General features: G+C 47.6%; 1 protein-coding gene and 1 pseudogene across 1 annotated transcript; one reads left to right on the forward strand and one right to left on the reverse strand.

Annotated features, from left to right (window-relative positions):
• Positions 1–20,936: 20,936 nt before the first annotated feature.
• Positions 20,937–53,985, reverse strand: LOC144161932 (uncharacterized). Its single transcript, XM_077692489.1, has 2 exons — positions 53,739–53,985; positions 20,937–22,542 (listed from the first exon to the last, which is right to left on the reverse strand). Exon 2 carries the CDS (start codon positions 22,374–22,376, stop codon positions 21,723–21,725), a length of 654 nt encoding a protein of 217 aa, XP_077548615.1. The 5' UTR covers positions 22,377–22,542; positions 53,739–53,985; the 3' UTR covers positions 20,937–21,722.
• Positions 27,142–28,782, forward strand: LOC144161575 (uncharacterized; annotated as a pseudogene).
• Positions 53,986–72,089: the final 18,104 nt, after the last annotated feature.

Consider the following 72,089-nt stretch of genomic DNA (forward strand, 5'->3'; position numbering starts at 1 on the left):
ACGCAACACCAGCGCAGACGACAGCGTCGTAGCAGACATGTTGATATTCGCAAGCCCAAAGTTTCGTAACTCATATTACCGTTGCTATTACAAACGTTACGTAATATAAAAATTAAACAAAGTCATTTTTATTACTAGTAAACTATGCTAAATATTTTAATAAAATAACAAGTGCTTTTGTTTTAACATTATTACGCAAAAAGGTGGCGCTGGCGTCACTTATTAGTTTAGACAGGAAGGTAGCCTGCCTCGTTGCTGACTTCGATGCTGTCTCCTCGAAGCAGTCTTTTTTGTTGACTGCTTCGTTCGAATTGGAAAGGGGCTTAACATGGCGGACTGTCCGCGAAGACGGCAACGAAGCTGTCTAAACGCAAATTGGAACGCACCCTTTGTGGTGGGTACTGACACCATCAATGAGGTGTCAAAAGCTCCAATTTAAAACAATCTGTCAGCACCAGACGGGTACAATTTGGGGTACCAAGTCTTCCATGGACAACCTTACTACAACCGTCAGAGTCTCTCAATACTTTTCTGGTCATTAAACTCCGCGCTAACGCTATGGGAGAGCTTCGTGCGCTGCTCACGGAGGCCGCCCCGCGGCACTGGCGTTGATCGAGGGGCTGCCGGGGAAGTGGTCGGAGGGCGTTCGGCCGGGACCGGACGCTCGCCGCATTCGCTTTACTTGTCGTGGGCCGCAAAAATTGGGTTGGCATTTTGTGACTGCCGAGAGATATCGTTTGGACGGTCATGCTGTTATTGCGTTCTTGCTGTCCGGTTTAGCTAGACAGGAAACGGCGACAAAGCATCGCTATTTCGCTCTCCTCCTAACGCCGAGCTGCGCGCGAGATAGAACCCCCGAAAAAAGTTACCGAACAATAAGCTTTTATTTACTGTACGTCCGCGTATGAAAAAAAGTGTGCTTGATTCCTCTGTCATGGGAATCGGTAAAACACGAAAGTGAAATTTGCAGCGACATCTGCAGCAGCGGCATGATTTGCGGGTCTGCGGCTGTCATGTGGTCGTGCTTGGCGAGCGACGTCCTGCTGGGCGGTCGCTTCGGCAAAGGTGTACTGGTTCCATTTCCGTGACGGATATGACGTCAGTTAAATCTTGGTGTATCCCGGCATAAAACACTTTTATGTTAAAATATAAAACCATAAAACGAACAACCGTAAGTATAACGTACAGCCGGTAAAAGGCTTGTCTATAACACAGCTTTCGTACTCTCAGCCCTGTCCCGCCCCGCCGGAGCGGGATTTGAATAAAACTATTGCGGAAATCTGAAGTTTTAGCCCTTCGCTTTTGCCTCCGACATGTTTGGAACGAGTATGTTTCGGCAGTTTTCGGATGTAGCTGGTTGAAGTTGAAATCGCTGTTATAGACAAGCGTTTTACCGGCTGTACTCTTTAGTACTAAAGGTTGCTTCCCCGCAAGAAGACCCAGTGTGCAGGGGTGCACCCTTTACAGGCCGCCTGCTTCGTCGTACTGACGTCATTTCCGTGACGTAAGTGAAATCTTCATGAGGTAAGTGATATGACGTAAGTGAAATCTTCATTAATCCGGGAAAATACTTCCGCGTTAAAAATAAACATTTTCACATCCGCTTGGCGGAGGCGTCATGAATGAAAATAAGTCACGCTTCAATGTGTGCGCAGACATTGTAGAGAGAGTACTGCTCGGCAACTGAACGACTGGGCTGCAATTGTAGGATGCATGTTGCATTTTGAGGTACGACCCACTTTTTTAAAGCGCTTCTCGCTTTCTTTTTTTTTTTTTTTTTTTGCTCGCAAAAAAATAAAACTTCGAGGACAGTGGTTCGCTCATAACGCCCAGCGAGTGAAGGTGAAGCCGAGACAGTGAGAGCTGCGGCATTAATTGTATTCTCCTTTCTGTTTACTTTTCCGTCGGGCGGGGGGGGGGGGTTGTCGGTGGGACGTGTTGGTTCGTTTGTATATACCGAGGACGAAGTTTGTTTCGGGGGTTAAAAGGCCACAATTAACCTCGCTATATAAAAGGCCTAACCACCTTATGCCTGTAACTATGTCAACTATGTTATATCATATATAAAAAATATGCAAAAATAAAAGTATTAAATGTTCGCAGTGAATGAGGTTGTGTGAGCGCGCACGCTTATAACGAGCAATGTACAAAGAATTAAAAAAATGCTCCGCCTGCCGTTCCCATTCTAAACTTGATTTCTACAACCAACTTATTTCCATCAGAAACCAGAGACACTGTGCGAGAGTAATCTTTGTTTTATATATTGTCCAATAATGCCAAGGCGTTTTGAAAAAGTGCACTATGACACCGCCCTGAACCTCAATAAAGCTTCACAGGAAAGAATTGAAAAAGCTGAGTCCGAACGGAGCTGAAAAAAAAAATAAATAATTCCACCCGCGCAAACTTTTCCTTTCGCACCGCGTCGATATGTCTCCCCTGCTTTTCGCACGGGGTTCAGTCCCAGCACGTGTCACTACATCCACCTCACTGCATGTTGAAAGAAAATGTCTGGAACCTCGGCGCCTACGACATGCAAGCACGAAGCATCATTATCATCATCACCACCACCATCATCATCACTAGCCTATCTACGCTTACTGCAGGGCAGAGGCCTTTCCCATTATTCTCTAACTATTCCGGTCCTGCGCTAATTGCGACCAATTTATCCCCGCAAACTTCTTCATCTCATCTGCCCATCTAACTTTCTGCCGCCCCCTGCCACGCTTGCCTTCTCTAGGGATCCACTCTGTTACCCTTAATGACCAACGGTTATCTTGCCTTCGCATTACATGCCCTGCCCACGTCCATTTCTTCTTCTTAGTTTCTACTAATATGTCCTTAACACGCGTTTGTTCCCTGACCCACTCCGCTCTCTTCTTGTCCCTTAATGTTACACCTATCATCTTCCGCTCCATTGCCCGCTGAGTCGTTCTCAATTTAAGTTGAATTCTCTTAGTGAGCCTCCAAGTTTCTGCCCCGTAGGTGAGTACCCGTAAAATGCAGCTTAGATGCATTTCTTAGACGGAAAAGCGTTCGCAGATGTGTGGTCGTGCTGCTGACCGCTGTGCTTGTTCACACAGCGCAAAAAAATGCTTCCTGCTCCCTAGTTTTGCGCTGTACGGTAAAAGTTTTAGTTGATTTTATTTAGTTAGTACCTTTTTGACTTCGCTAACTCTTCTCCGGCCTTCAAGTGGCCTTAGGTTTCCCTACAAGCGTACCAGTCAGCGAAGCGTCGCATGTGCACTCGTGCAGCGTTTGTGTGGAGCGACCCGGGCTCGGAGCTTGATTCAGTGTACCAACTAACAAAGTAAAGAAAGGCACATTCTTCCGTTCACGAACGTGTTGTGGCGTAGTTTCAAACGAGAGAGCGAATTGCGACGACCCGTCGGCGGCCGGCGGACTAAACGCTGGGCCGACTGCCTGTCGGAAGGTCGGCGAGCCGTGCAGTAGCGCAGCCAATCACCAGCTCATCTCCTCCTGACGTCACACGAAAACGCCACAGAAAATGGGTGAGGGTGAAGAGAGGAGGACCGCATTTCCGAGTGCTCAGAGTGGTGGAAACATGGCCCATAGACTACGGACTACAATTTACGCTAGTAATCCCGCAATGTTTACAAATCACTTCAGTGTCCCTTTAACCAACTGTTGCACATATTCCTGCGGCAGCAAATAGTACCTCGTTTCAGTAGGCATCCTGTTGCGGAAAAGGAAGAAGACCGCTTGCCACTGTGCATATCATCATCATGAGCTAGTAGAGCAGGAGGATTAAAAGGGGTGTTCTCAGCAGAGCCATGGCGCGGGTCTAGTTCCTCAACATGTTTGGTGCCGAAACCCGGGAAAGAACGGCCTGGTGGACACCAGATGACGGCGCACAGCGACTTCAAGGCACGTGATGCCCGGGAAAACGTTTGATGTCCCGATCCCGGGGGCCTCGCCCTCGAACGGCGCTCCCCATGGCCGGCTGCTCGACGCACCGCACCGACCACTGAGAACCTGGAAGTGTCCAGCAGCAGCACCATATCCAGAACACCCTCCCTGTGGACATTCAGCCTACTGAGGACAGGGAGGCCGTGAGTCAACTGAAGTGGCTGAGGGATATTCTCCGGGCAAAGATGTCGGAACGCGTCAGAACAACAGACAAACTTGTGGAATCACCAACACCGAGAATAAGTACGCTTAAAATCCTCCTCGAATTACCGAAGTGCTGGACGACATAAATAATCTTGACAGACAGATACGATCGAGACCTCTTAGATGTTGAAGATAACGAAAAAGATTACGAAGAGTCGGACAAATACTTTTATACACGGTTTTCAGCGCGGAATGGCTGCTTAATGACAAGGTATCCAGGCTGAGCTTGATCCGGAAAGAGATAACCACGCAGCATGTCGCGAAGAACAATCTTTCACGGAGACCAATCAAGTCCCACTCGGCAACCAATCAAGTCCCACTCGTCCTAACATCATGGAGCTCGTAGGTCACCTCTACAGCTGCCCATAATAAGGTATCTGAGGGAGTAGACCCATCACTCATAACGAATGCGACAACGGTGGAAACCATCCCACTGCCAGCAGGCGACTTGAGCGCGTCCACAAATGCTACGCTGTGGTCACGGACAGACTGCGCTAAGAGTGAAGAACTGTTAGCACAACCTACTGAGTACTATCCCTATCACAATTCCTCTGATCACGAACACTAATGCCATAAGCACCGACATGAACTGGTAGAAGGGACAAAGACTTCAGGACAAGCCAAGCAAACAGAAGAAGAAGGCCAAATTAAAGACAAGTCGCACAGTTTGTAGACATTCGCCTAAACTACAACCCAATGCCGTCAGGCAGAGTGGATCTAGTTCCTTTACATTTAGAAGGCGTGGTCAGACACGAGAGGTTCGGTCGAGACAACTGCGATCCCGACCAAGAGAGTGTGAGAGACGACGCGAGACAGCCCGAACTTTCTTCCCTGCAACAAAACAGAGAGCTTTGGTACCTTCATTGCCGATCCTAACGAAGACCGTCATTAGAAAGCAGCATCGGACTCCAAAGCACTGATGGAAAATTAAGCTGCTGACAAACGATGACCGAACGGCTAGACGGATTCGAACCAGGCTACTGAACTGACTAGAATTTTATTTTTCTGGCATGTTTTTTTCTCCTCAGGTCTTTTTTATTCGTAGATGCATCACTGTCGCGGGCGGGGGGATGTTGCGGAAAAGGAAGAAGACCGCTTGCCAATGTGCAGATCATCATCATCATGAGCTAGTAGAGAAGGAGGATTAAAACAGGTGTTCTCAGCCGAGCCATATGGCACGGGTCTAGTTCCTCAACACTTCCAAATTTGCTGTTGCCATGACTGAACATCAGATAGAAAAAAAGCCACCCGCATCTTCCCACGGGGGGAACTCGTGTAAATGCGTCGCATCTACTCGAGTCAAGCAAAGCGTCACGTCAAGCGAAAGCCAAGCAAAGACGCCCTTGACTGAATTCCGAACGCGCGCTCCGCCGCTTATATACGTTGAGGGGACTGCGTAAGCCGTTCCCAGTCGACGACGTTGGCGCCGGCCCCAGCGCCTCTGCCGCGGCTATGACGCAACGTGCCGCGGCTATGACGCAACACAATCCAACACAATCCACTTAAATCCAATCCAATCCAATCCAATCCAATCCAATCCAATCCAAATCCAAGCCAAGCCAAGCCAAGCCAAGCCAATCCAATCCAAGCCAATCCAATCGAATTCAATCCAATGTCCCTCGCGAGAGAATGTTCGAATCCAATCCAATGCCCCTCGCGAGAGAGTGTTCGCTATCGCCTCGACTCGACGCGCATGCGCAGTGAGCGTGCGGACTACGGACGCCAACGCGGGTGACATCGTGAGTTACTGAAATGCTCTGCATTTAAAAGCACAGCTTCATATGAGTAGAGAAACAAAAGCAGCGCGCAACGCTTTAAAGACCAACTGCACTCAAATTTTTCTTTGTCCGAATTTGACCCAAATAAGTAGTTTACGCTCTTAAAATCACCATGGCGAAATCCCAAGCTTCGTAAGCACACAGCGCACTAGGTACCGTCATTCAACGTAGCCCGTGCAGATGACGTCTGCACCTGGCGGCGAGTCGCCGAAACAAGTTCCGAACGGCGTGTGACGGAGGTTGGGGAACCGTCCCATGGAGCTCGCGCTTCTCCGGCGACTTGCACGGCGCTGCGCCGTGTGCAGGGATGAGTTCGCCCGTTGTTTCTCTGCTACACCACCGCGCTGTGCCGACGTCGCCATCACATGCTTCAAACTAACCGCACAAGTAGCAATATCCGCCTTTGTTTTTTTCAGTGCAATAAAATAGATTAGAAGCCTAAAAACTATTCGCGCGATTGCGAACGTTCTGGAGCTTACAAAACTCTTTTTAGTTGAAAATAATATTTTTACTAAAAAAACTAACGCGACACGCACACTTTCCTTACATTTGTCTTTCATATTGCATCTATCATAGAAAAAAAAGGGTCTTTCATAAATTCTTGGCTACTTGCAATTCCGCGTCCAATATTTGCCATATTTGGACTGGCCCAACGCCACCTCAATTCCTTAGACCTATTTAGAAGTTTCACGACCTAACTGGAGTTGTTGTACACGCAGGTATAAACATTTGTGCGACTTTTGCTTCACTTGGTAAGTGAACCAAAATCAGCCTTGCTCGTAGTAACAAATACATACGCACAAATGTCGGCCGTCGTCTTAGCGAAGTGCGAAAGCAAACAAAACTTGTCCTCTCATAAACAATAAACTTGATTTTTTTTAATTATCAAAGGAAGTATTTACTTTTTTAGAGCGCAAGATTTAGTTTACTTGAAAGTAAAATGTTTTCAACAGCACATGTCTCTGGTGAAAGTAGAAAAAAGCGGTAGATAGGTAACGTTTTTTGTGTGTTTAGCTGTGGAAGCTCGATTATAGTTTTAGATCCCTTTTATCATTCCATTCTCGATGTGCAGCAAGGCGTAAAATACAGGGCTAATATTTACGAAGCTGTTTGCATGTAATGTATAATAAAAATTAGCAGTGGCGTAGCTCGGCTATGCCAGGATATACGTAGCGTGACCTAAGGGTCAGCTGGTTTTTCTTAGGTTTCCTGGTTGTCTAGGATTAGCTGATTATCATGCTTACTGCTGCTAAAACCATTTCCAATCCAATCCAATCCAGTCCAGTCCAGTTACTGCTCCTCGGGCATGCGCAGCTCGGCTCTCCAGAAGCCACGCGAAACGGCTATCAGGCGGCTCCGGCGCAGCGTCAGACTTGGCTACTGCGCAACGGAGGCGCACAGCTGTGCAAGCACCGGCGCCAGTGCGTCTACCGCGGCTATGACGTCACTCCTCTGGAATGCGCAGACCGGCGAATGTGCAGACCCATTTCTCTACACACCCGTACTCCAATTGGATTTTATTTCCAATCCAATCCAATAAAACCAATTTAATCCAATCCAATCCAATGCTCCTCGCGCTTGCGCAGCACGGCCCTTCAGGGTCCACGCGAAACTGCTCAACTTCGGCCAGTGTAGCTTACGCTAAAGAATAGTGATTGATCTCCGCTAGCACGGGGCTTATTCCCTTCAAAGAGAGCGATGTGACAGCCGAGGTGCCGGCTAACCAAAGCTGCTTTTCGATATCTTACGAGCAACTAGCTCTGTAAATCAGGGCCCGCTTTTTAACACGCAATGCCAAGGATTGCTACAACGGCAGTTATTCTAATGGAAAAAAGAAAAGTCGTTCGGTCTACTTCATTTCGATTGACAGCAACGCGATGTCGGAATTGCGCCTAAAGCCATTATCCTGGGCAAACATTAGTGGAAGTTCTTCTGTGGAAATAACAGTGCAAAACGCGACGCTACTAGACGCATTTGAAGGCGGCTCTGAGCGGCCACCGTTTCTAGCGCAGCCCTTTCCGTTCCATCACATACGTCCCATCCGGCCCCCGGTAATGGCCGCCTGAATTCAGTTTCGGTTACGAAAACGCCAATGTCGTGAGCCGTTTGCGTCGCTCGCGTTCATGTTTGAAACGTAGTATTTTGCATTTCGCACATCTTTTTATGAGTATTATTATATTAGGTGGCATTATTTTTAAGCTGTCGAAAATTTGAGTGCAGTTGGCCTAAGGAGTACTGACACGAAATTTCTCGCTTTCCGGTTTTATGCTGTAAAGAATACCTATTGGACCAGTAATTACGAAAACCGAACCGAAAGCCGTCAGCCGCCAGCATAGAATTAATTATAGCACGTTTATTGCAACCAGTTTCAAATTCGGTCACCGCGCGGGAAAATGGCCGTTCGAAGGCCAGTCTGCAAGCGGGCCAGCCTTACGTCACGGTCTCACCCGTGACGTCAGGGACATTCGTCGCATCGTCTGCTACGATTGCACATGGTCCGCACTCGCCCGCGCAGTCTACATGTCGTCTGAATCGTCAGACTCGGATGAGTCGCTGCCACCCGACAGACAGAACAACTTTATTTGGCCAGGCGATTAGGCAGGCGATGTCTTCACCGTCGTGACGGTGATAGCAACAGCTTGTCGCCACTCTTATAATCAATCTGATCGCGAAAAAGAAGTTCCACATGCGAGAAAGTAGATGTTAGTGTGGTGAAAAATTGTGCTAGGCGTTGTTATCAGCGCTGAATTTAAAAGAGGCGTTCAGATATATGCCGCGATGGTAAGCCTACGCTGACCGGAAGCGGAGGTTCGGCGCTCTGACCCAGGTACTGCCGGCACCACGGTGCGGCAAGCAGCCGATAGATGCCGCCACCTGCGCGCTAGAATCAAAACAGGCCACGGCAGATGTCTTTATCACCAATCGCTGAATTAAATAAACGGGAATTATCGCCAAAATAAAGCTCTATATGCGAAAAAGGGGACGATAGCGGATTGAAAAGTTGTGTAAGGGATGGCCATTCCCAGTTGTACAGACACCGGCGATCAAATATTCGCCACAATAGTAAGCCTAAAGTTCTCAACACCCAAGCTGAACCGAGCAACGCCGAGCCCGCAGGCTTGGGCGACAGTTCTTGCGGCCGCCGCCGCGCACGAACTCAGTCCACGTCTAGCGCTGCATGTCGTCGCGTGGAAAATAATGCATCTTGGCGTCGTCGTCGATTTGCTCGGAGAGGCTTCCACGAGCAGTACTTCGCATTCCGCGAGTTTGCCATAGCACAACTTGGGCGAGCTCGGCGACGCGCGTCGACATCGCGCACCGCGCGGTACCGGCACCGCGCAGTTTTCGGCACCAGTGCAAGGCAACACCATGCGCCGGCCACGAACTGAAGAGCAAAGACGTCGAACACGCAAAGTACGCAAAGTTTACAAGCATTGCTCACACGTACAGCTACACCCATGTCTCCTGCCCATTTACCACCGACAACAGCAGCGCAGGATATCGTTTCCGGTACCGAAAACGACTATATGACGTCACCCTGAACCGGCCAGACACGCAGGCCGATGTTTCGTCACGCCGAAAGCGATTTCGCTAGTGCTGCCGATTTGTGGAAGCTCGCGGCCGCGACAATCAAACTCGATTTTAGATGTGATTGCGGCATCGGATCGCTGCAAAAATTTCTGTGAGGCATCTGTACAAACTACTGAAGCCAATTGTATCATTTTTTTGGGCGTCAAAATTTGGTGTCGTACCCCTTTAAGGATTCACACTTATGACATAACACGGAACATATTTTTAGATTTTTAAAGCGAAGCCTTCTTTGTTGGAACGATGGCGTTAAGTAAAAGAACTGACGCATTTTCCCATAGACGAGTTGGTCCAGCGAAGAATATCTCTGGACATGGCGCGTCGGTGAAACAGGGATTCCAGCGAGTCAAAACTATTTATGTACTTGAAAATCACGAAAAAGGAACTGTTCCCGATAAGACAATACGACATGCATCGCTCATGAAGAAGGGGTACGATAGTAGTATACTTTTATCTCATAAAGCACGTATTGGTATACATTTAGATCTTTTGTAGATGCGTTTACTTAGTACACAAAAAATCGGTGAATGGGTTTGTTTTTCGTTTGCGATTTCGGTTTTTGATGGCTTGACAATTAATTGGACACACTTCCAGTGAAGGTTGAACGCACTTTGAGCGAAGGTTGAATGCACTTTTGATGTCCGAAAGCTTTCGCGCTTCTTCAACTCCTTTCAGGAAGGGATGGGTAACATTTTCCCAACGTCCAGTGATGGCTAAAAAAATGGGGAAACCAGCTGCTGTGACCTTCGCTAAAAGTAATAGTTCATCTGTAAGGGTTAAAGATATGTCGATCTTTTTATTCACTGTATGCTTGTTGTGCGAGACGCAGAAACAGCGACTTTTTAAAGGCTAGCTAAACAAAGTAAAAATAATGAAAAATAGCTTCAGGTTTCTGATTTGTAGCAGCCAGCCCTCAGATTGAGGCACGCACAAAAGCACCTACAACCCAAGTTTTACCTGGTTACTCATTCAGTTGCGTTGACAGCGAGCAGCTGCTGGAGCTTGTGCTAGCTACTCAGTTTCTCTCTCTTCTTTTTCGGTACGTTCTCAGTTTCACGTCTTCAACTACGTGTAGCAACGGTGGTACTCACCAGCTTTCTTGGGCTGGTCCAGCGTCAAATTCTGGGTAATCGGAACTAAAAGTTCCGCGTCACCGAGTAAACGGAACCAGAAATGGAACTTCTTGTGAAACCCAGTGGCACAAGAATCAGGTTTTTACGCGGTTCCGGCTGTTTCGTTTTTGTTTTTGTTTTTTTCCTCCATGCTTTTTTTAGCCTCGTTGGCCTCGCAAGCTTCGTCCCGTTAGTGGTCAGCCGTGTTAATGCAACGAATGCAACATCACAGTTCTTGTTCCAGTCGTTCGGTCTCGATTCAAGACGTCGAGGTTACAGGGCTCAGCTCCTTCTGCCTCGTTCGTGCCATTGTGGTGCTATTCGTGCTTCATTACCGCGTTGCCGTCTTCGAAATTCGGTGGCTCGTAAGAACCCGCGAAGTTGAGACCTCTAGCTTCCGTGAAGATGCAGTTGCACAGACTCAAACAATAATCGATGCATTTTGTAATGCAAAGCGACTCATTGTTGCCAAATCAACCTCTTGTAGTTTTCTTGCTTTCTGAAAAAATATCAGCTACATTCACCTTCTAGTGCTTAGAGTTCCATGAAGTGGTATTCAGAGTGTGTATGCACATAAACTTGCACTTTCGCACGTCTACCTCAGTAAACTCCTGTTAAACGGAACTAGTTTTTCGGTCCCTTGAAGTTCCGTTTTAGAGAGTCTACTGTAGGAGCAAAGCGAAGCAGTAGATAGCAATGGGTGTGCACGGCCGGGAAATGCCGGGCTTGTGCCCATGAGAAAACGGAATCTCGCGACAGAGAGAGAAGGGGATTGTGACGGCTGACATGGTTGGTTGGAACCAAGATAACAGCGGCGCGGACCCACTATGGGGGATTGGGAAAGTCGGACTGCGGTCTCGTTGTGAAAGAAGGTTACGAATAAAATCTGAGGGAAAATCGAAACCAGAAAATTGTGGAGTAAGTGGTGCTCACAATCTTGAGAAACAAAGGAAAAAAAATAAAAATACTGATGCAACAGTTACTTCAACATTCCTGGAACATAATATAGTTGATGCATTTTATTAACGAAGCAAACAACCTTTTTCGGCAATATAAGAGTGGAGGGTGCGACAAACATCCCTGTGGCAAAAAACTCCCACCTCCCCTCGCGGGAACCCCTGTGTAGATGCGACGCATAGGCGGAGCGGCGAAGGGACCGCGTTTTATAGCGCGCATAACGTTGAGGGGACTGCGTAAGCCGGTCCCAGTCGATGACGACGTTGGCGTACTTGTAAAGCGGCGTGGACTCTAGGTGTTTGAGCCAAGCGTGGATGTTGCTTCGCCGGAGAACGGCACACCGGTTATATGCGCAGCGCGCCCGAAGGAGAGGAAACCGCGGAAGAGAGAGTACTGCACATGCGCCGGCCCCAGCGCGTCTGCCGCGGCTATGACGCAACGTGCCGCGGCTATGACGCAACACAATCCACTTTAATCCAATCGAATCCAATCCAATGCCCCTCGCGAGAGAGTGTTCGCTATCGGAGAGGAGAGGGGGTGAGCGGCGGAGAGCGCAGCTGGCGCGGCGAGGAGAATGGGGGAGGGGTGGACAACGCCGCCGACGACGACGACGACGCCGGAGGGACAAGGCGAGTGAATCAGATGCTCTGCATCTAAAACCGAGCCCCAATGCACCAAATGACTATAAATTAGGAACCGGCAAGAAAAACCCCGAGGAGGTGCCGGAGGGGAATGTCCAGGTTTATTGATTTCGGAGGGAGGAGATCCGCTGGCAAGATAGCAGGATGTGGTCAATTGTCTACCCCTCTTTACAGAAGCCGCACAGAGCAGAGGTCCTTAGGTGGATTATGATGATTAGCAACCTCCTTCGTAAAAACGGTCTTGCACAGTGATGTGGAAAGCAGTACATTTACGTCGCCTTCACAAAAAGAAAAACTACCCTCCATTGCACTTCTATTTCTAGTTTCCCTAATTTTGTTCAGCTTTCTCTTTCGTTCCTCCCTGCTTTTTTCCACACCAACGTTCTAACCTTCTTTTAGTAACCTTTAGTGATTTCCAATTACATTTTTTATTTCGCTTAAAACTAAGGGTTTCCAGAAGCTGGATGCCTCCCTCAGCAGGACTGGTTGGACTCTACTATAAAATGTCACAGTTTCCGATTTCCTCCTGCAACCTGTGCACGATTATTCCCATACGAGCTTGCGAACCAGCATTTTTGTTTGGAAGCCCGAGTTACAACAAGCGTGCCCTCCCCTTACGATGATCAAAGAACATTTTATGATCTGTTTCCCTATTCTGTAGATGTCTAAGCATTTCTTTCCTTGGATCCTTTTTCCCCAGTTCATTGTCTTTGATTCTTTCACTTCCTTTTTGACTGTCTTCATAATTTTTGCTGCGCTTCGAGGTTTCATGTACTTTCTCCTAAGCCTTCCGATTTCTTTTCTTCACTGCCTGTACTATCGGCGTCAAATGAAACACGAACACGAAAATATGAACCTGAACGCACAAATAGCGCGATTTCTGTCCATGCAAGCCAAAATGACGCGTGGCTTAATTACAAAAACAAAGTTGTGAAAAGTGGATTTCCCAATTTACCAATAGCGTGCCATTATATGAACTCTACCAACAGTATTTTTCAATTTTGCACGTTCTGGTTCATATTTTCGTGTTCGCGTTTCATTTGACGCCGATTGTACATGCCTTCCATGTAAACATAGCGCAATACTCTGGTTGCCCATCTCTGGTCAGCAGTGTTTCGAAGCCATTCTTCAAAAACCAATGCAGCTCTGTGCTTCTCACTTCAAAGGAGCCCATCCTGTGACACCCTGCATTTTTTGCTTTACTTCGTGCCAGCCAACTTATCGCTTAAAGGGACCCTGCAACACTCTTTGAGTAGTACAAGTAAACCTGCGCGACGTTTAGATTACACTGCCAGGAATACCTGATCCAAATATTACACGTGCACGTGGAGCGGTGAGCGCGCAAATCGATGTGAAAGACGCGGAAAAACAAACCGCTCTCTCTTCAGTTGTCCTCATTATGCATGGCCTAAGGGACGTCACATAGGCCATGGCTTCCCGATCGGCTGTCACTGGTCAACTTCGCGGCTAGATTCTCCCATTTCCGCCGCCGTCATCGCTGTGTACGAACCTCTTCTATGTCTGAACCTGTAGGCACAGTTTTGCCATTTATTTTGTGTTTTGAGTTCGCGCGGAGTTTGAGTGATGAACTCAATACTTCCCTTTCAACATGACCACTCGACTACAAACGTTTATTGCTTCAAAAACGCCCTACCAGCCCGAGCGCGCACTTGCGAGCAGGCACCCATGCCTGCTTTTTTGTGGCACCAGACCGGAAATAGGCCCATCCGCGTTGCGGAGAAAAGGAGAAAACTACCCGGCATGTGATATATCGAAGGCCGCCGAAGAGAACGTTGCCAGCCGCCCCCCTCTCCGGGAGAGAGCGCGCAGCTTTCGTCGCCTTGTCCGCGCTCGAGTTGAGAGGGAACGATTATGCGCGATTTCTCATCGCGCGTAGTTTCGTTAATTGTGAACGGATTTTCATAATTCTTGCGGGAGGAGATTTCTGGGACAATAGACTTTATCCCAAAATACAGTACTAGTAGTCGATGGCAAGTGTTGCAGAGTCCCTTTAATGCCTTCTGGTTCACCTACAGCCCTGACTGAATCGCTGGTTTGAGACAGTACTGCATTTGAACAAGTGAGTGACGATACCATTACCTCTTTCAAGATTCCTTTAGCACTTCATACTTATTCTACCCCCCCCCCCCCCCACATTGCTCTGTGTTTCATAATTACACTTGTTCGTTTTCAGGTAAAACCCTATTTTACTTGCTTTTACGCCCCAAATATGTTTCAGATATTTTTTCCCGAGTGTACCTTTTCAAAGCAGCGATCTGCACAATTGTGCATTGACGGTCTGCCGTTCTTGATCAGCACTTGCTGAAAGCAAGCCCCACAAACCCAGCTTTCGAACTCATTGAGTACTGTGATGACTCTACCGTTCATTACCTCATTCTGGAAAATCATGCACCGACACTGTTGTGCCTACCTAATTGAAGCTGTTATGCGGAGAAAACATTCATGACCAGCTTTCACGAATAAAATGTTTCATTTCTTGGAGGTTATCAATGCTCTCTACTGTCATCATTACGGATTCATTTTAAACAAACGCGAAATTTCGGAGAGTGTTTGCTTGAAAACCCTGATGTGCCCCGATTATATATACCAGCTTGAAGCAAGCACCAATTCTAACATATTAAACTTAAGAAGCTCATGACACCTTCTGATAAAATGAACTGAGTGTATTACTTAGTACATCTCTAGATTTAACCAGAAAAAACACAAATTTTGGAATGCTCCTACCAAAAAAACCCGATTTCTCTGAGATTACCAGTTTAAAAAAATAGCAGCACCGTTCGCCCCGTTCAAGGTCTGCATTATGGAAACCTTATTATTAAGACCTACAACAGTAAAACAAACAAAAAATTGTAGTTTTATGAGGAAACTGTCGAACCCGACTCCACATCATAACATTTATAACACACGTCATCCAGAAGCATGGTTTGTGCCCTGCCCGCATACCAATTATAGTAAACAATTATTGTGCGGCACGTTACCACGTCTGTTAAATTCACATCCTCAAAGTTTGTATTTGCTATCAGTTTTCGCATTTCTCTGGTTCGCGTACCTTATTGACCCTGAGCAAGCATCTTGTTACAGTGTGCTATTAAGTTTGGTTGTAGCATGAATTGATTACGTTGCTGCCAAGGCCTGCAAATTATTTTTTTACTACATTGATTTATGTATGTATTTTTGTTTTTCCTCTCGTGTAAGTATACACATTTGTTTTATAAATACATTACGTCGTACCCCGTCGAGCCACCTCTGTTGGCTTTTTGTCCACACTCCTGACATCTGTCTTACGGTACCTGGTAATATCTGTATTTCCATGTCAAATAAACTTGACTTGACTTGACTTGACTTCACACCTGATTTTCAACCCCCGATTCCGAGAAAATATGAAACCCGAAAACGAACAACCCTATCCATAATGGAGGCATTTTTTTCTTTTCATTCTCAAATCCTTTTGTGCGTTCTCTTCAGCTCCCTGTGCCAAGCAATGGGTACTGAACATCCCATTGTTGGCTCACACTTTGCGGTGCATATAGACACTACTTTGGAGCGGTTTGGGCTAATATTCCGTGCCAGTTTGGCACAACACCGGCACTTGTGGTGCGATGCAAAATGGTAATTAAACGCATCGTTATGCCGCACCTGAACTCTAAACCGACCTACAAGATACCAAAACCCCCTTTATTTACAAAAATAACGCGCAGAATTGGCATTGCTGGATATATTGACATTTGGTTGGGCATATTGGGCAAACTCACCTACGGGGCAGCAACTTTGGGGTTCACTAAAAAGGACTCAGCGCACAATGGAGCGGAAGATGATAGGTGTAACATTAAGGGACAAGAAGAGAGCGGAGTGGGTCAGGGAACAAACGCGTGTTAAGGACATATTGGTAGAAATTGAGAAGAAGAAATGGACGTGGGCAGGGCATGTATTGTGAAGGCAAGATAACCGCTGGTCATTAAGGGTAACAGAGTGGATCCCTAGAGAAGGCAAGCGTGGCAGGGGGCGGCAGAAAGTTAGATGAGCAGATGAGATCAAGAAGCTTGCAGGGATAAATTGGTCGCAGTTAGCACAGGACCGGGTTAAATGGAGATCTACGGGAGAGGCCTTTGCCCTGCAGTGGGCGTAGACAGGGGCTGATGATGACGATGATGATGATTGGCCTTCCATACATAGGCATTGCATATGTTGGCTGGGTATATTGGCATTGCTGAGGATCGAACCAGAGGCATTCGCTCGAAAACTGACAATACCCAAAAGCCACAAAACCCACTCGAGGCCACTGAAGTCGAACAGCAGAGCTCCCTTAGCTGCTGCATAAAAGAATAAAAATAGTCTACCAAGCAATGCAGCAGATGGCTTCACGTTCGCACAGTAAGTGCCGGGATTTTATTCACCGGTGAACAGAATCTCACCAGTTTTGGCGCCATCATGCGTACTGGAGCAGGACAGTGCAGGAAAGGCGGAATGGTGCAGTGCTCCGTATTAGGCACAGCATTTCCACCCATGTTCGCAGCTTCGCTTAATACCGTATTCACTTACAACAATGAAACTGCACTTGTCACCAGCAATGCTAGCACAGCTGCTGTCTCTTTCAAATGCTGAGGGCAAAGAAGTAATAATCTGTCGGGGTTAATCTCTCAAGTTGAGGGGGACTCGCCTGACCACACTCCTAAGGGACTTACTGATTCATGACCTACGAGCTTCAGAATCGTCTTGCACCAGTAAGAAAAGTTTTCTGTTCATAATGGCCTAGTTTGCTTATTTTAGAAATAGATCACTTCTGTACTGAAACAAAGAATAACAAAAAAAAAAAAACATTTCCGTCTAGCTAGTTCGCACTAGATGGCACTTGCTGTCTAGCAAGTGAGTTTTATTTTTTGTTTTGGTACAGAAGGAATATGTGTTTAAAATAAGCAAAATAACGTAAAATACCGATCAAGCGCCCCCACCCATGCAAGCGCACCCCTCTCATAATCTGAGTATTTCGAGTTTTTGCGTACTACTGAACAAGTGCCCTCCTCCCCCAACCACTCTCTCATGGCCCAAACCAGCGAAACCAGAACTGCCCAGCAACACTTCTCTTGTCTACTCCAAAATCCAATCTAAGAGAGCACAGTCTACCGCAATTTCTGCATACGCTCGCCATTTTGTTATTGTCATCTGACAGGGCCGAATGTGCTCGTGACTTCGTGACAACGGTGGTTTGTGACAGGCTTTTGTATACAGACAAGAAGAAAATTGAAAATTGAATGACATCACCATGCCAGAAAAGAACATGCACGTGACAACTCACCACATCGGTTAAGATCGAAAGAGGATAGGTGAGTGGGACAAAAAGTACAAGACTTTGCTGCAGCACAACTTTGGCAAGGCCAAGCTTCGGCGAAACTTGAGCAACGGAGCTGTGGTGTTCAGTGAAGAAGTGGATGGCATTCCTTTTGAGTTTCGCGAACCAGAAGGCAGCGAACGGCGTGCTGTGAGTAACAGGCTTCTGTCTGAAGAAGCTGTTAAAATAACACGCAGCTTGCAATTCAGAAATTTTGTCGCGGATATACCGTATTTACTCGAATCAAGGCCGATACTTTTTTAAAAAAAAGTCGTTTACAAAAGTCAGCGCTCAGCTTAGATTCGAGGATGCGGCTTTCCTGCCACCGCTAGTCACTCAACGCCATCTCGTGGCCATAAGCTAGCAACTTGCAGGTTTGCAGGCGCCATTTTGCTTGTTTGAATGTTGTGAACTCAGCTCTGAGCGTTCCGTGCTTGCTTGCATTCGTCGCTCCGTGACCTCGAGAAGCTTTCGTGTTCACAGCTCAATGCCACCCACCAAGCAGTGCCACTACACCGCGGATTTTAAGCAGAAGGTAGTCTTGGAAACCGAGAAAACTCCAAACAACCAAGCACAGCGCGAATTCAGCGTTGATGAGAAGAACATGCGCTGATGGCGGAAGCAGCGGAACGAACTTTTCAGATGCGCTGCCAAGTGAACGGCCTTCACAGGACCCAAGACAGGTTGACACCACGCAGTGAAAAAGGAATTCGCTAACTTAATCCGGCAGCAAAGAGAGGGTGGAATGCCTGTGATGAAGGAGATGATACAGGCGAAGGCAAGGGAGATAGCAATCGTACGAGGCGTCGCACGGACTCAGTTCAAGGCCAGCAGGGGCTGGGTCACTTGCTTTATGAAGCGGTTCGGGTTCAGCCTGCGACGGCGGACATCTGTGTGCCAAAAGCTGCCCCCTGACTTCGAGGAGAAGCTGGTCACATTCCAGCACTTTGTCATCAAGAACCGGGTGGAAAAGGGGAACCGACTGGGCCAGATCGGTAACGGCGACCAGACCCCGCTGTATTTCGACATGCCTGTGGCCTACACCATGAATAACAAGGGCACGAAAGAAGTCAAGGTCAAAACTACAGGCTACGAGAAGCAGTGCGCCACCGTGATGTTGTGTTGTACGGCCGATGGGCAAAAGCTACCACCGTACATTATTTTTAAGAGGCAGACTCTTCCAGCCGGGGAAGTTTTCACTAAGAACATCATTGTTCGAGCCCACGAGAATCGTTGGATGAGTGGTGCCCGCGTCGAAGATTGGGTCAACACTGTTTGGCAACGGCTTGCCAGTGCTCTGTTGTTAAAGGAGTCACTCCTGCTTCTGGACTCCTACCGCGGCCACTTGACAGGTGTCGTTAAGTCCGTGCTTTTGGAGGGCGGTACGGACATTGCGGTAATATCCGGCGGTATGACAAGCCAGCTACAACCGCTCAACGTGGCCATCAACAAGCCATTCAAAGAAAGGCTGCAGGAACATTACAACGACTGGCTGACGCTGCAAGATCGCCAACTGACACCGACCGGGCGCATCAAGTGCGCTTCACTCAGCCAACTGGCGAATTGGGTCGCCGCAGCATGGGCCGAAATTCCCGCTGAGGTAAACGTGCGGGACTTCCAAAAGTGCAGAATTTTGAACGCGCTGGACGGAAGTGAGGACAGTGCACTGTTGGAAGAGGACAGTGACAAAGAGGACAGCGACAACGAGTGCACCGATGTCGACGACGACGACGACGAGTGAGCATTGAACATTCTACGACAAGCGGCCCAAGCGTAATAAAGTGCATGTTCTAGTCTCGGTCCAGTGCCTTTTTTTCATTCGGCTTACATTTGAGGGAAGTTTTTTTTTTATTTTCTGACCTTCTGAATTTCGGTGGCCGGCCTAGATTCGAGTAAATACGGAAGAAACAGGGGTTTGGAATTAGAATGCGCTGTGCCACTAACGAAAGCCAGACGACATCGCAAGATTTCTCGGACACACCGAAGGCCTTTCGCTCCGCTGTAAACACAATCTCAACACACCACGAGTACACCTTCTGCAACACCTCAAAAATGGACCAGAAGATGGTTAGAATGGGCGCTCTGGCTAACAGAACCAACAACGTGGTTGCCAAGAACACTGTGCGAATTGCTAACACTGGTTGTGCCGAGAGGGGCTTCACGGTCTTCTTCGTCTTAAAGGAGCCATGAAGAGAAAATACAACTCCGTTTAATTTGAAAGAACTACGATTCAGTATCTCACTCAGCTCCATTACAGCCACAAAAGATGTTTTTTTAACGAAAAAAAAGCAAAGTATTTAAAAGCTTTCAAATTTTGCACCACAGTGACGTGTTATGAGCAAGAATGACGTCATATGGGCCAACAATAAAACATACCGTATTTACCCGATTCTAACGCGCACTTTTTTTCCGAAAAAATAGGCCAAAAAATCGCATGCGCGTTAGAATCGGATACAAAACTGAAACTGCCGAAACAGCGGAAATTTCGTCCCACCCATCGCCATCGCCATCTCAAGATGGCGCCAAAGCTTTTAGAAACGATTTTTCGGATGCAGCAAGCCTAGGCGCCTAGGCTTTTCTATCGGCGTTCACACAAATCGTCAAATCGTTTCACTTGCGCGCTTGATAACAGCAATGGCAGCAGCAGCTCCCTCGCGTTCAAAACGAGCGGTCGGCTGAAGCGTGCACCTCTGGAGAAGCTCTCTAGATGGGCGTGCGAGGCGTGGGCCACGATCCCATCGACCATGGTTGAACGTTCGTTCAGAAGTGTGGCATCGCGAACGCGCTTGAAGGCACCGAGGCCGAGATGTTGTGGTCATTAGAGAGCGACGAGGAGCGAGATGAGTGAGATTACTTCGGGAAATAAATCGCCCGTTTCTCTCCCATTCGTTTGTCTGGGTCACAAAGTCCCGTGCGCGTTACAATCGGAGGTGCAAGTTTTTTCGGTGTTTTTGCCAGGAAAATCGGGTGCGCGTTACAATCGGGGGTGCGTTAGAATCGGGTAAATATGGTAATTTTCAGCGCGTTAACTGCACATTAGCATTCAAGTGGTGCGGTCAAATGGAACTAGAGGCCCCATTTACAGACGTCCAGTCATGTGTTGTTGCGACAGGTCAGTTAGGCGGCCACCAATCGCACAAACAAGGTTCCGTGACGTCATAGAAAAGTTGCAGGAAATTAGCTAGGGGGTCGCGACTGCTTCACACGTTTTCCTTAATATCTCCGTTATTTGTTCGAAGATTGCGATGATATTGGTATCATTGTTATTGGGACTAAGCAGTCTTTCTAATAAACCCAACTTGTATCTTGTCTTCACGGCTCCTTTGATTAAAAATGTGTTTCTTTCCAATGCTGTCGTCGTTGTTGCTAGGGGACGACACATACCCAATCAGTGAATCGGCCAAACATCAGAGGTTGGAGAAGAAAACATTTCTTGTCTAGGTAGTTACAGAGAAGTGTACAAAGGTTATTTTACAAGGCTTTTGGAAAGCACTTTGGATTGATAAATTAAGAAAAAATAACTCAAAAATTCACAATGAGAGTAAATATTGCAAATTGTGTAGAGAATCAATTGGTATTTTGAATAACTGCAGTATTTTTTCTTCTTCTGGGGGTAGGGGTAGATGGCGCCATTTTTAATTAAAAAGGGTAGTTTCAAACAAGGGCTCCCTCCCTCAAAACTCCCTGAACATTCCCCATGTCATGGGGGGGGGGGGGGGGTAGGGCTTGCTCAGTATTTTATGTTAGGCTGACAGGAACGTTTTCATGGATCTGTCGAACTTTTCGTATTGGTGCACGATAGCTTCTAAGCCCGAGGGTTATAAATTGGTAAAGTCCACACGAATGTGATGATACCAGTACCCCTTAAACAAGGCAGCCATTGGTAACACTTTGGGGCACTCAGAGGCAGCGCTTGGGAGCAGTTTCGGCGCAATAATGCGCTCTGGAGCGGGATGCAAAACACAGGAAAGAATCGGGAAGAGCGGATCAGTGCAACGTGCCGCATCATGTGCGGCACCTCCACCCATCGGCGTTTGCATACAATTACACCGCACATGCCACCAGCACAGCACACCAGCACAGCCACTGTCTCTCTCAAACGCCAAAGGCGAAAGAAGTGATTGTCTGCCCGGAACAGTCTCTCGCGTTAAATGCAACCCCAGCCACGTCACTTCTTATAGTGCGAGCCAAAGTGTCGCCGCAGCTTGACCGACGTTGAAAAGGCTTTCCCACACACCAGGCACTGAAACGGTTTCTCCCCCGTGTGGGTGCGGATGTGGACGGTCATGTTCCCGGAATTGGTGAACGTACTGGGGCACATTGGACACTGGAACGGCTTCACGCCGGAGTGCACTCGCTTGTGCCGCTCCACCTCGCTCTTGAAGGGGAACCGCTTACCGCACTCGTCGCACTCGAAGGACGCGTCTCCGCTGTGCATGGGCACGTGCTTCTTGAGCGAGTAGACGCACCGGAACTTCTTGTGGCACACGGGACACTCGTTGCCCACCTCCGGGCTGTGTACTCGCAGGTGGTGTCGCTTTATCTGGGCCGCCGAGTCAAACGCCATAGGGCACTGGTCACAAGGGAATGGCTTCACCGCCACGAGCGAACTAACGGGCTCGGGGGGACACTCTCTGTGGAATCCACTGTCTTCCTGGGATGACTCTTCGGGGGTGTCAGCGTCGTCCGCCGGCCCGTCTGTACTGGTATCACCCTCGTCTATATATCCCCACGGCATGCTGGTGTAGACGTGTTCATCGATGTTCTCTTGTTTAATAACCACAACGGAGTCCTTGGTCGCGCCGAGCACTTCCGCTGCCATGAACACCCTCTGTAGTTGGTTGCAGTTGGAATGGGTACCCGGCAGGCGGCTTTGAATCTTTGTGCCAGAAGTCACGAGACAGGTGCTTGTTGATTCTACAGGCAGCAGCGAGTCTTCACATCTGTGTGCCCGATGCAGTAGACCAAGCAGTTCCGGTCCAATGGATCTGGGGAAAGAACAAAAGTAACACTACAGTTAATCATATTAGCACAGTCTGCAACAGCACTGTTAAAGCCAGCAATCCTAACGTTGATATCAACATACGCCGTGATCCCAGCCTGCATTAGATCAATGGTGCAACGTATTAGGACCAATCAACAAAAAAATATGGCTGAGAAATACACGAAGGGCAATGAAGCTTAAAGAAGCAAAGGCTACCGTGTGACATCCCATGAGTTGGCAGGCCTTACATAACTAGAAGGCAACTGGGTTTCCCCCCAGCAATGTCGCTTCACTATGCTGCAATCCTGACAAGTGCATTTTGTATAAAAAAAAAGAAAAAAAAAGCACCAAATTTTGTCATTTGGTGCAAGCTTCACCATCCCGTTTCCCACCACTGCAAGAAGCACCAAGGGGCAGAGAGTCATGGTCCAGTTCCCAGTGCATCTAATGCGCACAACACAATGCAAACATGAAACGGAATGAGCTGGTACAACTGGAACTACATTGCCCCACAAGAAGACGCTTTGAGGCAAAGCCAACTCTATAGCAAAGGCTGCAAAAATGGCTGTTTTTTTTCCCCTCCAGCGCCCAAAACAGCGCCAGTCTAGGAGTGATTATAGAGGAGTAGGAAGATGAACACAGCCCACGTGACCCATTCACATGACACCTCCTAGCGAGAAGGAGCGAGGTGATGCGCCACACAGACTTCAGTGCTTATTAACTCCGCTAAGGCGGAAAGGTTGTAAGTGTATCACACAGCACGTGTTAGCGATTGAGGACCAAAATTGGACGGCTTATGGATTGCACGTCAGACAGCAGCCGCTCTGCAGAGTGGTCACACAACAGTCACCCCACCATTGGTGTGACTTCTCGTCACGTCACATTGTTTTTACACAATTTTTTTAAAGTGGAGCCCTCTGGTGGCCCTCTCTGAGCTGAGCCGCGCCACTGTCGTAACAGAGTGAACGATGGTGGTGGTGAGCGACTCATTGATACAGAAAGTGGAAAAGGAGTGGACTGGGGATCTTGTGAACTTATTTGGGAGTTCACCGGCATGCAAATCAGTTTGGGGGAAGGGGAAAGGGGGAATGAAAGGGGATAGGCGAGAACAAGTGGGGACATAGAAAGAGGGAGAGAAAGAAAGAGATAAGGAGTGCGTAAGGCTGGCCGGCACGCATTGGGCTACAGCCATTTGATGAGGTTGGACTCCTCGAGGAAGGCCAGGACAAGTTGGAAGGCGTTCCGCTGGGTGGAGGTGGGGCCCATCGGGAAAAGCGGGTCCATCAGGGTGTGGCTAGGCAGCCCGAGACGCTGGAGAGCGGCCGATGGCAAAAGCGAATAGTGAAAGAAAGCAAAGGAGGAAAGTGTCGTGAAATGGGGAGGGGAGGGTGGCACACTGTGGTGGCGCGAGCCAGCGCTCTCCGATAGTGTGTGGAAGGGGAGAGGAGGGGGCAGTATGCTGTGCCCGCGTGAGGCGCTTGAAGTCGCGACGCTTGGCGAAAACGTGAGGGGGGCGTGCGTGTGACTATGATGTGCGTTCACTGAAGACGCAGTTCGCAGTCCCTTCCTGAGACACACTTCGCACCGCCGACGCAAAGGCTCATGATCGCGGCTGTTCAGAGAACCCACGAGTGAGCACTGCCTCAGCGCACTGCTGCTTCGCCCAAATATCGCATTAGGGAGTGTCGTAATCGCCAGCCAATTTTTTATAAACAGAACCATACCGCTCGAACAATGAAAGCAGTATACCTGATTTGGCACCAGTCTCACTGTCCTGATCTTACTCTCTATAAAGATTGCCATTCAAAGCTGTGCACGAGTTACTCGGGTTTTTCAGCTAATCAGCAATGGAAGCTTTTTCTTCAGCCATGAAAAGGTCTTTTCAAGCACTGTTCTCAAGGGTGCTTGCTAATACGGTAGAACCAAAAACCGTCATAATGGTTTTGCTGGGAACATTGTGAGCAATACATTCTGCCACAAAATGGATAAGGCAGTGACGAGAAAATCGTGTTGCGATGGCATCTTCTGAGTGCATGAACTTTCAGCTGCGTGTTCATAACAGGTGTCACTGCTCTAACTGAAACCACCATTCTTATAAGCCTGCGAAAAAGATCAACAGAAGGAACTTTTTGTGTGGAGCACAGTTTAAAAAGCCAGGTCGCATGATGCCCCCCTTTTTTTGCATGGCAGAAGCCCTCTTCAGCTGTGTCCTACATGTGCTAAGCGTTACTCGTTCACTCACCCGTAAAGCCACTCACGAGGTAATTTGCCTTCCACCCCCGCCTCTGTGAGTACAATAAGTATAGCCGTTGCATTGTCTACACAGCATGCATGGCCAGAGAGTATGTTCGCCCTTATCCTGACTCTTCACAGCATCTTGGTACACCAATCCGCCTTAACAGAGAGCCTGCTAAGCTCGTGCGTTTGATGAACTGGTGAGGGCAGGAACCAAAAAAGTTACCGTGTTTGCACGATTCTAATGCGCCCCCGATTGTACAGCACAGTGAAATTCAACACCCGGAAACCACAAAAATAACTTGGTGCCAATTCTACCGCACACACGAAATGAGGCTCTTAACAGATGCTTCAAAATTACACAAAATCCTTAGGTGAACATAAATCTGCAGATGCTGTGGCCAGCTAAAGCCCTTCTGTGTGAAGTTTTGCACTTAAAAATGTGTTCCCTCTGTTCTCGCCAATAGCGAACACACGACTCAGGTACGCCTCCTGCCCGGGACGCTGCCTAATTCCCTTTCAATTCCGTAAAGATAATTGCTCTGCATTTAAATGGAGCCTCCGTCATTCATTGACCCCCCTTGTTTAGATTTCGAGTTGGCGTTTTTTTTTTTTTTTTTTTTGAGGTTCTTGAGTGTTCAGTCTAATTGTAACGCACAGGTATTTTTGAACGCCTATTTTCATGAAAATAGGTGCGCATTAGAATCGTGCAAATACGGGGATCGATGTCGCAGGCTCGAAGGCCGTTGCACAACAGCCCACGCACTAAACGGACTGCTTGCCAGCTGGGAAGGCAATATTTATCTGCCGATCTCCTTATCATGCTGTAAGAGGAGGGTTGCCCAATGCAGTGCGTCTGAGCCCCTCCTCCGCTTCCAGAGTTGGCTTCAGGGAGGCAACTACGCCGCATACCACAGAAGCTGCAGGTGAGTGGGATTGCTTGCACTTCATCGTGGCGGTGTAGAGGGCAGTTACGAGGAGCATGCTGGCTGCTCTGACATGACGGAGGGAGACGGATATGGTCAGACATGCGGGGTGCCATCTTGAAGAGGGATGGCGGCAGGGGAATGCAATTTGAGGTAATAAGTCTTAAACAAATGGAATTGGAGTTTCAAAAAACTGGGCCACCTCCCCTAACATGGAACATGGAGAGGGGCAAACCATGCAGTGTATCAGTGTATGATGCGGTTTCGACGATGCGGTTTCAACGCATGATGCGGTTTCCAAGTTATGATGAAGTGTATAATGCGGTTTCGATGCCGAGTGCTCGGTTGGCGTCTTAGGTCTTGGTGCCTCGGCATTTTTGCCCACGGAGTTGAAACTGCTGGGGTGTAGAGGTATACAGCTTTGCTGTAAAAGCCTCGCGTCTTCGAAGCACGAACCGTTCCAGCGCGAGGCGTTGGAAAAAAAGTGTCCCGCTGTGTTCTTTTAGTACGCGTTTTTGCCTACGGAGATGAAACGTTCTAGCACGAGGCGTTGGAAAATGAGTGTCCCGGTGTTTTAGTACCGTGACTACAGGAGACGACAACAGCCCGAGCCCCTAAACTGCTTCGCCCCTAAAACAGAAGCTCGAATCAGAGAAGTGCAAATCAGAGGAGTGGATTCAAGTGCAGCAACTGAAGCTTAAATCGCCTGAGCATTTTCACAGACGGGAGTTAGGGGTGGAGTGCGGCATACGGAGCCCCTCTGGTATCGGGCGCAAGTGAGTGCACAAGTTTAAGTGTAGACTTAGCCAGCTGTATAGTGATGGCCAACTTGAATGGTGCTAGCCAGTGTTTTAAAGTAGAACTTCAGGAGGATGAGGGCAAAGTAAGGGTTTGTGACACCATGCACAACGCCAGCAATTCAGTCGGGCCATTTGCACAGAAACGAAAGTAAAAATGAGCAGAGTTGGGTTCCGCGCATCCGGTGCAACCGCAGAGTTAAATGGTGCTCCTGTTGCTACCACAGTAGTGCCGCAAGTTTTGTTAGCCCCAGAGACCAAGCTATTACAGGCCGACCCTACCAGCACCAGCAAAACCCCAATACCAATCGGTTGACCAGAGTTGGGGAGCCAGGCATTGCACAGGAAAGCCTTTGGGTGAGCCGCGTTCTAAATTCCGCTCGGAATTCACAGACGAAGGTGAGCTCTGAGTTAAGGGGGCACACTGGTCTTAAACCGAAAAACTTTATTTTTACAGTTGTGACGATACACAAAAAATATAGTTTTTGATTCTGACTGTAGATATGAAATTTTTTTCAGCGTAAAACGACTACATTCAAATTTATTTGAACTTTTATGTTTGATTTTTTGACAGCCTTTGTAAAAAAAAACTGCTGGAGGGATGCAGCTTAACGGCACGGGAGCAGCTCCTGCAGAAAGGCTAACATGCCGCACTTTTGCGTTTCCCAGGCGCTGCTGGCTTTGCTGATTTGGTCGTCGCCCCCCTACAATGCTACGAACTTCTCGGACACAGTGACTGGTTTCGACCAGTTCAGCAGTCAGCATGAAGCCACGAACCCTGCCTTCATCGAGATGCCCAGCGTGCAGACTGCCGTCTTCTGCGCAACTACGTCACCCCATTTGCCGGCCTTATCGGACCCCTGCGACTACATATACAGCCATCACCTGGAGCAAGCCTTCAGTGGGCACGGGAGCAGCTCCTGCAGAAAGGCTAACATGCCGCACTTTTGCGTTTCCCAGGCGCTGCTGGCTTTGCTGATTTGGTCGTCGCCCCCCTACAACGCTACGAACTTCTCGGACACAGTGACTGGTTTCGACCAGTTCAGCAGTCAGCATGAAGCCACGAACCCTGCCTTCATCGAGATGCCCAGCGTGCAGACTGCCGTCTTCTGCGCAACTACGTCACCCCATTTGCCGGCCTTATCGGACCCCTCCGACTACATATACAGCCATCACCTAGATCAAGCCTTCAGTGGGCACGGGAGCAGCTCCTGCAGAAAGGCTAACATGCCGCACTTTTGCGTTTCCCAGGTGTGTACCTCACTTTTCTCGAAAAGAAGCGATAATCGCTGTCTGCTCCTGTTCCCGTGCCCACAAGTGCTCTGTGAAATTGCTCATGAATGTTTTTCGATGGCTTTATTGTTACTGTGCTCGGGTGATGTAGAGTTAAACCCAGGGCCAACAACTCGCTCTGCAGCCTCACTAGAAATAGAAACATTACCGGAAGAACCATCAGAGCAAATGAACGTGATCTTTCAGCTACTCAAAGACCTTCAGTCCCGTTCTGTGCAATCCGCCGAAAGCCAGACTAAATTAGCTGCTGACATAAAATAAATTAAAGCAGGCCAAGAGCAAATCGGGACCAAACTTGGCCATATACAGAAACGACTTGATGAACTAGAAGAAAAAACCAAGGCACTCGATCTGAACGGGGAAAGAATGGCCAGCATGCAAGAATCGATTGATTACCTAACCACACAGCAGGACACTCTGCAGTTGCGAATAGACGAGCTAGAAGATAGGTCGCGGCGCGAAAACCTACTTTTTTACGGCATTCCGGACGCTCAAGAAAGCTGGGAGCAATCCGAAACCAGTATCGTTGGGGCACTCAGCGGCGTGGTTGACCCTCTCCCGCAAAATGCCATTGAGCGAGCTCATCGGCTGGGAGCGTACCATCCAAACAAGTGCCGCCCTATCATCGTCAAATTCTCAAGTTACAAACTGAAAGACTCCGTACTCGCTGTCCGCAAAAAGTTAAAGGAAAAAGACATCACAATAAGCGAAGATTTTTCCCCAGCTACCCGACATGCTCGCAAAAGGCTACTTGAATTTGTAAAAAACCAGCCTAACGCCCCTGCATATAAACTACACTACAACAAACTTACGATTAACAAAACACAATTCGTCTATGACTCGGCAACAGATAGCGTCAAGGAGCATGCGCTACACCACGCCACTGCTAACGATCACGTCACAGCATCGCCACGCGCTGCTATCAAGGAGCACGCATCACACCACGCCACTGCTAACAATCAGGCCACAGCATCACCACGCGCTGCTACATAGGTAGACGCGAGGGGAAGTGGTCATCCGCTAACACACGTGACAATCCTTTTCACTAACATTCGAAGCGTTATCAACAAGCGAGACCAAATAACTTCTGCTATAGATACTTGTAACGCTGACATTCTTGCTCTCACAGAAACCTGGCTACACACACAAATTCACGACCACGAACTTTTTCTGCCCGCAGATAAATTTTCTATTTTTCGATGTGACCGTACTGCCCGTAAAGGTGGTGGCGTTCTTTTGGCAATTAACAAAGATCTTCCTTTCCAGTGCATTCATATTAACAGCGAGTTAGAGATTACATGGGCACTAATCGAACTTAGTTTTCAAAAAATCATTATCGGCGTTTGTTACCGGCCACCAAATTTTTCCTGCAACTTCGTGAATGAACTACATGACGTAATTAATCTGGTCTCATCAAGATATCCCGATTTACCTCTGTTTTTGCTTGGCGATTTTAACCTGCCGAACATATCATGGACTTCAGAACCACCGATTATGCAGCCTTACTCGACTCTTAGCCAAGAGTTCCTGGACTTATGCACTGTCTTCTCCCTCACCCAACTTATTACTCAGCCAACACGATTAACCGAAGTTGCTTCGAACACTCTAGATCTCGTACTAACGTCGAGGCCAGAACTTGTCTCGGATATTACACTGTCACCTGGCTTAAGTGATCATTCATTAATATCATTCCAGCTAAATATTCAGCGTCCCAAGAAGCTTAAAAAAATAAAAATGATTAAAAACTATTCAAAAGCAAACTTTGAAGCCATTAACAGTGAACTTGGTTCATTTCTTAGTACCTTTTTGGAAAACTTTCACGAACGTAGTGTACAAGAAAATTGGGACATGTATTCGGCTGCAGTTGCCAACTTGTCAAAAAAATACATTCCTGTTCGCGCAATAACAACCACCCAAGATTCCCCATGGTTTAACGCACACCTAAAGCGCCTATCGAACAAAAAAAAGCGATTATACAGGTCTGCCAAGAAATGTGGGAATGAGGATTGCTGGAATGCCTACAAGCTCGCGTCTAAAAATTATGTAGCAGCAATAAAAACGGCCAAAAGTTATTATTTACAAAACGTGTTACCATCCATGCTAACGAACGATATTAAAAAATTCTGGCGCACAATAAACCCTAAACCCGACGACGCAATCACCCTAGAAGACGCTAGTGGACATCTAATTCCTTCTCAATTATGTGCGAACGTTCTAAACGATGTTTTTTCCTCTCACTTTTCTGTTGATGCATATGATGTTTTACCTCATGCAGAACCCTTTCCCTATCCCGTTATGCCTCCGATATTTATTGTTTCTAGTGGTGTTGAAGCGATAATTAGGTCCTTAAAATCGTCTTCCGCTCCTGGTTGTGACCAAATTGACCCGAAGTTCTTAAAGAGTACGTGTGTTTATTCATCGGTTATACTAACAATGATCTTTCAACAGTCACTCGACCAAGGTTGCCTGCCCGCTGAATGGAAGATCGGGAAGGTGACTCCATTTTTCAAAGCTGGCAACCGCCATGACCCACTAAATTACCGACCTATATCCCTTACCAGTATACCGTGCAAAATATTAGAACACATCTTATTTTCTAACCTTGTAGACTTCCTCGAATCTAATTCATTTTTTACCCTAGCACAACATGGTTTCCGAAAAACATACTCCTGCGAGACCCAACTGGCATCTTTTACACATAAACTGAACGTTATACTGGACCACTCTTCCCAGGCCGACTGCATATTTTTAGATTTTTCTAAAGCGTTCGACAAAGTTTCCCACAGTTTATTAATGCACAAATTACTTCAACTAAACCTTGACCGGAAATTACTAACCTGGATTGAATTCTTTCTTAACAATCGCTCTCAGTATGTCGCAGCTAACAGGGTGAATAGCCGCCACACCGCTGTTCAGTCTGGAGTACCGCAAGGGTCAGTGCTTGGTCCTCTTCTTTTTCTTATTTATGTTAACGACTTACCTGCGTGTCTTTCTTCTCATGTACACTTATTTGCTGATGACTGTGTAATCTTCCGTGAATTAACCTCCGATGCCAACGTAACTGCTCTTCAAACTGACCTTACTGCTGTCTCAACTTGGTGTCAAAAATGGTTAATGAAACTCAACGTCAACAAGTGCAAAGTTATGAGAGTGTCTAGAACAACTAATCCACCTCCTACCTACTATCTTAATAATCTTGCATTGGATACCGTTTCTAGCTATAAATATTTAGGCTTACACATAACCAGCAATTTAAATTGGGCAATCCACACTGAACACATAATTGCTAAAGCAAACAGAATGCTTGGGTACCTACGTCGCAACTTTGCTAAAGCTCCTTCTTCCTTAAAACTCACCCTCTACAAAACACTGATTCGCCCCAAATTAGAATATGCTGCCTCGGTTTGGGATCCTGTATATGCTACTCTAATACACTCAGTCGAAATGGTTCAAAATAATTCTGTACGTTTTATTCTCTCTAACTATAACCGCACCGCCAGCATATCAGCAATGAAATCTAGCTTGAATCTCCCATCTTTAGCATCCCGCCGTCAGATTCTTCGATTGTGTCTTTTCCACAAAATATATCACCATCCCCAATTACATAAAGAACTTATATCCCTACCAGATTATATTTCACCTCGTCCAGATCATCGTCACAAGGTCGGAGTCCCATTATGCAGAACAAATGGCTGCTACACATTATTCCTACCACGCACGAGCATTGAATGGAATCACCTTCCTGCATCAATAGCAACTATCCGAGATCATGAATTGTTTAAAAACGCTATTAGCTAAGACTGTATGAGTAGGAGCCGCACCACTGTAATAACATGCATATCAACTGCTGCATTTCTGTGTTTTTTTTCCCCCCATGTGCAAGTACCACTCCCCTCTGTAATACCTCCCGGTCTTGAGGGTACCAATAAATGAAATGAAATGAAACAAGGTGCTGGTGAACTGCACAAATGTTAACTAATGTTAAATGTTAAAACAACTAATATTAAACTATTTGCATACACAACGCTAGTTAGACCTTAACTAGAGTATGCTTGCGCTGTTTGGGACCCTCATACATCAAAGAATACTGACTTATTAGAAAAGATCCAAAGGAGAGCTATTCGGCTTGTTTATTCAAAATTTCATCGCACAGATTCGGTTTCTGAGCTCATGCGTAACAACGGAATTCCAACCTTGCAGTCCAGAAGACAGTTTCCCCGCCTTAAAGGGACACTGAAGTGATATGTAAACATTGCGGGATTACTAGCGCAAATTGTAGTCCGTAGTCCCCAGGCCATGTTTCGACCACTCTAGGCGCGTTTACGCGATTTTATTTAGTAGAAAAACTAATTCGAAAACGCTGTCCTCCTCTCTTTACGCTCGCCCATTTTCTGTGGCGTTTTCGTGTGACGTCAGGAGGGGATGAGCTGGCAATTGGCTGCGCCACGGCTGCGCTACTGCACGGCTCCCCGGCCGACAGAGTCAGTCGGCCCAGCGTTTCGTCCGCCGGCCGCCGGCGGGTCGTCGCAATCAAGGAGGTCAAAAAAAAATTGCTTGGTCGCAATTCGTTCGCTTAGTTGAAACGAAGCCAGGACACGTTTGTGAATGGAAGAATGTGCCTTTCTTTACTTGGTTTGTTTGTACACTGTATCTAGCTCCAAGTCAAGGTCGCTTCACACAAGCGCTGCACCTGCGACGCTTCGCTGACTGGTACGGCAGTAGGAAAATATAAGGCCTCTTGAAGGCGGGAGAAGAGTCAGCGAAGTCAATATAGGTACTAAGCAAATAAAATCAAGTGATATTTTTACCGTACAGCGTAAAACTAGGGCGCGGGAAGCACTTTTTTGCGCTGGGCGAACAAGCACAGCGGTCAGCAGCACGACTACGCATCTGCGAACGCTTTTCTGTCTACGAAATGCAATTGCTAGACGTGAGCCACTGTGGAAACTCGGGCGACGCTTACTGCACGATCGCAGTACAACAAATAGTCACCTAAGCGGCTTGAAATGCCAAAACTAAATAAAAGTGTAAACCGGTTATACAATATATACCCTATGTTAGCAAGACATTCGCGTCCCGCTCCGTAGCCTAGCAGTCTGGGGCGCCAGGAATTCACCGCTAATGTTTTGCGAGTCACGAGTTCGAATCCCCGCGGGTACGTGCTTTTTTTTTTTTTTTTTGTAAGTTAACTTTTTTGTTTTCCGCCGATGTTTTCTATATTGAGTTCACCTTTTTTGGGGCCGCAACGTTCATGGCTACACGAACTAGTTCACAAAACGCGCGCAGGCTGGCACTGGCGCGCTAGCGAGTTCTCGTTGGCGTGCTGTTGCCATAAACACCGACTGCTTGCAGGCAGTGGGCACAGGCCAGAATGAACAGACCCTTGGCCTGGTGCGAACACGCTTTTTACGATACAGGCATGAAGGAGGCAAGCTCCAAATATGGGGGAAAAGCGCATGACATTTGGGCGTCTGCGGGTACGCGGAGGGCGTTCATGCACTGCGTAGGTCTCGGCTAGTGAATGCTACGACTACAAGACGTCCTGGGAGGCTTATCTTGTGCATTTTACAGCCGACAACATGGCAGAAGCGCGGTACGATAATTACTGAGATATTAAGAATGCCCATCCAACAAAGCCATTGGTTATGTTTTACAGAACCGAAACCGAAACCGAAACTTGTGTGATTGCTAACCTTGGGCATCGTCCAATCACGGCGCCCCTCCTCTCAACGTCACAGCCTTAGTTGGTGCGGCCGCCGCAAACCGCGCATGGTAGTTTTTCTTCTTTCGCGCTTTGTAAAATAATTACCGATTTGTCAACCGGATAAACGATGAAAAGTGTGCTAATTTGAGCCAGTCTACGCAGTGCAAGCAAAAACGGGAGCTTGACAAATTCACTTCAGTGTCCCTTTAAATTATCGTATTTACTTTATCACCGCAAACTTGCTTTGGACTGTAGTTCTTTCTTCAAACCCCTTGCCACTCGCAATACTCATCATTCCCACTCTCTGTCCTTAACCCCATTGTTCGCTTCTACCAATCTGTTTAAATTTTCTTTTTTTCCCCGCACAATTAATTACTGATTGGAACAACACACCCGAAAATTGTCCAAACTCTCTTGGTTCATTAGAAGCAAATGTTTAGTTGTGCCTTTGTAGTTGCACCTAGCGTTCACTGTTTTATACTCCAGTTCTTGTTTCTGCTTTTTGCTGTTTACTGTTTGTATTAACATTTGGTTTATATTGTTACCACATTATGCCCCTCCTGCTTGGGCCTTCATGGCCTGCAGTATGTTCTTAAATAAATAAATAAATAAATAAATCAAGGAGTGCAATGAGACTAACATTATCATTCTGCTTGGTTCGTAGCAGAAGTTACTGCCATTTGAAGTTTGGGCCTAGAAGGTGGGAACCAGAAAAACTGGTGTTGCCGTCCAGGCCCAAACTTCCTCTGCCTCGAAACATGAGGCCGGGTCATAACGATGGCCGCAGAGCGTCTCGAATAGCAGCCTTGACGGAGACTCTGGGTCAAATAGAAGAAGAGGAAGAGGGGGTCACTCTCTTCACAGACGCTTCGTTACCCAAGTTTTCCTCGAAAGCCACGCAGACAGTTACGACGTGGGATGCGCTCGTAACCTGCGCTCCATCAAGACGTCTTTTCCGGAGGTGGCAGATGAGGCCGCAATAGCGCTGGCGCTCGCGCAGACCAACGTAGGAAGAATTGTCACCGACTCCCAAAAGGAGTATAACAGCTATAGAAAAGGGTGGGTGTCTCTTTCGGCACTAGGTATTCTCAACAGTAAATGCGACGTATCTGAAAGGAAAGTGGAATTGATATGGACGCCGGCTCACTCTGGACTGGAGGGCAATGAACTTGCCCACCAGTTCGCCCGAGAGATGGAACACCGGGTCGAGGAAGGTGAGCCACAGTCCATAATCAGTTATAAGGACATTACGAACCACTACAGGACGGAGAGGCGACGTTACCCCGATCCTCACAAATCGCTTAGCAGAGAACAGGAAGCGATTTACAGGCAGATGCAAGCAGGATCCTTCCCGCACCCTTACCTTCAAAACAAGATGTACCCGGAAAGGTACGAAAAGGAATGCAATTTCTGCAAGGCTCAGTTAGGCACGCTCCAACACGTCACTGGAGTATGCAATTTCTTCAAGCCAATCCCCCCCCCCCCTCTTACCTTTCCCACCACCCCACCCCATCCATCATCCTCCCTTACCGAGCGATGGGAGACCTTGTTAACCAGCCCAGCCCTGGAAGACCAGCTTGTCCTGACCTCCAGGGGCCAGGCGGCTAGAGAAGCATATGGGTCCCGTGAAGAGGGAACCACTTCCATCGACGGTGTCAAAGACGACGTCGTAGTAGCTCGGTTCAATAAAAGTTGTTCCTCCTCCTCCTCCTCCTCCTCCAAACTTCAAACAGCTGTAACTTCTGCTACAGACCAGATAGAATGATAATGTTTGTCTCCTGGATTTGTGCCCAGTTCACAGGTACCTTGTTTAGCTGCCTCCCTCGTACAGTTTTTTTTACAAAGGCTGTCAGAAAATCAAACGTAGAAATCCAAATAGATTTGAATATGGTCGTTTTCACAGAAACGAATTCCATATGTAGAGTCAGAATGCAAATCCACATGCATCCCCCATTTTTTGTCGCCATAACTGTAAAAATCAAGTTTTTGGTTTGATACCAGGGTGCCGCCCCCTTAACCATTCAGAACCATGTTTGAGAAAATGAAAGCGGGAAAGAAAGTGCAAAAGCACGTGAGAATACAGAGCAAGGAGAAAAGACAGAGCGTGTGGAGGAGGACAGAGAAAGAGCTAAGAAAGCCTGTGACGAGACGGCGCGAGAAAGAGAGATTGCACGCAGGCAGAGAAAGAGTCGGAATTGACAGTGCCTGAGGGCACTGAGAAGGAAGACAGGAGAGAATGTAAGAAAGCCGGTCTTGAAAGTGAGAGTGGACACCTGGTGGCTTGTAGAGAGCAAGAGAAGGTGTGGCCAAGAAAGAGAGAGAGTGAGAGCGCACGAGGAGGCTGTGAGGGAGAAAGAAGGGGCATGAGCGGAAACAGAGCTCTCTGAGGTGCACCTGGCATCGGTGACTGTGTCGGAAACAGTGCCGAAGCGATTGATCCTAGCGTGCCCAAGCAGCACCCGCCAGTTACAGACGTGTCTGAGGTCAGAGAAGGGTTTCCAGGAATGATTTCCAGGAGGTTGTTGCATTTGCGAGTCAACGTTTAATATCAACCCTGTGCTCTTCCTGCAAGCTCACTGCCTAACACTCAGGCCGTGGGGAAGCTTGACCGCTGGGCTTTCGAGGTAGAAATTGACGCTGCGTCTCACCATAGCCATCTGTCTTCCTTTGAAGTCATGTACCATCGGCGTCAAATGAAACGCGAACACGAAAATATGAACCAGAACGTGCAAACTTGAAAAACACTGTTCGTAGGGTTCATATAATGGCACGCTACTGGTATATTTGGAAATCCACATTTCCCAACTCTGTTTTTGTAACTAAGTCACGCGTCATTTTGGTTCGCGTGGAAAGAAGGCGCGCAATTTGTGCATTCAGGTTCATATTTTAGTGTTCGCATTTCATTTGACGCCGATAGTACATCTCATGGGGATAGATTGTCAAGATGTGTGTTGGCACTGCAACGCTGAACGGTCAGGGCTACCTGCACACAGGGTTGGAACGGTGCGGGCATACAGCCCTGATTTCAAAATGTCACTAAGGGAGGCTAGCACTGAATCCCCTCCCAGCCTTAACACCGCCACAATGGCCGTTAAATTCCCATCCGCCTGCCCTTTTACGGTCCTGTGTGTGAGCGGTGTTTGTGCATGAGGTGATGTCTGGAGAGCGCGTACAGTCACCACACTTAACCCTCTAAACAGGTACCACACTTAACAGGCACCACACTCTTGCCACACATTGTAAAGACCACGGCTGCTCGCCCAGATTCCACGAAACCTGTGTTGCAAGAACACATAAGGGTCAGCGTGAGCGTGAGATCTATGAAGCCTACCTCATTCATAAGGCAGGCAGCGACTGTGTGGGTAAGCCGTCCATTGAATTACTAAAAAAGGAAATCCGCTATCTGGACTCATAAAAAGCTTGACTGCTCAGAATTTCTTCCTTGCCTCGCGCCTCTGGCCATGTCTCATATCAGCGTTTCTACCATTTAATCAATGCAAGTGTATCAATCTTGCATTTTGTGTGCAATGTTCGATGCACTTCTTTTTTTCGTGCTTCCTTCTTTTTTATCGTGTTCCTTCTCGCCTTCTTTTCTGGGTATATTTCACAACCTGCGCAATAAACCAACCAGTTGTTAGTCAGCGCCTTGTGTCGTCGTTTCCTTCTCCCGTCTTTTCGCGCTGTTTCGAATTTCAATTAAAACCCTTTCACCATCGGGTCTTTCTGGCTGTGACGCACCCCCAGTGTCGACTTGGTTTCCAAAATATGAGGGAAGGAGCACAGCGATTTATTCGACTATGATAGCGTCCGGAATGTAACATGTCGAAAGGAAAAAGCGTGGGTGAGAGATCGCCTTTCTTCCAGATGTTTTCAGTTTGCCGTGCACGCCTCCAGGATGACGACCCCACCGTTTCAACATCAGAATGCGAGGCTGTGGAACTCACACCCCTTCCTCGGATGAGAAACTCTCAGAATGCGAGCCCGAGCTCAGCTCGTATTCAGATCGGAATCAGAAAAACCATCGCTCCTGACCGCAGTCGAAGGCCCAGAGCGGCCAGCCATCCAAAAGTAACCGTGCGCGTGGAGGGAACACTTTCAGCAGTCCGCGCAATGCACAGAAATGACGCACTGCGAAATCATGATGGCAGATAGAGATAAAAGGGGCTACAACATTGATACAACAACATTGTTTGCCGCTGACAGTGCAGCAAGAGGGCAAAAACCGTGATTGAGTCATGTTTTGGTCTATTGAGGAGACAACGGCGCGCTAGGCTAACCTGGCATGCCGTAGCAGATGCGGGAACGGAATAAAAAAATAATAAAAAACCGGAAACCCGTTGCAGATGGCACAACAACTCTTCCACCCATAATAGCATGCGTACCGCATAGTCACTCATCCCGGCAGAGTACAGCGCGTGGATTGACCAAGCCCCCCCAGCAATAAAGAGTGGGCACGGTCGCTTTGTACTTTTCAATATACCGTTGTAAGAGAGCTTGCGAGTGAAAATACAAGCTGCTATAAATATTAGACAGATAGTGCGAGTGGTCCAGGCATAGCAGCTTTGCGCTATGTCACGAACTTTTGAATGCACAATGGAGAATGTACCGGTACAACTGACACTGCAGAGGGGAAATGCAAAAACGTACCGGTACGTCAGCGACAATGAAAGGGTTAACTTTGAGTGCATTTCAAGAGCCCCGCACGTGAGCCAAAGAAAGGCTGAACATCCACGGACGAATGTTATGGTACTAGGTTGTCCCAGAGACAAACACCCTTGCGCGGGTGTAAAGTGACAACGAAAACTTTCACATTTTGCTTGCTGCAGAAATGGCAGTGTTTTGAGCCACTCTCTCTGTCTGTCTGTCTGTCTGTCTGTGTGCGTGCACGTGTGCACGCGTGTGTGTGTGTGTGTGTGCTTGTGCACGTGTGCTTTGTGTGTGTGCGCACGTGTGCTTTGTGTGTGTGCGCACGTCTGTGTGTCTGTGTGTGCCTGTGTGTGTCTGTGTGCACGTGTGCTTGTGTGTGTGCACGTGTGCTTGTGTGTGTGTGAGTGTGTGTTCGTGTTTTTGTGTGCGTCTGTGCGTGCGTGTGTGTGTGATAGTGAAATAATGATTATGTACGAGATTGGCAGCGAGTGCCAATGCTATTGATGAAATTGTATTTTTTCATTGGTTGCATCCTTTCATGGTGGGGCGGTCGTTGCATTCAACAGTTCAAGGGTACACAACTTGTTTCTCACTGAACCGACGCTATCAGGCATTAGCATTTTTGTGTATAGGGTTGCTAAAATCTTCCGTCTTTCCTAAAGGGGTAGAGCATAAGTTGTGTTTTTGTACTGTAGGTGCTGCTGCACTGACTCTTTGGACTGACCAAAATGCAGAGCTGCTGGGGTGCTCATCTGTCGGTTTAGCGCAATCCTTCACTGATGCTTTCTTTCTTTCTTTGGCAGGATAGACGAGCTGAGTGGCCTTTTTGTTGTTTTTTTTAATTGACTGAACTACAAGGTTCGGTAAACCTCATAAGGATGGAGTTGTAGGGCCACTCGCAAAGTCGTTTGCCTTCAACCACGGAGCAAGAATAAGATAGGAGGGGAAACAAAGCTTCCTAGCGCGGCCAGATAATGTCACAAGTGATCGTCAGACGTTAAGCTAGCGGCACCTGCCACGGGCACAGCAACGGTATGAATTGCGGCCGCTATCATGCAGTTCGTCCATCAGGTGCCGCTACCCTCTCCTTCGCCATCGCAGCTACAAAGCTTGGCAGTCCGCCTTGGTTTTCATTGTGACATTACCGGGTCACTCGCCCGCGCTTGCTGCAATGGGCCGTTTCCTCTCCTATATATTCTTGCTGCGTGCCTTCAACCGACACCTCTGCAGGAACAGTGCACGTGGGCCACTGCATCGTCTACACTGCATGCACGGTGAGAAATTACGTTCACATTTTCCCGATTTGTCACAGCGGTGTAGGGTATCAGTCCATCTGTACGGACAGCCCGCTGGGCTAGCAAATCCTGTCACGACCATAGTGTCTCCCTCTGAGTTCAGGGAATTGATGGGGGGCAGAGGCAAAGGGAGTTAGTCGCTGCTGCAAGCTCGGCAGCTGTTGCGCATCAGCCCAGGCACTAAAAGGACCACTTGCCAGCCGGGAAGGCAATACTTGTCAGCCGATCATTTTTGCGCTAATCAAGCTGCGAGAGAGGAGGGCTGCATTTTGTTGTGCTTCTGAGCTCCCAGATCGCCCCCTGCTCCCTCTTCAGAGTCGACATGCGCTCTTAGCACCGCGTGCTTGTTCGCTTGAGCGCGTAAACTGCAGATTTTTGGCATGTAAGCGGTGCTGGCTAATTATTTGTTCAGCGGATTACTGTGAATGACAGCCGTCCGCGTGACTTTGGGCCCTTCCCTACGCATTTATGGAAGCTGGAGGGGCTGTAACCCAAGAGAAAGATGCTGAGGTTTTACGAGGTCGTACAATGGCAAAAAGAAGCACATTCTCATTGAGAATTTGAGCTAAGCAGTTCCTGGCGAGATGTGGCATCTTGTCCGTTAAAGCTAGGATTGGGATTTACGAGCCCCCTAAGCTAGAGATGAAGAAGCTTGAGGATCGCGTCAAAGGTTAAGGATGCGGCTGGCACCGGGCAAACGTCCGGATCTTGTGGTGGGAAAAAGAGTCCCGGCCAAAGTCACTCAAGCGGTTTGCGTCCACTTGGAACACAGGAGAGTTAGACGGAGTTTGAGGCGCTCGGGAGACTGGAACGCATTACGAGCTAGAGTCTAGCTGGAGTTTCGAATTTTTTCGTTTGTTACTCAGTTATTTTAAAATGTTTTACCCAGTTATTTTAAAATGTATAGCCGTCGCTTCTCTTAATCATATCAACAGCGTCTCGAGTTCGTCAATTTGTCCACTATCTTCGAAAACTATCCTCACCCTGCTGAGCCTCCCGCCAAATGAACCGAAGCCCAGGCGGTTGAGTTACCGACCGAAACCGAGCTTCTAGCAAACTTTACTTCATCACCATTCAAATGTGTGTTTTCCCAGTCACAATGTTCCGGATCAATCTCTTTGCACCATGTGTGTGCGAGTGTGATTTGTTGGTCTCCTGGCCAGCAGTTTCTCCACGGCGTTTATCTACATTTATATTCTCCGTGAACACCATAGCAATGCAGTTTACCCAGGGTGACCATTCTCCTGGATGTAGAAAACGGGACACACCAGCTAGGCCGAGAAAAAAATCTCACTCACAGTTCCAATTACGTGCATTCATTTTGGAGGTTCCGCTTTGGGTCCTTCGTAGGTCCTTTGGCCAACGACTTAATTTTCGCACCAGACTCGGCTGTAAAGTTCTTTGCACTTGTACAGGAAGTTCAGCCACACAAGCAACATTGCACGCAATGCTGACAGCAGGTTGAAGTCCACGTCGAGTTCACAGTGGAAAAAACATGCTCAGTCGAGCCGGGATTCCAGGAAAACACAGGGCCAGCTTTGCAACGCGAGAAATGTCATCCCATCTCTTTCAGAGAGACCACAATACCTGAAGAGAAGATACCTGAAGAGTTCCAATCATCTAGGTTTTTTTTTTTTCAATGTTTTGCTTGACAGTGGTCCACTGGTGAAATAACGCCTCTTCGGATTCGTCTTCGGTAAAAAACTTCAAAGCGTTTTCCGGTAAGAATATATAACTAAATTTACTTTCTTGGGAATATTTTAAAGCACTTAACGTCATATTTGTAAAATATACTCGTAGCGAGTCGGCACACTTATGGTTTGGACAACTTGCGTGGCGCCAATTTTGGAACAATGTACTACTGCAAAAACGAGACGCGAGTGCTTATTTGCACAAAAAAAAAAAAAAAAAGAAACGGGATGGCAGAAGTGCACCTCAAAAGCGAGACTGTCCCGGCCAAAACAGGATGTCTGGCCTCCCTAAGTTTACGCCGTAGTGCCCGCCCCCCACTAGCTATACAGGCACTCACTCACTAAAGTGTTGCATTTTACCCAGCTGGTCGGCTCATGCACTCAGAATTGAGGCCATTAAATGTACAAGCTGTCGAAATTGCTCCAACCCCTCAGTCCAAGGTAGAAATCTCACTGCTGTTTTTTTATTTTTTTGTTAATCATACTGGCCACAATTTCTTTCAAAACTCATTACAGTGAAGGTGGGGTGGAAGAAATACCTACGTAAAAAACAGGCAAACAGAAATGATGTCTTTTTCCTGTCTCCTGTTTGCTATATTTCACCCCGACAGCTCGCCGACTGTCAGCACAGTCGAGTGGCACCAGTGATGTGGAGTGTGTTAGCTACTGCGAGCACCTTAGCTCGTACCCGCCGCGGTGGCTCAGTGGCTACAGCGTTGCGCTGCTGAGCACGAGGTCACGGGTTCGATTCCTGGCCGCGGCGGCTGCTTTTCTGACCGAGGCGAAAAGCAAAAACTCCCATGTGTACGCGATTTCGGCTCACGTTAAACGTGCCCGGGTGGTCAAAATTAATACGGAGCCCTCCACTACGGCGCGCCTCATCGCCTGCGCTGCGTCGGCGCGTTAAACCCTACAATCAATCAATCAATCAATCAACCTTGGCTCGTCCTTTGGCACTGAATGATACGACAACAATGCACGCTGGCCAGTGTTAGAAGGCTTATCTGGCCTGATCTGCAGATGACAACAAGGCAGAAGCACGCAACGGCGATTATTAAAGTATCGTGAATGCACAACCAAGGATAACATTGGAAGCCAAGCATGCGGTCACATGAAACCAAGACCAAGACTGATGCAGATAACCCATTAAAGGGGCCACGATGACACAATGTAACTTTGGTTCGTTAAAAAGACTGCTTTGTCCTGATGACAGCGACACCAACTTTACTGCAATCTTCACACAGATAACCGAGATAATAAGGAAAACATAAGAACCAGCCGTGGCTTTCCGGGCACTTGGCAGCCGCCGACGTGAGCCATCGACAGCAAACATGACTGTATGATTGCAGTGGCTCCTCTGGTTCCGTTTGATCACATCACTTGAATGCCACCATGCAGTTAACACACTGAAAACTGTGTTTTTAGAGCTTACGTCGCTCCTGTCCATGTTATGTCGACGTAGCGCTAAATCAGAATGTTTTTCAATACTCACATTTTCTTAACAGCACAGCTGTTTAAGCTTTTAGTTCCGTTGTGGAACGCTACCAGAAAACTCAGTCCAGACGAGTGCACGCCAGCGTGCGTCTTGTGAGGAGCGCCTGGCGTTGTCCAGGCTTGCGTGCGGGCTTGTGCCCCGTGAGGAGCTTGCACAAAAGATACCAGGAAAAAAAAATGAAGGAAGCGCACACTAACGCGCAGGACTTGAAGGTAGCGAAGCTGTGTGCAACATTCACGACCATCACGACGATTTAAGTCCACGATTGCAGCCGATTTCCTTATTTGCTACCGCAACAACCTTTACTCCACCATTGTTGCGATAAGTCTGAGCTTCCTTCATTTTTTTGGAAGTGATAATCATTGGATGTTACCTAGGAGTGGTGAAGACCGTACGACGTGTCTTTCCGTTCTAAGCAAGTGTTTTTCTTTTTTGCCAATCTTGGCCAATTTCTGTAAGTGGGTATGCTAGGCTTGACAAACGTATGCACGCACGAGCGCTTGGCATTTTCTTTCTTTCCTTTTTTTTTTTTACTGGTGGGTGGTCACCCCGAGGCACGCGGCGGTCAACTGCGCTCTGCATTTTCTTGCTATTTTTAAAACTGTGGACACAAAAAATAACGCTTTGCTAAATAGCTTTGCTGTTAGAAATAGCGAGCACATGCCAGCGTGTTCCTCGTGAGGAGTGCCGGGCGTCAGCCAGCTCGACCTTCGAGAACACTCGGCCCAGCGTTCGTGGCGTGATCTCTCTCGTGCTGTTCTTCTCGCCAGTTCACGTGCGTTCACGCCTGAAGTGGGGAGCACAGAGGCCGAGTGCGTGCTACAGACGCCAAGTTCGCGATGCTGCTTGCCGCAGGTTCTAGCGCGTGTTAATGCGGTCCGCTTTGTGAGAGATGTGAAAGCCTGCGGACAAAACAATCAGGGTTGGCCAGTTACGGCGAACTTTCAGCAGCTCGGAAATCCCTGTGAAGTGCAACAGCAGGGTCTCCAGCTCTCCAGCCAAAAATGGCGATTACGGACAAGCCATTTCATCGACAAGCTCTCAGGCCAAAGCAGCAAGGACTGTGGTGTTCGTAGAAATAAAAAAACAAAAACAAAAGGAGGCAGGAGGGAAACTGCGTATTTTTTTTGCAAAACCTGCAGTGAAACCCTGGCCTGTAAGAATGCGTCGAGCAGCTTCACATGCTGCTCAAATATCGGTGAAGGAGTCGTGAGCGCACTGCGAGAGAAAAAATAAATACCCTGTGATAAAAATAAAATGGTTGCGGACTGGAGTGGCTGGCAAGTCGGTAAAAGTTCCGGACTGCAAAGAATTAAAGTTCTTCCTTGAAGAAAAGAACACCGTTAATTTATACGACGGAAATTGTGTGTCATCGTATAATCACATTGCAAACAATAGTCTTAGTTCTCATCACCGGTGGAGTTGTGGCTGCCGCAGACACCAGATGGTATTTTTCCCTTTTTCCAGCTTTGTAAATTAAACACTGCTGTAGTGCCTGGATAGAGCATGAGAAATGTGGCTATTCGAGCCTCTCTATGCAATACACACAAACAGGAGTTTTACAAATTGTGTACAGTGTCCCTTCAAGATCTGTTGTCAATCCATAATAGCTGCGTAAGCATCTTAAGCACAGGTTGCCTATCTCCCTCTCTCTCCCTCTCTGCGTGTTTGTGAGTGTATATGCACGCGCGAGTGCTTTTGATGCTTTTCGTCCCCTTTATTGTGCCTTCGATGTTCCTGGCTCTTTTATGGCTTGAAATGTAGCAACTGGCCAACATCCCCCAACGAGTGTGAACATTTGAAACTTTCAAACATCGAAGCAAACAACCCGTCAGTCGATTTCGCTTTGAAGTGAATAGAGCAATTCGAAAATCTTGAATATGTTTAGAGCAATTCGACATTCGAATTGGGCGTTTGAAAAAAAAAACTCGGGTACCTAAAATAACACCTTGCTGAAAACGACTAATTCCCCAATTAAACACACGCAAAACATATTCTTCGCACTAAGTTGAAACTAGCTGGCACTGGATGTACCGCACCTTGCACGCTCATGATCGACCGCCACGACCATGCACCGGCCTGGCCCGGTAGCGGAGGTGGGCTTTGCCGCACGGCACAGGTGACGTGCGGCAAAAGCGCATTGGCCAGCCTTTGGCCAGCTCCTCCTTGGGATGCGCAAAGTTGTTCTTTTCCTTTTACCTACCTGAAAGATTGTAATCTTGTCTAGCTTTGTATATATGGAAACCCCAATACAGCTTTCTTAAAGGGGCCATCGAGGCAAAATACAACCTTTTGTTTAATTAATTTGAAAAAACTCGCTAATCCTAACTTGCCGGTCTCAATTCCCTGTTATTGGTGGTGCCCGTTCCGATACTACTCCAGTAATCTCTGGCGTCTCTCAGGGCTTGGTTCTCGGTCCGCTCCTCTTTTTAATCTACGTAAATGACCTTCCTTCCGCCATTTCATTAACGCTTCGTCTTTTTGCAGATGATTGCATCATCTACAGTCACATATCAACTACCGAAGATCCACTAATACTACAACAAGACTTTACACATCATTGATAACTTGGGCGCTCAGTGGATGATAAGGCCGAATATTTCCAAGTGCAAGTTCATGCCTGTCTCACGAAAACAGTAACGTCATCTAGCCTGTCTCACGAAAACACAATAACGTCATCTATCTGTACTTGTTAAACTCAGCAGTGTTATCGCAAGTCGATTCATACCGATACCTGGGCGTTGTAATTACAAGCAGACTAACCTGGACCGAGCATATTACAAAACTAGCTGCCGATACCTCAAAAACTCTTGGCTATCTCAGTAGGTCAATGTCATTATCACCAGCAATCCTTCAAAAAATGGCCTTTGAAACTTTTGTTCGTACTAAGAATGGAATAGGCATCTGCAATTTGGAGCCCTCATCAGATATTACCTAATTAACATTCTTGAATCTTGAAAATTCTTGAAAATTAGCACATTATTTTAAACCGGCCTCCTATTTTTATACGACGTAGGGACTGAAGCATGCTTGAGAAATTGTAAATTTCTTTTTGAAAATCGGTAAGCACTTGCTTTCATTCACAACTACGTATTCAAACAAAATCATTATTCACTTTGAAAGCAAAAATAACTATTCACACAACCCAAGCTATGGCACTTCTTCCGAACCTCTTTTTTTTTCTTCAAGTAAATGTTTTCCTCAAGGCAAAATGGCCTTTAGAGCAGCAGCACGTGTGCTAAATATTTCATAAATGAAGCAATAAATACCTTTTTTTTTTGGTCTTAGTACTACACCCACGAAACAATACATATGAGCTATGCATTAAATCCCAGTTGACTTATGTGTGATACTGCCGTTGAGGAAGCCAAGTGGCTCCCTTCGGTTGCAACTACTAGGACATGATGTATCCCCCCCCCCCTCTCCATGTAGTCATTACCAGCAGTGACAAATGCAAGTTCTGCAACTGTCTCATTGCCTGGACATTCCAATCCAGTAATTCAATCCATTGATTCAATCCAATAATCCAATAATTCCTGGACATTTGTAAATCCAGTAAAAATGGTGTGCTTCACAATACCCTCAGCAAGCTCATAGAGGCTCAACGAGAACGGCTTAGCTACAGCCAGAGGGGTTGGCATATTCTCGGCTCCCTGGGCATCAACCACCTGCAAACCAGCACTCACAAGGCACCCTTGGCTCCTAAAGTGCGCGAGCAAATCCACATCCCACCGATCCCTAAAAATATGCACCCGGTTCACAATCTGGAACGCAGGCAGGCAAGGGCGAGAGCCCTGAACAAACGATTTGGAAATTCGGAGGACGTGGCGTACGTGGACGCGGCCGACTATCTGGGTCGCAATGCTATGGCAATTGCAATAGTCAATCGCCAGGGCAATGCCATCAGCTCCGGGTCGGTCCGCATGAGCGAACCGGAGGTGGGCAAAGAGGCAGCCATTGACAGCATCCGCAAAAATCAAATACGGGGTGAGCGATTCGAAATCCGCTATTATAAATTGGGAAAGGGGGCGCATCTCCCTGGAGGCATCTGCAATTCTAAGGACTGGGCTCAACAACATTCAGCGTTCGGGCAAGATATGTCTAATATGGGCACCTGCACACTCTGGCCTGGCTGGGAATGAATGCGTGCACGACGCCTCTCGGGGATTTTCTGACCGAGCTGGTGACGACAACAACAACGCTCATTCACTTCGCTGTTCGGGCATCACTAATCACTACAGGCTAGAGCGGACCCGCTTCCCCCCGGCTCATCCTACCCTCACTAAATGCCAATCCGTGGCTTAGCATTTTCTACAGACCAACTCGTATCCCAACCCGGTTGCATACAGTCATTTTACCGTCGGCAATATTCTAACAAGTGCTACCGCTGTAAGAAAAGGGCAGAGTTAGCACACATGCGCAATCAAATCCACATCCCACTGATCCCTAAAAACATGCACCCAGTTCACAATCTGGAACGCAGGCAGGCAAGCGTTAGGTCGCAACATCGCTATTGTAGAGCAATGGGAGACCGTACTGCTCAGCTCCAACCCAGTGGATCAAGTCTGGGCCATTCAGCTGGCCGAAAATGCGGCTAGAGCCCAAGGGCTCTTCGCCGACGTCTAGGGTTACTGGCTGTTATGCAATAAAGTTTCTCTCTCTCTCTCTCTCTTGTTTATAGCACTTCTGATACCTTCGTGTTCGATAACTGGGAATACATCAGAAGCGTCACTGACAGCCAGTATTTAATTAGGAGCCAAAGCACAGCACTCTGAGACCAAAGCCCATTATATTTTAAAGCGAAGAAATTAGTTACCTTTGCAGGTGAAAAATTCGGCATCCATGGTGCACAAAATAGCTCATGAATGGCACACAAAGTAGCCAACTGCTCACAGAATAAAAAAAAAACAGTCAATGAGTGGTCGGCAAGACACCGCAATAATCAGGGCAGTTCCCATGAACAAAGTAACTAGCCGAGTAGCAGAAAAAAAAAAAAATGGCCACGTGTCTGGTTACTTTGCTGCAAATGTCGTTGAAAGATGAAAGTCTTCTGTCACCCGTGCCTCTCTTCTCTCTTCCGCTTACCTCTCGCCCCCTTCTTTTCGTGTCTCGCTCCATTCAGGACAAACACTGTGGAGGATTGCTCAAGTCGACTGAATTTTCCCGCGTTCCACTGCTTCTGCATTGTCTACCGAAACCTTGCGTTACAGATGAACTTTTCGAAACGCCGCCACAAGGTCTAGGCTCAGCTGCAAGCTGTTTTTTGTATTTTTTGGCCAGGATTTTGTTTTTAACCTCCTTTTTTTTTCTTGCCGTGAAAATTAGAAGTGCACATCTGCCTTCAATTAAAAGAACACTGCCTAGTACCACTTATGTATTCATGTTTTGCTTGAAATAATCTGTTTTCTTTCTGTTAAACAATGTCGACGGTTAGGGAGTACGCTACCAGGGTTAGTTGTGCGGAAAGGTTTCACCTGTAAAAGATTCTAGTTTCACAATTTCATTCTTCGGCCGGCTCGTTCAGTCGAGGGGCAGACAGAAAGATATAAATACAGATAAACGGACTAAAATTTTCGGGTTTAAGTGAAAAAAAATTGGGTAAATTTTGTGCTGGGTGGTATTCAAACCCAGGATCTCAGCAGGGTGGCAGAACGAAATGTTTTTCGTTTAGGTTTCTGGTTCGTTCCATAAATAAAAGTTCCGTTCCGTTTCAGCTCCGAAACAAAAAAAATAATGGTTTGTAACGGTTCGTGTTTGCGCGAAAAAAATTCAGATTTGTGAAATTGTTGAAAAGATTGAGAATTATAAAATTTCGTTAAAAAAGGTGAAGTCATGCCTAATATGTTATTGAAAAATATAATTTCTGAGAATCACATATAGTTGCAATGTTAGTGTTAAAAGTTTAAAATGGTCTGTCTCAAGGAACACTGTAAAACTCCTGTTTTTAATCTTAAAAGAGATTTTAAGAGAATAGGTAGCAATGGATTAACATCAGTACCTTCAGCAACCCCCTCCCCCCCCCATATATATCCAGACGAAGGCATAACAGCACAAAAATTGGTGAATATTATTGGCGCATATCAGCATTGAAAGAGTATTTTTCGAAAAACTATTAGAGATAATAATGCCCTGCTCGAAACTGTTGCTTCCGCTGCTTATGAAATGTTTTCTGCTGCACTCTCACAGCAAGTGTAGCTGTCTGCATTGAGTGTGGCTGTAATCTGCTGTTCGCACTGGCAGTGGTGTACACACCAAAGGTTGTATTTTTTCCTCATTGTTTTTATGTCTTCTTTTAGAATATTAGTGTTTATTATACATGTATCACATCCCCCAAACAATGTAGGGCTAATGTAGGTATTTTATTAAACTAACCAAATAAATAAATAAATAAGGCCATGATGTCTGCATCGCAGCCAGATGACCGCGGCCATCCTGCGTATAGCTCGGCACTGCACCTATCGGAACAAAACGGAGAGAGTATGGGAGCAGGCAGCAAGCCTTCCGAACGAGAGTGGGTGCCAGAAAGACGAAAAGACGATTTTATGCCAGAGAATAATCAACGCAATGTTTCGTCTCACTGAATGGAAATTGAAATGATTCCTGAAATGCCTAAAATTGCCACCTCAAACCGAAAACCGAAACGGAATTTTTTCGGTTTCGCTCCTGAACGAAATAATTAATATTGTTACGTTTTCGTTCCAGCCAAAAATATCGTTTTGTTCGTTTTTCGTTTCCGGTTTTCGTTTCGTTCCGACACCATGGATCTCAGGATTATGAGGTGAGCATGAATTCCCAAAACCATCGCACTCGACGACGATTCAAGCTGCCCGAGGTGAACCAAGTGAATGGGTTACGGCCTCAGAGTTGGAAATGTACCTTAGAGACATGTACACAGCACTAGGGGGGGGGAATTTTAGCATGGCAATTAGACAGGAAGCAGTGAGGTGAGTAACAAAGCCCGCCCCCCCTATTAGCGTATAATTCGGGCTAGCAGGGGGGATTGGCTGAGCCTCTCACTTATACTTACACAAAGAGGAAGAAAACGTCACAGAGGAAAAAAGCCTGGTGATGATAATAAGAGGACAATTTGTTGCTTTTTTTTTGTCTTGAAATTTTGGGGGTTTAGCATGACAAAGCTACCCCTGGGCTGTGAGGCGCACCATGATGAAGGGCTCCGGATTAGTAATCTGGACTACCTGGGGATCTTTAACGTGCACCAAAATGCCGACACATGGGTGTTTTTGCTTCTTTCCGCCGCCATCACAAAAGCAGCCACCACGGCCGGGATCAAAACCGCGCCATTGGGCTCAGCAGCACCACGCCTAGCCACTGAGCCACAGCAGTGGATGTAACGACAACACTTGCGTACCATTGGGTAAGCGCCACTGTAAGGCACCACATCATTACAATGCGTAGAATGAACACACTCTGCCTTTCACGCTACCCATCAACAAATTCCATCAGTGCAATGTAGACGTCATCGATGGACTTTGAACTACCGTATTTTCATGTGTATACCCCCCCCCCCCCCCCCCATCGCATGTAACACGCACCCCCACTTTCAGCCCGCCGGAAAAAAAAAAACCCTCGCGTATTGCCCGCACATTTGATACAGAAAGGCTGCACCACAGCTACTGCTCAAGCAACATGACGCACTGTGTAGACAGAAAAAGCATACATTTAGCAAGTAGAATACACTGATTGCAAGGTGAAAGTCCCGATTCACTCAGTGGCACTGCTCTCGCTAGAGCTATCACTTGGGCTGCTGTCCTCACTGTTGTACACAATTTGTTGTTGTTGTTAGAGTGCGCTCGTCCTTGTTTTTTCTTCCTTGTCCCTGTATGTTTTGCACAATCGCTGCCATGGAAGGCTTAGTAAGTGTTACTGCACAGGAGCTTCATGGCACAACGCGCATTGCCATGAAGCTGCAACAAAGGAAGAACCCCGCGTATTATCTGCACACCTTCTTTCCCGCTGAAATTTTCGCATTTTTGGTGCGGGTTATACGTGTGAAAAGACGGTATCCACGTTGACTGCAGCTGTAAAACGTGGCGGTGCACCCAGTACCTGCAGACCTGTTCCACACTTCCAACACTAATGCTTTCACATTTACGACGTCACAAGGAGTGCTTTGGTGTCCTCATCATCATCATCACCAACAGACTATTCAGGTCCACTGCAGGATCAAGGCCTCTCCCATTGACCTCCAACTGCTTTGGTCCTGCACTGGCAAGTCCATTCCTTGCCTCCAAATTTCCTTATTTCGTCTCTCCGTTGCGCATTAACCTTCCCCTTCTTCTAGACCTGTCTTTTGGTATCCACTCTGCTAACCCAGTGGTCCAGGTGCTGTCACTTCACACTACATGGCCAGCCCAAGTCTGTTCCTTTTCTTTACTTGGACTAGGATATCATTTTTCGAGTTTTTTTTCCCCTGATTTAGGAAGCTCGTTTCCACTCCCTTAACGGAACTCCTATCACTCTTCCTTCCGAGGCCCGTTGAGCCGACCTGGGTTTGCTTTCAAGTTGTTTAGTAAGGCGCCAAGTTTCCCCTCCATACGTCATTACCGGGAGGGCGCATTGCTTGTGCCATCTCCTTTCCAGTGATAGAAGTAGCTTACTTTTCACTATTCGGGTGTGTTTGCCGAGTGCACACCAGTCCATACCTATTCTATGCCGGATTAGTTGGCTACCGCTCATTACTGCGGTGATGGAAAGTACCCGACTGTTAAAACGCAGCCCTGTGTGACATTTCCTAGTTGAACATCCGCCAAGGCAAAACGCAATGCCCGAGATCTAGAATGCACAGCTGCATAGTGTTAGCAATGAAGTCAGCGTTACTTCAGAGAGAAACTACAAGAAAAAGTGCTCTTTGCGTACTCCAACAAATGACACGCAAGCTTGAAGCAGAAGTGGCAATTCATGCCAGTGCTGCACTACATAAGCAGACTGGTTTCACATTCACAAACTGGAGTCCTTCTCTACAAGGAGACTGCATTGCAGCTTCCCACCACTGTAAGGCAGCAACCACAGGAATAGGAAGCGTTAGAAGCCTCTTCCAACAAAAACATGTGTCTTGATAAAACATCCATCTCACGCTCCCAACCATAGAGTAAAGCACGCCCCCCCCCCCAAAAAAAAAAAGAGAAAGAAAGAAAGAAAACCTTTCATCAGGTCCCACTGGATTCAACAATAAGGCAGTGGGGGCTCTCAATGATTGATTGTGGCGTTTAATGCACTGAAGATACACCTGGTGTATGAGGCACGCCATAATGGAGGGCTCCAGATTAACTTTTACCAACTGGGAATCCTCAACATGCGCAGAAGACTGAAGATGGGCATTCTTATTTTACGCTTTCATCTGAAAAGCAGCCACCGGGAATGAACCCGCGCCCTTGGGCGCAGCAGCACAACGTTTTAGCCATGGACTCACCGCAGTGGGTTGGGCTGAGAGTGAGGGTTACACGTTCCACATATATCAACTTACGGTTTGATATGTTGCGCATTTAGCTTTTCGTTTCTACGATCCCATTTTTCAACATGACGACGCTTATTGGGCCCTTGCCTTGTCCCGGTGAAAGAGGAAGCTACGGCACACCAAAGCGTTTTCTCGAGACCGTGAAACATGACGACCATGGCACCCAAACCATTACAACGCACTGTACAACACATTACAATGCTACGCATTACAACAACGTTGCAACAACATTAAAACACTGTACAATGCATCACAACATTAGAATGCCGTACAACGAATTACAACACATTGTACGCTGAACCTCAAGCTCTGAAGCAGTGGCACGTGATGTGCAGCCAGTGTATATACAGCACGTGCAAGAACTGTAGACCGTGCCTAGCGCCTAAAGTGGTGACGTAGCAACGCTCCGCGGGGTTCGCAGTGAATCTACGTACAACAGTATACATCTGTAGAGCTCGCAGAAGGTTTTTGCAAGAAACAGATGATTCCATCTCCCGCAGCAAACCCATCGTGGTACAGTGCTTACACACCAAGAATGTAATGTCATTACATTGGCAGTGCTGGATCATGCACAAGTAGCATAAGGCCGTTTAGTCGAACATCACACAGATTTCTCGAAACCAGTAATATTACTATTTTCGCCCATGGAACATGGAGGAGAGGTGAACAGCACTCAATGGATAGCCACAATGCGTTCTTACGAAAGACATCAGTGAGTACAATATATGCGGAGGTGTGCCAAGAATGACGCTGTTCTCGCATCACTTTTGTTGCCAACTGACAAGGGATGCCACCGAGCAAGCATAAGGCCGTTTAGTCGAACATCACACAGATTTCTCGAAACCAGTAATATTACTATTTTCGCCCATGGAACATGGAGGAGAGGTGAACAGCACTCAATGGATAGCCACAATGCGTTCTTACGAAAGACATCAGTGAGTACAATAGGCGGAGGTGAGTACAATATATGCGGAGGTGTGCCAAGAATGACGCTGTTCTCGCATCACTTTTGTTGCCAACTGACAAGGGATGCCACCGAGCAAGCATAAGATTTGTGTAAAATTCGTCAAATGTCAGCCACGATAGCCAAGCTTGGACGAGTGTACCACCAGCTACTTATACTCGCACTGTGTAAGCATAAGTAGAGTAAGCCTGTACCCATTTCCTATTCGTTTGCTTGGCTAGCGCCAGTATCGTCACAACAATGGCTATCGTAGCAAAACCTCCTCGGTGACCAAATTATGGCCACCATAACCAAACGTTACGTTCGCTTCACAACTCACGGTTGGAGCAGTTCATCATAATTTAAAAAAAAAAAAAGCCTGTCGGCTAAACCGCTTCCGCTCACCGACCAGCCAGAGTCCCTGCTAGTTGCTAATTATTTACTATTTGATTGATTGATTGTAAGGTTTAACACGCCGACGCAACGCAGGCGATGAAGCGCGCCGTAGTGGAGGGCTCCCAATTAATTTTGACCACCTGGGGATCTTTAACGTGCGCCGAAATCTCGTACACACGTAATTATTTACTATCAGTAATCACTGGTGATTGGGAGTAACGCTAGCGAAGAAAACAATGCGTCTGTACGGACGAAGCTCCAACCAAAGCAAGGAATAGTAATTGATAACGAAAAAGTCCTCACCTTTGAAGCTTTCGCTTCCTCTCTACATCGAGAGCAAAACGACGCCAAACACTGCAGTGGAACACTCGGCGTGAATGCCTTGCTTAGAAGGTCAAAGTTGCTGGTAGCGACACAATGATCTTAGAAGAAGGTGAACGATCAGAATGCACAGCCGATCGCAGCTTCAAGTTATCCACAAAAAGGGAGCAACTCTTCGCCAAAACTGTGCGCTGCCATTTTGACTTATTATGCTTGACTCGGCTTGGCTGTGGCTTGGCTTGGCCTGGACTAGAGGCGGGAAAAACAAAGTTACCAGCAACAACAAAATTTGGGTTGTCGGTCCCTGTTCCGTGGGCGTGTTTGATGTTGCAGGGTGGACTGTCATTGCGGTAGAACGCTTTGCTTCAATTCTGATAAAACAAACCGTACCAGATGCGGTCACAGAGCTTCATGTGTTCGTTGTAAATTATGGAACTCCAGATATGATGGGGCCGATCCAGCGTTTGGTCACATCGTCCTCCGTTTCTTATCTGGCCGAAATAGGCGGATAGTACGGCAGTAGAGTGGCATTTAACATGTTTCTGCGGTCACTGGCTACCGGGTACCGGCGCTCAATCGCACGCCGTTTGACTGATTGCTGGCGCCGGGAGGCTCGGTTAGCGGTCCTAGCGCAGTTCGTCTGACTGCTTGAGCGGCAGCTTGGGACCGGTGAGGCCCCAAGCACCATACGCTGCGTCCTTCCTGCCCACTTTGCGCTTCCAGCGCCGTGTAACTCTGATGCACTTCGTATCCCTGGGCGATGCGGTGCAACTTCGCACTGTGCATGCGTATTCTGTTCGCGTAGCTGCCAAGCATGTGGCCTCTATCCTCGATCGCCCCGCGATGCCGCTGCTTTGGCTCGGCGGTACGACGCCGAAGCTGTATATGGCAGGCTCCGACCTAACTTATGTCTTGGGAAGTGCTGCGTAGAATAACAATTTTCGTCTCCAGAGGTACTATAATTGCTTCGTACCTCGTAATATTATGTAAATGTGTTTAAAAAATTGTACTAAAGTTAGCCGCTAAGATTATAATTTTACTGAGCTACATTTACTTAAAATTACTTCACAGCGATGTTTTAAACGTAACAGAATTCCCATCTGCTGGCGCAGAGGGCGTATGGTTTACAGCAATGACTGCGGCTCTATCCGAGAACAAATTATGTGACAATTATCTGCCAGGATAACTCCATCAATACGTCGCTTCATCTACTTTTTTTTAATTGCGCAGCTCAGAGTGAAGTTGTAAATATTGTACCATTCCCATCTGTGCCAATACAGATTCGCTGGTCTCCCATCTTCGGGTGGCAGGGGTATAAATTCTTTGTCGGAATCATTATACCCTTCATTATGTTCTCACATTTCACTGTTGTCCTGACTGTACAGCCACTGTGACATCTCAGCGAGCTTGACTTGCTTGGTAGGCCGATGCTGTTTGCCCGGCGCTGCCTGTTTGTGGTGCAGAAAGTCTCCCTCCATGCCTTTTTTGCTGCTCGATTCCCAGCGCACCCCGCAATCAGTCCTCATGGTCAGTTTACGGCGTGTTGTAGGACAGTTTAGCGTGCGGCGGTGCTGCAGCTGAAAGCAACGAGGGCTCACAATGTCATGCACAGGCATGTGTAGCCCCAGTGACTTTACCCTTTGAACAATGGCAATAACTCTGCGTTGTACCAAAGGTTGTTGAATTAGTTCGTATTGAACCAGCTCGCAATCTTGGCCGACAGGGCACCTCTACAGAAACAATACATGGCACCTTGCGACGACTGCTATTCCAGTCACTGGCACTGCGGCTCGTTAATCTCTGATATCTTACGTGTGTTCATCCCGCACACCCAGAATGGCTGTACTGGTGGTTCCACCTTCAAGCATGACTGACGGTTGCGGGAGCACATTAGCTTGCAGCACTGGCCGACCTAGTCTTCAAGGCAGGCACTTTGTCAGTGAAAAAGAGTTTACCGTCTGATTCGCTCGCTGCAGCGCTATCCATGAACCCGTCTAAGTGATTACTCGCGAGAAATTGCTCAACATTGTTGAAATTGGTGCGCTGGGTCGATGCTTTCTTGAGGTTTGCCTCTCGCTGAGACATTATTGCATTATCATGGTAGCTATGGGTGTTTGTGCTCCTTTTCCGAGCTGATGGGGTTCTTTTTGCTTGCAATGTAAATCTCTCGAATAACCTAGCCAACGGCTATTTTAGGCAGCACACCTCATATTGTTGTTGAATCGCTTGATCAGTCTCGTAATTACTCGGCAGTAGATGCCAGAGCCAATGAGTATACTAGTAATTGAACTCCGTTTCGAGGCTCGTCGAGGATCAGGAGGCCACGGTGACGAATTATACAGATAAAAGCGTCAATGACAGCTTGACTCGTCACGGCACAAACATCCGGGACTTCTAAAGCTTCGATGCCGACATCGTTTCGCTCAAAATGCCTACAGTGTGTTACACTCACTCGCACTGCTACCGGGGGGGGGGGGGGGGGGGGGGGGGGGGATGCTCAGTGTTTCCATACGGGCCAACTGTTACGTCCTCGACGCTAACACAGCTGTCGTGGCAAGTCACCTCACTCAAACTTTCACTGACTGCTAATGGGAAGTATGCAGACAGGTACACGGTTTTGCATTCATATCTTTGCAATGAGGTGCTACTAGGAGGAACAGTGCTCTCGGTCGCGCTGTTTCTGCTGAAGCAGTAACATTTGGCACTGTGTAGCTGGTGGCTTCTGTGCGTCATGAGGGACGGAGATCGGAACCCTCTACAATGGGGGTTTTATACTCAATTCGAAAGGCCCGTCGGTGACCGAGAGTCTAGCTTGAAGAGGCACCCAGAAATTAGCCGGGACAGCCGGCGGTATTCCATCCCAAGACAAGTGGTCAGGATATGGCGGACTGCGTCGTCTTCGTCGGTAGGGCATGATGGAGCTGATGATGCTGATGGTTTAGTGTCTATGCATACCCATTCTGGGAATTGGCTAGTCCAGGTATGTCTACCTCCTTGCACGTGTAACATGGTTGTCAGTGACCACATTCATCCTTGCGCCTCGAAGAAGGCCCACACTTCAACAATGCAGCTGTGTGGCCCCTCCTAACGCACTTGGGACAGCAGTGCTTCCATGCGATTGTTGGGGTTCGGTCTGGATGTTTGTTGGTCGATTTGTCGCTTACGTCTTCAAATCGTACTTTACTCACTATGCCTGGCTCTGCCCCTGCTATTCACTTGCACCTTAAGGATATAATTCTATCCACTTGATCCTCTGATAAACCCGCCGCAGTGGCTCAGACGTTGTGCTGCTGAGCACGAGGTCGTGGGTTTGTTCCCAGCCACAGTGGCTGCATTTCAGATGGTCACAAAAAGGGAAAATGCCCGTGTGTTTGAGATTTCAGTGCACGTTAAAGATCCCCAGGTGGTCAAAACTAATTCGGAGCCCTCCACTACAGCGCGCCTCGTAGCCCAGGTTTAGTTTTGGCGTATTACACCCGATAACCTGAATCCAATCCTCTCATAATCTCTGTTTACAGTCACTGTCAATGATCTTCTCTGCTTGTTGGCGGTACAGGATGGCCAGATCGTCAGCCTAACGAACCTAACCTGAGGTCCCAGCATCTATCAAATGCAGGCGTGCTTAGGCTATCGAGGCATGTAGTTCTAAACTGTATCGGTTCGTAAAGCCCATAACCTCACCACATTTCAAAATGTCTTTTTACGCGCGCGAGTAGGTTCTGAATTTTTTTCCTGTGCTCTTTCCGTTGTGCATACTCAAGACTACAGAAACTGATTGGTGCAATTCGTCTGCGCATATTTGGGTATTTTTGGTTGTTGCCTAGTTTGCCTACTGGCATGCTAGTGTACGTTCAGTATACTTGCAATGATTGTGTGCAGTTTCCGTGTGTGCGATATGCTAATGACTTTTCCTTTTTTGTTATCGTTTTCTAACTTACACGTGTATTGCAAACGTTGTCGTCATAAGTTGTTCTGATGTGTTTTTTAACTTGTGTTTTTTTGATGAACGATCTGTAACTCCTTCCTTTGTTACTTCCCTTACTCAATGCCCTAAACAGGGGCCTGTAAGGTATTTTAAATAATAAAATAAAATAATGGTTAAACATAAGGGAAATAGTTAATGAGCTATTGACGAGTTTCTCCGCCAAGACATTGGTTACGGCGAACCAGTCGATGAGTATTTTCGCCGCCACGCTGAAGTTGTTCTCCTTGAAATGAATCCCTGGTGTATATTGAGTGACTGCGCGCGGAACCCTTGCCTGGCCCGCAGCTCACTGAGTATGTTTTGGATTTGCAGTTTTGGGAGCGCAACCTGTTCAGTCAATCTGCATTGGTTGCTGGGTAAAATATTCTGGCTGCTATGTTGAAAAAGCCTGTATTTGTTGATTGCTTAATCTCCGGTGCATGGTTGCCGTGTGGGACTGACTGGTATCACCACGTGTAGTGTGCCGGATGTATAACGACCATTCAAGGCGAATCACAGCTTGCTGATGGCTTGCAGGATTTCGTTGTAATACCGGCTTGTTTCGTTGACTTCCGCTTCAAATTTACTCTTGTGTAGCACATTGGCAACCTTTTTATCTTTGCCCCATAGCCTATGGATAAACACCCTGCAACCAAAACCATCTCCACTAACCTGAAACCTGGGAGGGGCGAAGCGTGCAGTGTATAAGTGTATTCTCGGCGCCTTGGCGTTCTTGCCAACAGAGATGAAACCGTTGGGAGGTAGAGGTATAGAGCTTTGCTGTAAAAGTCTCGTTTCTTTGAAGCACGAAGCTCTCATGCGCGAGGCGTGAACGAGTGTCCCGTTGTTCTTTTAGTAGTACGCATTACGTCCCAGAGCGAGGAGTAAACCAGTTTCCCGGTGTTTTAGTACCGTGACTACATGAGACGACGGCTACGGCGCCGACATGAGACGCCGAAAGCCCTAGCAGGGCTTGTAAGGGGCTTCGCCCCTAATTGATTACAAGTTTGTTTTAAGACAATGTATTTTGTAATACCATAGGTAGGAGCTTCACTGGCGAAAACTTTACTGGGAAATGTGCAGACTGAGCTAACGAACCATCACGATCAACCATTGAGGCGAATGAAACTGTACTTTCACAACTGGGCATGTTCGGTTTTGTGGCTGCGATTGCTGTTTTTGTGATGGAGGCAAAAAACAAAAAAACCTTGTGTGTATACAAGGTTCAGACCACCTTGGGGATCCCCAGGCGGTATAAATTATCCATTATTCTTCCACTACGCTGCGCCTCATAACCCATGTGCAGTTCGACGCGTAAAAAACCAAAATTTGTTTTGACTTTTTTTTTCACCAAAAGTACATGGTGTTTTGCATCAGTTTGCACCTCTGCATGATTCAATTGCACTGGATGGAGTAAGCGTATTGATGTAATATTTTGTGCAGATCACGTATGCTTCATCGACAAATTAGCTTGAGTCTGCCTCCAAACAGCTGCGACGTACATGTTACAAGAGACATGCACCGAAAATGGTTGCATTACTAGAGACGAAGACAGAGTGAGTGCTTATCTTTCATTAGGATCTCCTTACTGGAGGCTACGACACCAATTCCACTGAGGCACTGATGTGCATTCTAGAAGACGTCGGGCTTAATCTTAGGCGGATAGCTTACAATGAAGTGGACCTTATGGATGTACAGGGTTTCAAGGTTTATTCAATATGCGTTTTTACGGTACGCAGTGCATAAGTGAAGTTAGTACAGAAGGAGGTCCCAAAGTGAAAACTGTCAGGGGGAACCTCCTGGTTGGGAACGTTGAAGATATGGCGCAGCAACTACTATGACGGGCAAACCAAAATACGTGAAGTGTAGTTAAATCATTAACATGTAAGGGTCAGGCAGCAATAAATTATGGACTCCTAGTCTAAAATAACATTGTACCAGGGCCATAGGCAGAATTTTTTTTGGTAGCGGGTGTTATTGGTTATGGGACGGAAGAATTTTTGGCCAAAGAAACAATAACGCTTGCGCACTGCTTGTGAAAAATTTCGGGGGGAAAAAAGTTTTTCGTAATACCCCAACCGTGCCCCTGCATTGTATAGTTATGTGCTGGGTATAAAAATTAGAAAGTATACGATATTGGTTGACTAATTAAGCAATGCAAATTAAAATACGTTAGCTGTGTGTACTACACTAAAAGCTCGTTAATTTGACCTTGAAGGGGACCATAAAATTGTTCGAATTGAGCGGAGTTCGAATGAGCGGACGAGCGCTAGAATGAATGGAAATCGCGCCACACTGCGCGGGCAGGACACAAAGAAGCCGCCTCTGGACTTGTTGCCGTAAATTAAGCGCTACTACACGTTTGTGGCGGGTGATTTCGTAAATAATGTTTCATAAGTAATAATGGCTCACGATGGAGCACTGGCCTTGGTGGCGCAGCGCCCTCTTTAAAAGCGAAATAAGCTGTTGCAAGGAGCTTAGCACGCCTTCCACGCTGTTCTTGTTTTTCTGTTTCGCTGTTTTGCATCTCACGTAAATTTGTTTTGTTTTGGATTTGCAATATGTTGTAATCACTCTGGGCTGACTTCTTCTGTCAGGAGCGATGGAAACCAGAGGACCATAGTTCGAATTAACCGTTCTGGATACCGACGCGTTCGAATTATCACGCGTTTTCCCCCGTTGAAGCATACAGGGCTGTGCAGGGACCAGGGCGCGAGTTCGCATTAACCGGAAGTTCGAATTAACCGAGTTCGAATGAACGAGCCTTTACTGTACTAACATATAAGGGTCAGGGGAAAGTACGGTAAGGCCAAAAAATTCCCGAGCAATTATCATATTGTAAAGGGACTCCATGGTGGTGGTTGCATGGGAAAGCCACTCGAAGCCTAAGCTGCTAGATCATACACTAATCCATGTGCCTGCAGATGAGCTGGTTTACCACAAAGCCGTCGAAAAGATGCCACCAGATGCCAGGCAGTCTCTGAGTCATGTTTGTTGGTGGTTGTTTAGGTGGGTGGCTGCCAAGCACACAAATGAGATTTAGTACCTCGTTACAAGAGACACTCAAAGGACCCAAAAAACGCATCTCTCGTAACCAAGGTCTCTTGTATGCAATGTTGCTAACATGGCGAACATAGGAAAACCAACCAAACCCCTTTCATTCAAATGTCCCTTATAACCAAGTGTCTCTTGTGACAGTGTCTCTTGCAATGAGGTTTTACTGTAATGTCTTGGAGACATCACGAGAAAGGAATGTGAGAGTCATTATTGCTTCATCTGTTCTAACTCAAAATCTCAATTTTTGTGGCCGCAAACATGGTGTCATTGTTATCAGGACAAAGCAATTTTCTAATATGAACTGAATTTATATTTTGTGTTCATGGGCCCTTTATTAATTGTGAACAGAAGGTATTTGTCAGGAACGTGGTTCACTCTTGTAGGGATCGAGCTGCCTAATGTAATAACGTGCACTTTCGCACCGCACTTGTATCGTTAAAGTTGCTTTTACCAAGGGGTGATCGCAGAAGAAAATTAGGAGGCAGGATAGGACGCCAAAAAGGGGAACGACAACATTCAGGTGATCACACCTAACTGCATGACACTGAAGCCAACGAAACATACAAAGATTTTGTTCAGTGCTCATAAAGCGGCGAGAAAACTATGGTGAAGTATTCCTATATCACAGTTTAGGTGAAATGACGTATGCAGGTTGGTGCATTGCTTAGAGGGCACTAAGAGCAGGAAAATAAAAAGAGATCGAACTCCCGCGATTCAAATATGCAACCTCTGCGTCTGTAGTGAGTTGTATCGTGCGAATTGTTTTGATTTTCAATTCTGCACTCTGGCGGCTCTGTTTCTTGTGCAAGTGACACTGTGTTCCTTCGCGAGGCTCCACAAATGAAAAGGTGCCCTGCCATGAAAGAAAGAATCCTCACATACAGCTCAAAGCCTGATGTTCCAAACCAAAGCACCATCACTTGGGATCCGCGAGGCTGTGAGCTGCGAGCAAACTTCATAAGTGCCGCAGTTTATTCAACGCCTTCTTTTACAGAAAGGTTATTTTGTGTCCAGGAGGTCAAAGCTAGACAAGTCCGTCATTTTTTCTGTGCCATATAGAGAAAATTGAATAACATGTTTCAAAGAAGAAGACCAACTTTTACCATATATTTCTTGCATTAGAAAACCAGAGACTTAAGTACTATAGCAGTAAGGGGGAAGGCTTCTTTATCTAAAGAGTGGTGACCGGGTGAGGTTGAAATTGGGGCAACGTTGTCAAAGATTAGAAAAGAAAAGCACCATGGTGGCGTTCGCCCAATGCCAATGGGCTGCGAGGGGCACTTCTTCTTGCCTCTGTCTTTTTTGCCGCACGACCTCGGTGCGTTGCGGGAAAGCCTGTCGCGAGGAAACCGCGAGCTCGCTGGCGGCGATCGATTGCGGTCGCTCAAAGTGCAATAGTTCCGGACCCCAAATGGTTCGCACTCCTTGTAAAGAATCTATTTTCCCTGTGTTTCCTTTGTGTGGAATTTCTCGGTTTCGACAAGGCATAATTTTATGTACCCGAGTTCATTCACAAACAAACAAACTGGCCATTTGAACTTACAAACCTTGAAATATTTCGAAAATATTTGAATTTTCGAATACTGCTTTGCCATTCGAAACCGCATCGATTATCGTATCATTCGCTTCGATGTTCTACAGTTTCGAATATTTACACACCTTTGCGTAAAGCACTCGTTATTCGTTAGCGAAGGTTATGCGAAAAAGCCTTTCATCGTGGTTCCCGATTTTTGCCTAAATAATAACAACATAAATAATTCTCCGGAAGCAATGTCTCTTGGGGTTCTCGCCATCGCCCATGCCCTTCAGTCCTTTGCTTTTCTTCCCCTGTTCCCGCATACACAGTCTTTTCTGACTCGCACGCCACTATTATACACATACAAAATCGCTCACTACCGTCTATCCTTCAACAGGAGGTCGAACGAGCAGTCTCCGCTCAACAGCCATCCATCGTTTTCCTCAGTTGGGTCCCCGGACATTCCGGGATTGACGGCAATGAGTTGGCGCATCAACTCTCCGCGAATCTCTTCACCGGGCACCGTTGATCCCCTGGCCCGGGCCCTCGGAGGACGGTAGGAGGCTCTCCCTGCGCCGTACCATCAAGGAAGTCTACCTTCAGCTCCGTCTAGACAAACGCCTCTGCCCGCCTCCTCACTCATTACTCACCGTAACGGAGGCTCGACTCCTCCGGCACATCCAAATGAATGCCCTCATCACTCCCCCTGGCCTATTCCTCTATCGCTATAGATCTGACCCTTCTTGTCCCAACTGCCCCACTGCCTTTGCTGATTTACCTCACTGCCTATTCCACTGCCCTGTGGCTCAGCTGTCCAACTCGTATCCCCCCACATCCCTTTCCATCACCACCTGGACCAACTGGCTTGGCTCTGAAGGAGAAGAATAACAGCGCAGACTGGTCGCCCAGGCGGTCGACATGCTCGGCCTGTAGCTTCGGTCGAATAAAGACCTTTTCTACTCTACTAATTTCTTCAATGTTGAAGGTGCGGTCACTTTGAATTACCTGCGCCAAATGGTCATCCAAACACATTTTGTTCTCTGTTCTCGCTAAAATAGTGCCACAGATAATCTTCTTGTTTTGAAACTACTCGAATTCGTGTTCTTTGGCCCAGATTTGCCATCAAATCTTGGGGAGGGGGTGAGAGGAGGTTCCGTGAAATTTCTTTTCTTGTCCCCATGTAACTCAAGGGGTTTGAAACCTTGAAGTTAGACAATAGCGGCACCACTTCTGCTGAACAAGACAGGTAGCAGTAAAGATCTCGAATACAGTGAACCTCTACTTCATCTGCGGTATAACTTACGTTGATTATTTTGTATTGTGCAGCGAAAATTTCAAAGAGGATCCAGCAACTCAGGAAGCCGATAAAGCTGGCTATGTCAAGTTCGACGCAGCAAGTTACATGGATTTCATCAGCAATCAATGAAAACGGGCTTGTAAACATCATGTAAACAACCTTTTGTGGGTAAATATGCATCTATGGTTTTTTTTTTTTTGGGGGGGGGGGGGGTGGAAGCATGGTGGGTTCATTAGCCGTCCGCACAGCAATCCTCATGAGAGCACAATAATGGTGTGACAATTAAAACTGCATTGGCTTTATGACGGTGTATTCGACCAATGTATTCTACTTTTCTTTTTATACCTGAGTCACTCATAAAGCTCACAGAAAGAAAAACGGCATCCCCAGAACCTGTCATTGAAATTACCATCGGCTGCGTGCAGCTGGAAACACGTTACAGTAACACCTTAATTGTTACACAAGGCGCTGTGCCAAGAGATACTTGGGTATAAAAGACATTTGAAATGGCTCGGTTAGTTTTCTTATGTTCACCATATATTAGCAACATTGCCTACGTGAGACATGGTTACAATGAGACACACTCGGTTACTAAGCCCAACTTTTTTTGGTCAGTGTGCTGGGTCATTGTGCTGGGTCAGTGGGCTGGGCCCCTCCCTCGGTATGGGCCTTTGGCCTTTCCAGCACACCCCAGCCCCCCTGGGTTGAAATAAAGTACCGTATTTACCCGATTCTAACGCGCACTTTTTTTTTCGAAAAAATAGACCGAAAAATCGCATGCGCGTTAGAATCGGATACAAAACCGAAACTGCCGAAACAGCAGAAATTTCGTCCCACCCATCGCCATCGCCATCGCCATCTCAAGATGGCGCCAAAGCTTTTAGCAACGATTTTTCGGACGCAGCAAGCCTAGGCGCCTAGGCTTTTCTATCGGAGTTCACACAAATCGTCAAATCGTTTCACTTGCGCCCTTGATAACAGCAATGGCAGCAGCGGCTCCCACGCGTTCAAAACGAGTGGTCGGCTGAAGCGTGCACCTCTGGAGAAGCTCTCGGCATAGGCGTGCGAGGCGTGGGCCACGATCCCATAGACCATGGTTGAACGTTCGTTCAGAAGTGTGGCATCGCGAACGCGCTTGAAGGCACCGAGGCCGAGATGTTGTGGTCAGCGGAGAGCGACGAGGAGTGAGATGAGTGAGATTACTTCGGGAAATAAATCACCCATTTCTCTCGCATTCGTTTGTCTGTGTCACAAAGTCCCGTGCGCGTTACAATCGGAGGTGCAAATTTTTTCGTTTTTTTTTTGCCATCAAAATCGGGTGCGCGTTAGAATCGGGGGCGCGTTTGAATCGGGTAAATACGGTATTGTTATTGTTGTCTGCAAGCCGACTGTCGATCGCCACAGCCTCCCTAGAATCGGGGTACTGGGCAGCAGGTGTGCACCTGTCCTACTCACGTGCCATCAAGTTCAAGTGTCATGTGGCACGCACTACTATACAACTTTTACTTTTCCTATTCAGAGTTTTGGGAATTTTGTGAAGTGGGCACATTAGCCCCTCAGACTCAGAGCTACAGATTCCTGGCCAATCCCCCTAGTGGGCATGGGCAACGTAAAGAACAACTTTCGGGATTGGATTGGATTGATTAAACTTTATTTAAGCCAGGCTAATTTTTAAAGGAGCACTGACACGAAAATTTTATGTTACACTTTTACTGCTTTTATCAATGCCTAATGGCCTGATGAACCTGAAACAGCACTTCAAATACTTCAGCACGCGATAGTTAATTACACTGAACGGCCCGAAAATCGTTTGTTTCACATTCCCGCGCTTTCATCCCGAACGGCGCATATGACAGACTCCCTGCCTGACCTCGCCGCTTTGTGCGGACGTCACCGGCGCCCGCTTGAGAGGGTGTTGGGCCGCGCGCATGAAGTGACGTCACGAGCTTTTGACGAGCGCTGGCGCGTCACTTCTTTTGGCTCTCCCTGGATGATGTCACGCTGATGTCCATTTGCTGAGTGCCGCTCCGCGCGCTGCTCCGTCGGCGCGATAAATGAGATCCAATTAAACTATGTTCTTCGCGTCGCAGGCCACTCATATTTCACCCAGGGTATACTGTTGAGTGAAGGAAGCGAACTGTGCAATAATATTAACGCTGAAAATTGGTGTCAGTGCTCCTTTAATCTTTTAATCAAATCTGACCAGGCCAACCCCCAGAGTGGCTATGCGTCATTCATTTCCTGGTACCACTACTACCAAGCAACCAACTTACTGCTCGCAACGTACTGGTACAGTGGTGGAGCATCGGGTTGCTGCTCTGGAGACCCAGGTTAAAATGCCATCGGAGCACGCGCTTGCGTTTTAGTGCGCAGCACTTAAGCGCCCGCTCCTGTGGTTTCACGACGCTGTTGTCCCTCGTTCTAACCGAGCAAGCGAAGAAGACACCATAGGCAAACGAGATGAAGCGAGCAGGAAAGCGGAGGTCGAAAGTATGGCAAAAGTGTGAGGGGGAGGGCGGTATTCCGAGACGGCGCGAGACGTTCTCTCAGGCGGTGACGCGCTACGAGATGACCGAGAGAACTAAGAGGTCACCGATGATTGAGCGAGCAGGGAAGCGGAGGATTAAAGTATGGCGAAAGGCGCGAGACATGGTCCCTTGCGGCGACGCGCTACGAGACCAGGGATTTATACAGACCCCACAATAGGCCCCCAACACTACACAAGAGGCTTTCGACACCCCCCTCCCCCAAAATCGAAATTTTGGCTGGATAAACCCCTGTACGAGACAACGCCAGAGTATATGATATATCGCGCCCCTTCGCGCATTCGCTGGTGCAGCGATCACTCCGTGAAAGGCAGCAGAAATGCACCGTTACCCAGGTGACTGCAGCTCGCCCTGCCCACAAATTTCGCATTAGGAAGTATCGTAATCGGCAGGAAAATTTTTTATTTACTTTTTACAGTCGCTGCAGTTTTTTGACCGGAAAAAAAATTGATTTTTCGCAGAATGTGACGCCTAAGGCACCTTACCGGTTTGAAACGAGTTCTAACTTACGCTTAATTCGATCAGAAAACCGGCGACTCGGGGCGGGGGAGGGGGGGGATGTGAGTTTTGACCACCTGGAGATGTTTTTTAAATGCAGAGCATCTGATTCACTTGCCTTGTCCCTCCGGCGTCGTCGTCGTCGTCGTCGTCGGCGTTGTCCACCCCTCCCCCATTCTCCTCGCCGCGCCAGCTGCGCGGCGGAAAGACAATCGGAAAGGATGCGGAAAGACAATCACGAGGGCGCTTTACTGGCATGCTCCTGTTGTCGTTTCGCCGCACGACGCTGGTGCATTGCGGGAAAGTCTTGCGTCGCCAGCCGAGGAAGCCGGTGCGTGTTTGCGGCGGTGCATCGCACGCGCGTAAGTGCGAAGTAATCAGTTCCCAACAGGTTTATATTTTTCAAGTGTTCCTAACGTTACAGTACTCGCTTCCTACAAGGCATAATTTTATGTATCCGCGTTAACTGCAACAACTCTCCATTCGCGCTTTCGAACTTCGATTGATTGGGGGGTTCAACGCGCCGAAGGGTTTAACGCGCCGGGCTATGACGCGCGCCGTAAGGCTCCGGATTAATTTTGATAACAATCTCGACACGCGAAGGGCGTTTCTGCTTCTCGCCTTCGTCAGGAAATCACCACCGCGTCCGGGATCCGGGATTGAACCCGCTCCCCTTCTTGACATTGACCCGCTTGACCTTGACGCCTTGACCTCACGAGCTACTGCGGTGGGTATGGATTAGAACTTCAAAATACCTCGACAATTTAGATGAACTACTCGAATAGTACTGTTCGATTCGAAGCTGAAACACATACATTGTAGAATGAAAGTTGAGCTGTTGGATCTGATTCATATTGTAAGCGCAGACAGACGATACACAAGAAGAGGACAACACGAGCGCATATACTGTTCTTCGCTTTCAATGTTCGAAAGTTTACTGTTCTTCGCTTTCAATGTTCGAAAGTTTAAAATGTTCTTGACACACGTAAAAATCTAGTTCGACAATTCGGACCCGCGCGTACTCGTAGAGCGCGGTAGATTAAATTTCGAACGCTTTTGAAAGGGGCCGTAAAGACGAAATACAACTTTAATTTTAAAGAACTAGCCTTTCAGTATCCCATCAAGCTCATTTCAGCCGCAAAACACGTCTTTTAACAACAACAACAACAACAACAACAACAACAACAAAACACGCATGAAGTATTGAAAAATTTTCAAATTTCGCGCTACAGTGACGTGTGCGGGCAAAAGTGACGTCATATTTATTTGTTCAAATAAAGAATTTAAAAAATCATTAAAAAATCATGCCCCCTTCGTCTAACGATGACGATGGTTGAACCCGCAGCTTTCCCGTAACGGATTGTTTGGTTGTCGTGTTTGTTTTTCAAACCGCTTCGACCATGTCGAAATAGCACAATAAAGAAAAAAAAAAAAACGTAACAATCGGATAGACGCCGACTTCATAACGCGAGGGACCTAGGTTCGATTCCGGCTACGGGAAGCGTTTTTTTTTTTTTTTCACTCGCATCCCTCTGGCTATACGACAAAACATTCGCGTTGCTCCAATCCCAAGAAATATACACGCCACCTACAACAAAGCACGCCGAGCAGCAAGATCCCGCACCATTTATAATCAATACCATCACCTCCCCTGCACCCGATATACGGATGCATCGCCATACCCCCCCAAATCTGCACAAGCCGCCAGCGTGGTTAATACCAGAGGAACTCAGCTCGCTGCAGTGTCTGTTTTCACCAACTCCACCGAAACAGCTGAAGAGGTTGCCATTACCCTTGCCGCCACAACCGGTCAAGACTTGTTACTGACTGCCAAGCCGCTTGCAGGAACTACCTAAAAGGACGCATATCACAACCCGCTTTGAAAATTCTGCAACAAGCGAAACTACTCACAGAACTGCAAATAATTTGGACTCCAGGTCACGAATCCCTCGGGGGTAACGAAGCGGCACACGCCGCTGCCCGCACTCATTCACACCGGGCCGTTTCCCACGAGGGCTACGAACCCCCATCGGAAGTAACAGTTAAGCCCACCCCGCTGCAAACATACGCCAAAATACTCGCCCACTACAGGAACGAGCGTCGCAAATACCCATTCCCCCACCCGAACCTCTCTCGCGATGAAGCTACTACCTTCCGGCGACTACAGACAAACTCCTACCCACATAACACCCTGCTATGCCATGTATCGCACCCAATACCCTGCCACATGCAAATCCTGCCCCCACCCAGGCACCCTGTACCACATTGTATGGGAGTGCCAGCAATGCCCTGCCCTCACCCCTAACCCAAACCCTACCTATGAGCAGTGGGTGGAGCTGCTGACCAGCTCCGACCTTCCACACCAGCGACGATTGGTGGAGAGGGCACGGGTGGCCAGCATAGCCCAAGGCATCCCGGAGACTAAGGAAGCCACCCACCGGGCGGGTGCCCTAACATCAGCACCTGGTCTCCAATAAAGTTTATTCATCATCATCATTCACTTCACCGATTGGTCATCATCGTCAGAGAAAGTTGGCTTCCCTGCAGGACGTTGTCGCGTTATACGCCATCAGTGGGAACACTCAAGCTTCGCTTTAGACGTAATTTTCAGTGTAGTGACTGCACGTTGGCATTGACGTGATTAAACGGGACTCTAGAGGCCCCACTACAATCCTCCACTCATGCGCCTTAATGATAAGTTGTTTCGGCGGCCGCCAATCACTTAAACAAGATTCTGTGACGTCATAGAAAATGGGCCGGAAAATGGCTAGGGAGTCGCAACTGCTTCACACGTTTTGTAGCGTGAGCTACACTGGCCGAGATTGAGCAGTCTCGCGTGGCACGTGGAGAGCCGTGCTGCGCATGCGCGAAGAGCAGTGACGTCACACGACGCACAGAACGTTGCAAGCTGCCCGGCGTCCCTCACACACCCCACGCGCCCAGCGTGTCCACCGACCTCCGTTCCGCACGTGGCGGCCCGGTCTACTTGATGATCATGCGAGGAGTGGCCGGGTGTGGAACCGATGGCTCGTGCGTCGCAGCAACACCGGCGTGCGCCTGTGGAACCGGCTTAGCTCTGGGGCGATTGGTGACGCTGCGCCGGAGCCGCTTGATAAACATACATGTGTCACATAATGCGTATACCGTGCGTGTGTCATTGAAGCAGCAGTGAGCATGGTAATCAAGCTAATCCTTGATTAATTGATTGTGGGGTTTAACGCGCCGACGCAACGCAGGCGATGAGGCGCCCCGTAGTGGAGGGCTCCGGATTAATTTTGACCACTTTAATTTAACGTGCGCCGAAATCTCGTACACACGGGCGTTTTTGCTTTTCGCCTCCATCGGAAAAGCGGCCGCCGCGGCCGGGATCAAGCTAATCCTAGACAACCAGGAAAGCTAAGAATAACCAGCTGAAGCTTAGCCCCTGGCATAGCCGAGCTAAGCCACTGCTAATTTTCTCTTCAACAGTTGCATTATTTGTTCAAAGTTTGCGGTAAAATGAGAGAGAGAGAGAGAGAGAGAGAGAGAGAGAGAGAGAGAGAGAGAGAGAGAGAGAGAGAGAGAGAGAGAGAGAGAGAGAGAGAGAGAGAGAGAGAGAGTTTATTTTGGCAGGAGAACTCTAGGTCAAGTCGGAAACGTGGGAGTGGAAGGTGGGGTGTTTGTGGCCTAGGACAACTGGATGATGAAGGGTTCGAACAGAAACAAGTGGGCTCCTTGAGAAGGCGGGAGAGGTCACGTGGGTTGAATGACGAGAGCAGACTCAGAGCTCTAACAGAATGGCCAGTTGGTTAAATTGCATGTCGAAACCTTGAAAAAGCGCAACACGTTTTTTTTTTTTTTCGAGTGTTGCGCTTTTTCAAGGTTTCGGCATGTCACAGCTCTTAACTGCTCGCGCTAAACCGCTTTCTAGAGAGCAGTGTGCAAATAAAGACAGCGTGGAGGGTTCCAATGAATGAGGGTCGATGTATAAGGAGGAAGGCATACTTGAAGGAGGGTTGAAGGTCCTGTAGCGCGCGAATTTCGAACAGGGCCAGGTTAGGTATCATAGTTATCGGGACAAAGCAGCCTTTCACGTAAAGATTCTTTACTAGGAAACAATAAATATGCTTAGTCTCTCTGATGATCCAAACTTGTATTTTATCTTCGTGGCACCCTTAATAGCGATTCCTGCAGCCGTGTCTATTAGTATAATTACCGAATGCCCAAACGTGGAACATCTACGCAGCAAGGTACGTCCTCGATGTCCTCTTTGTTGTTTCTGTGCGGACAACAGCGATTCGTATCCGCTGGCGTGCGTGGAGAACGTGCATTTCCATTGCAGATTGCCCCCTCCCTGCATTAGAGAGGGAAATATACGCGTATCACCGACCGATATCGCCATTCGCCATCGCCGGCACTCGATGACAGTGATGCAGGAGGAGTTCGCAGTGCGGTGGCGCATAAAGGGAGCCGGCACTTAGCCTTCGAAATCAGGCTTTCCCCTTTCGCCTTCGTCCGTGGCCCCGTGTCTCCTCGAGTCCCTAATGTTGACCAGGAAGGCGCGGCCGGTGGGTATTCGTCACCGTGATGACCACTTCCCGCCACTTAGCCTTCCTGATGGGGAGAAAAGCACCGCCACCGTCGTCCTACGGCTTTTACGGCGTCCACCGGAGAAAGGCAACAGTATACGCCGGGGATATCATTCCCTGCCGGCTTGAGAGTGCGGGCAAAGTGCACATGTACTCAGCCTTTTTTCTTCTTTCACTGAAAGCCGAGGACGCATCGACGCCTTAGTGGCTCTCTATTACCCAACGTGTAATTTTTTTTTGTACCGTTGTTCAAGGTGCTTCGATGATTTTTGGTTGATTCAAAATGGCGTATCAGTACCACGCACGCAAGATTCCGTTCCCTCGTGAGTACAAGCCAACCACATGCTGCGCGCACCCAGCGCTATCTACTGCTTCGCTTCGAACACTCCTTCTGTTGTTTTGAGCTACTGATAAAAGAACGTTGGTGTTCGGCGTCAGTAGCTTAATTAATACGGTTTTGGCTCCGCACAGCCCGGGTTTGAGCCCCAGCAGAGCAAAAATGTTCGCAAGAACCATGTTTTTTTTTACTTCTACGCATTCTTTTCGCAAATAGGGACGGTTTCATAGCTTTTAGGTTGTTTAAGAGGCGGGCGCGGTACATCAACACGCTAACGTTCTGCATCGCAACGGAAGTGCCTGGCTTGTTCCTATCACGAAACGGAATATCGCAGCACGCACACTTTACCGACATTAAGTTGCCACTTTGCAACCGTTTTGTTTTGAAGCTCGTGCTGGTTTCGCGTGCATTAATTTTGAACAGCAGAGCTGTTTAAGCTCTGAGTTCCGCCTCCGAGCGTTACCAGAAAAAAAAAATACCAAGAAAAAATGGTGAGCGCACGTGCGCGTGCACTCCTTGAGGAACGCCCGGCGTCGTACAGGCTTGCGCG

This window comes from Haemaphysalis longicornis, unplaced genomic scaffold (assembly GCF_048455015.1).
Source record: "Haemaphysalis longicornis isolate Haplotype H1 unplaced genomic scaffold, Haemaphysalis longicornis Haplotype H1 scaffold_12, whole genome shotgun sequence".
Lineage (NCBI taxonomy): Eukaryota > Metazoa > Arthropoda > Arachnida > Ixodida > Ixodidae > Haemaphysalis > Haemaphysalis longicornis.

Bases quoted from the DNA above. Each gene is read 5' to 3' on its own strand.
- LOC144161932 (XM_077692489.1), bottom strand. From the start codon at position 22,376: ATGGCAGCGGAAGTGCTCGGCGCGACCAAGGACTCCGTTGTGGTTATT.